The sequence below is a fragment of the Gouania willdenowi genome, chromosome 2 (genome assembly GCF_900634775.1).
Source record: "Gouania willdenowi chromosome 2, fGouWil2.1, whole genome shotgun sequence".
NCBI classification, from domain to species: domain Eukaryota; kingdom Metazoa; phylum Chordata; class Actinopteri; order Blenniiformes; family Gobiesocidae; genus Gouania; species Gouania willdenowi.
This window is the reverse complement of record NC_041045.1, coordinates 8303164-8375252: the sequence shown is the minus strand read 5'-3', so window position 1 is coordinate 8375252 and position 72089 is coordinate 8303164. Positions and strand designations below refer to the sequence as shown.

Here is a 72089-nt window from a genome sequence, read left to right as displayed (position 1 = left end):
TTTGGGCTTCTTGACACATTCTTCATCGCATCAGTTCACAGCTTTAGGTTTTTATAAAAGTTAGGAGGAACATATATGACGATCAAATGGAAAGAAGTTTTTTTTCTTTTCTTTTGGTAAATTCTGTTGACTGAATTTGAAATGTCGGAATATTTCAATAACTTAAATTTCTACAATCAAACTGGTATCTGACTTTCGTATATTTCCACACAGAAAAAAAAAAAAAAAAAACTTTGAATTTGCTAATTTTACGTCATTTCCCAAAAATTAGCAAATGATTGTTAAGCTGATTTTTGTCAAGCGTTCACATTTTTGTGGATGATAATTTAATACGTTTTGGTCACAATTTTTGTCATCATTTATTTTGTCTGTACTTAGTCTAAGTCTAGTGTTAGGCAGGGTGAAAAAGAGGAGTCAGCTTAAACCAAGGGGCTCCAGAGTGACTCAAAAATCACATGAAATGACAGCAAAAATTTAAACATGAACTAAAATTACAGTAAAAAAGAAATGACATTAAAAGTGCACAATATAAAACCAAAAACACAAAAAGACGACAAAAAACACTATAGTGTACTCATAAAGCTCAATAAATGACAGCGATGTGAAATAGGGACTTTTAAATTTTTGAAACCATCCATTCCCCTTCAAAATTTACTTTAAGTACTTACGACGCAATCCTGCTAACGTACAAATAAACAAATATATGAATATATAAAAAAATATTAACTCCTTGGCAGAGGCAATGACTCCAAAAAACACAAAACATTGCAGAGAATATAGACTTTTACTATACCTTTTTTTTGTTTTTATGACATCTGTGTCTGTCCTGTTCCTGTATTCATGCTGAGAACGCTCAATATTCAAAATGCAGACACATATAATGAGATTTTTGTTCCCCGGTGATAAAAGTTGCGCATTTCTGATCTGAAACCTGCAGGATAAGGACTTGTTGTCAAGCTCAAACCAAAGTTCATTGCCCTGTCTGTCCTACCTTGAGCCCCAGGTGTTTCATTCCCAGGCTGAACATTCGTGTATTGAGAGAAAAGTGTTAGAGGAAGGTTAGTGTCAAATACGACACACAGGTATAGAGACAAATGGAATCCTGGCTGGATGTACGACAAGGTACAGGTGGACCAATTACTGGCCAGCAGTGGGGTTTGAGTCCTTTGGGGTTTTTTGGGGGTATTTCAGAGAAAGCTTGCGGTTAATGCACGTCTGTGTGGAACAGAACAGATAAAACCTCATCCTCATCCTCTGGGTATAACCTGAAAATCAATGCTCTGCTTGGCTTCATTCCATATGATGCTTGACTGACACTGCGGTCCAACTTTTATTGAACTGTTGCCAGAAACTTTGCTATACGCCACACCTTCCATTGCTCCCACAGCCGAGAGATTAAACGTGTGTGGGGGAATTGCTGGCCAGGTTTCGCTAGAATGCATTTTATATTTTATCTACTGGGTGGTGTTTTGCTTTCTATCTCTACAATAGCCACCACACCAGAGTAAAGTTAATTCTTAATGAGGGTGTCTTTCTTCCTTACTGCTCATCCACACAATTTGTGGTCCTTATAATGAGTCGGCCTAACCATTCTCCACACTGCCCCGTAGGGAATTTGGACATCTATAACTCCTTCTCTCTAACATTTATGTTCCATTCCTTTAACAAGCCGAGTGGCCAGGGAAACAGCCAGAGAGGGAAGCTGGCATGGCTCCTAGGTGACATTTTGTCTGGCCTGCTTCAGGCATTGTTAGCTGTGAAAAAGAAAGGGTGAGAGAAGTGTGGAAATTAGAAAAGTGGGAGGCAAACATCAGATGGAAAACAATGAGATGTTACGTGATAATTACACATCGGGAAGTTTAAAACTTTGCGTCAAACTGCGATATTAAGGCAGCACTTTTAGGGCTTCGGTTTGGCTACTGGATCTGTGCGGGAAATGTCCGAGCAGTGGTCGCGTTAGCCGGTTGAGGTCGCTTGATGTCGCGTCATTTACATTGATTTTGAATGTAATCTTGTCGCTTCAGTCACTTTTGTTGTGGACGCACCTATTTGGGTGTTAAAAGTTTGTAAATATTTCGTATTTGTGGGTTTTTGTGTTCTGAAAGTTTAGTAACCTTTGTGGTGATTTTGCGCTGTCCCTGGTGCTGAAACGTGGCAGATTTTGACAGCTGTCACTCAGAGTGAGAGACGATGCTCCGTAACGGGAGGTTGTTAGTGCGTCTTTACCGCGGATTCATCATTCTTTTATTAAACATTGAGGTTCATTGGTTGTTTGTGTTCACATGATATTTTTGGCTCATTTAGTTAGCAAAAGGCGCTTTGAAAAAATGTATTCCGTGACATTTTTCTCTCACTCTTACTGCCCGAACAACACGCGTGTTCCAGGACCTGATGATTTACAAATGAAGCACCGGTAGCAGCTCATTGTAGGAAGACTTCTGCAATGATTTTCCTTATTTGGCCAACAATAGTTAGGTGTTGTGAGGAATTCTGTGACCCAATTAAAATGATAGTGCTGGGATTTACCAACCAACGTTTGATTTTTTTTTTTATGTTTTCTTTTTACTGTTTAAGGTGTAAATATATAGTGTTTTTGGGGTACCAACGTAAACAACGTATAGGAACAACTGCATGGAAATGATAACCACACACTGCTTTGAACCTCCTCATCTGCCAATCTTCCTCTGTAGATCTATAGGAGAGACATAAAGCATATAAGACACACATAAGCACATATGTAGTCCAGCAGTGTTATCTCGGCGGAGAGCGGAGGAAACAGCATGATCTAAATAGCTCATTAACTTTTGATGACTGGGTCTTTCGGCTGTAGATCTTGAAAGCAAACGGGAGCCAGACTCCTTATGGCTATTGATTTAGCAACACCCCCCATCTGTACGTCCCAAGGAGGGACAGGACACCAAATAATTCATGCCAAGATCCATGCATTTGTTAATGACTAATTTGGACTGCAAGGGCTCTGCTTTGTTTTAAAAGCACAAACAATATTTGTTACGTGTCGAACAGCCATAACACATTATTGATATAGTCCTAGTGAGATTTAAAGGGGACATATCATGCTAAATCCACTTTTTTAGCCCTTAAATGCATTTTGTTGTATCTTTAGAGTGTTTAAAAGTACAGAAAAGTTCAAATTAGTCTCTTCAGATGTTCCGTAGATATCTTTATATTCTGTTTTGCTCATATTTTTCAATTTGTTTCGATTTTTTGATTCTCTATTACATTTTTTGAACAATGACGTCACAGTATTTGCAGCGGAACTGCCAAATTAGTACATCAACTCCAGGTCCAACACTTCGAGCAATCCACCATTTTTATTTCTCACTTTTATTTTGTCGTCCAAGCTCAAGGATGCCGAAGTTACACATGGATAAGTCAAAATGTTCGGTTGTTGGATGTCGTAACCCACACGCTTCATGACACCGTCTCCCAGGATCAGAACCTTTTCAAAGTGCCTGGTTGAGTTTTATTTTTCACGGAAATGTACCCACATCTGTGGGTAAGGTCATTTTAGTGTGCGCGAAGCACTTCAAGGATGACTGCTTCATCAACCTCCACCAGTATAAAGAAGGATTTGCCGAAAGACTTGGTCTGATTGAGGGTTCAATTCCTTCTATCTTTGGAGACGATGAACAGAGCACTTCGGTAAGCTGTAAATAACGCTAAAAAGTGTGATGATAAGACGTCCCTGTCATTGTATTATTAGCATTAGCAGTTGCACCGTCTTCAGACTTCATATGTTAGCGCTGTGTGTTCGTTTTAGATCCTTGTTGATAAGGCCTACGTGGTTTAATTTAAGTCTAAAGTTTTCATTAGTCATTTCATTTTGCCGTTTTTGTCTCCGACAAGACTGTATTAAAATGCATTTCGTGACGTTAGCTTGGCGCTAGCGTTAGCCTGGCGCTAGCGTTAGCTCGGTGCTTGTGTTAGCTCGGTGCTTGTGTCACCGAGCTAACCCCCCCATCAAGGGGTGAAACCTGACCCATGTACTTATCAAAAGGACAAGCAAGACAAATAAAAGTAGAATGCGAATGAATTAACCTCTTAAGCCCCAGCCACTTTTCTCAGCAAATCACATCACATGTCATAACATATAACGTTTTTCTAAACTTCTACATTTTTGTTCAGATTGAAGTAGGACTCTTAGTGGTTACAGATGATGTGAAATTTTGGAAATATACGATACTGAGTGACAATAAATCATGTTTTTAATACAGAAATATGTAGTTTGCTCCAAAAAATGTGGAGATTTACATGAAATATAAAAACAATTCTCAATAGGGAAGGCTAAAAAAGCAGAAATAATTCAAATAATGTATGGACATCAACTGCAGCAAGTTCGTTGATAATAATAAACAATAGGTCAAAGATACACATGGTTATGTACAAAAAAGTTCAGGCGGAAGCCACAACTGTGTGTGTGTAACTGTAACGTGTCAGTCAAATTGAGTCCATGTCAACTTTGGACTGAATAAAGCTAATGATGTCTATAAATGTCTAAGATAAATGGTCCAGAAAGTTCATTATTTGATACATGAATAGAATCAGGATATTGTGGTGGAGTTCTCATCGTTTTTCTTTCAAACAAATCGATGAAATCGATAAATTGTATACATATACAGTCCCATATGCCAAACTGACTTGCACAAAAAGCGCCAACAGTATCTTTCTGAACGTGAAGTACAAAGTCGTAATTTGCATGAGAGAGAGGGAGTCGGGGTGGGGGATGGTTGGGGGGGGCATAAATGCTTTTTGTGAAATACCAAACGGAAGTGCTGTATGTAAATTTGGATTAAGCGGATAAGGCTCCTTTTTTAAAAGCTTCAATAAGAATTAATTTTTTTGTGTGTGTGTGTACATCCTGCTTGTGCGTGTGTGTGCGTGTGTATTTGTAATATTTATGGCTGAAGGCTTAAAAGAAAGGTTTAAACAGGCTCTTACCTGCAAAATAACTTCAATTAATGTCTTGACCGAGACAAGCTCATTGCTGTGTGTTTTATTAAAGCGCACTAAAACGTGCATGTGACTGATGTGAGTACACGGAGCGCATATGTTGATCTTCACACACCCCGGGGGAAATAGCAGTTTTAAATCACACCTTGAACTGCTTGATGACTGCAGGCCGACGGGCAGTCCGTGTCCGAGGCTGATAGTGCCGCTCCGTGACGCATTCTCTATCTGGCGTTACGTTCACAAGATCACGTCCCACGTGGCGCCAGGGGAGAAAGACGGCGGGACCGAGGAAAGTACTGATAAGACGCTGAGCTAGTCGTGTACGAGGTCAGTGCAGCAGCAAGATAGGGGGGCTACATGGCAAAAGGAAGCCAAGCGTGACAGCTTTCTTGCTCTTTCACTCATCTGTCTTTTCCTTTCCATTCTTCCAAGCCTCTGGTCATCCTCAATATGGGGTTTGTTATCTTCCACGACACCGTTGGCTGCTGGGTTTGTGTCTCTGTGTGTTACTTGTGCTCCTGTTTTGTGTAGGTCACTGTATTCAACCCCCGCCCCCTTCTCAACATCATTTCGGTCCGGATGAGGTCTGGAACACTAAGCACACAGGCGTCTTTTCAGCGTGAACAAAAAGTCAGGATGAGACGAGGTAAAGCTGCTGCATTGATTTTACACCCACTTCTTGGCTGCAGCCGTCCTTGAATATAAATGACAGTGTGCCTCCCCCCCTCCTCTCGGCAAGGGTCCTAGAATTCTTTAAGGCTATCATACTGAGATTCTCCCTTATTTTCCAAGCGTTCCCAAACCTGCTCTTCCCATATCACCACCTCAGTAACTGCAGCATCGACCACAACACCAGCGGCATCGCCAGAACTCATTTTGACGCCCAAGTGGGAGATAAACTATGAGAATTTGATCTTGCGTAGTCCCAAACTTCTCTAATCTGTCTCCAACCAATCCAGTGGGGCAGGGACACTTACTGTACAACTCACTCATCTCCAGTGGCAGCTTTGATTCGCTCGCTCCTCTCTGCTGATTTTGCATAATCAAACGGTAATTAGGTTGGCCGCGGTGTGCTGCCGCGGTCCCGGTGCTAGCTGGTGCTTGCATGTTAAGCAGCTGCAAAGGAGGTTTTAGTTTAGAGGAGAGAAGAGAATGGGGAGGGGGGGGAGGAAAAAGGTCCTGAGCCCCTGACTTTGTGAGCGCATTTGTTAGAAATACAATTACACACGCACAGAAGCATACCGGACTTCACAATGATTTCTCCATTCTCCAGCTGGTGGAGCGGCTAATTTTCCTAGCGGCTAAGTACTTATAGATTTCTCTGTAAGAGAAACTTGTAATGATGGAGCAAAGCCAAATGCATGAGGGCTACATATTGCGTGATTGTTGCTGCTTCCTAACTGCCAAACAGGGAGGCTCTAACCCCAGAGACACCATTACTGAGCAGGTGAACTTTAAGACTGAAATTACGAAACAAATTCATGCTCAGATGAAAGCCGTAGCAGACGAAAAAAGTCCAGAATCATCAAATGCTTAACAGAAAATGAATTTCCTCAATGCATGATATGACTCCCGTATTTTCCGGGCAGTTTTTTATTTTTGCAGTTTTCCAAGAAAAATCCACAGGAAGGCCGACCCATGACTCTATTGGCTGATCCCTTCAAACAAGAACAGGCAGGTAGGAGGGCTGCTGTTCTCCGGTTAACGGAGGTTTCTGGGTATTCTGATCAGTTTCAATGGATGAGTTTCCATCTCTACATGAAATCACATCCTCACTGCTCCACATCTGCATATGAGTATATTTACAGCTTTTTATGGTCACTTTTGAGTGGATCCAGACTGACACACAGCTCCGTTTGCACCAGAATCTCATGAGAGATCACATCGATCGGACTCTAAATCAGAATACGTACATGATCGCGTCTGAGCAACGTGGTTATTTGGCAACTTTATGTCGGTTATTGTTTCTTTCATATCATAAACCGGCTGATTTCCATTTTATCCAGAGTGTTTCAGTGCTCTCCCTCTCTCTCCTTTGTTGTTGTATGTCTGTTCTTTTTATTATTCAATAAACTTTTCTCTTATTTTGTGTGTTTTTGTTGTCGTTTTGGGAGCTGCAGGTAACATTTAGTGTATTTATCATTTTTAACTATAAATAAACACTACAAAACCCCATATTTTCAAAGCTTTCTTTGTAAATGTTCCATTTTCTCTCTCTCTCAAGTAGCCCCCGTAGTGCCATCACGTACCCATAGAGGTACACATACCCCCATTTGAGAAAAACTGCTTTAACACATATATAAAACATAAAACATTGGTATCTTAATTTTAATTTTATAGGAAGAGCTTCAACTTCTTCAAATGATACAAGGGTCACAGAGAAAAGCACAGGCTACTGTACAGTAGAGGTTGCAGAAGGCTTCATTAAAGAAAGCTATTAATGTAATTTTTTAGAAAAACATTACTGTATCCTTAGTGTCAAGGAGGTTCATAAATATGTCTACCTTTATGGCGTGAATTTATTCACTCACAGCCCTATTTTCCGGATGGCGGCCTTCGATATTTAATCAGCTTCACTTCACATCCTCTCAGATCAGTAGGGCTGTTCTGTGTGTGTGTGTGTGTGTGTGTGTGTGTGTGTGTGTGTGTGGGGGGGGCTTTCTGTGAATATCTCATACCATCACAAGTGCCAGGCATCTCACAGAGAGCGGACACGAGGTGACGGAGCGCTACGAGCTACTGTCAGTCTCCACAGGGGGTGTCGTTTACCCACAATGCAGTGTTGCGGAAAGCGAGGTATCACAAGTCGCGTCGTTAACCCTTTACATGCGGCTGTGTTTGAACAGGCAGATCCAGTTTGGGCCCCAGTGGAACTCGCCGCAATAGTCGGACGAGTTTATCGCAGCATTTTACGCCTGCTCGACAGACTTGTTTATTTAAAGGACATAACAACTTCATTTGTCAATAATTTGGTTTTTAATGCTCCCTTCTTGCTAAAACATGACTTTTAGATCTGACTCATTAAGCAATCTATACTTAGGATAGTTTCAATTGTTTCAATATATTTTATATAATACCGTAGAATGGTTTGAGCCATTTATTTATGTCAGTCCTTACATTTTACCCGTTACAGCTATGATGGCCTCTTTTTATATAACATTTTGTGATTGCTTTTTATTTTTTATCACTATTATATTAATATTAGCTCCTACCAGGGGTGGAAGTAACAAATAACAAATACTTAAGTTCCTGTAATTAAGTAGATATTTTGGGTACTTGTACTTTTATTTATATTTTTCTGAGGTGTGTATTTTTTACTTATACTTAAAGGGTTTCTTTGAATTCATGTTTACACTTTCCAACACCCCACACACCACCATTTACCACATTTACACAGCTGATAATACTGACAAACACAGACCATGCTTAGTTTGATTTAATTGGGAATTACAATTTGATTTTGATTAATAAATACCTCTGAATGCAACAAGCTTATAGTGTATTTCCTGTTTCTGTATTGACTTAAGAGCCGGGTTGTGACAAGTGGGGGCTTGTCCTGCATTTTGAATTAATAATAAAACCGTTGTGATGGCAAATGCACATTTAAGCTTTTTTCAATCTTTGAACACAAAGTGTTTGAGCATTGGTATTTTATACATATAAATTAATGTCTGCAAAAAAACACCCATCATTTAAAAAGCAATGATGGTCATACTCTGGGTAGTTTTTTAGAAAATTTTACTGTTCAGCACTCTTTGCATCTCTTACTACAGGCAAAAGGTATTACTCTTGATCTAATACATCAGTTGAGAAGTACAGATGCTGTGGTTGTGTAGAAGTAGGTGAATTTTTGCCTGTGGTATTTACACAACTCTCAAATACATTTGGTTTTCCAACCTACAGCTCAACTGCAGTGAACCCAATATGTCCTATTTAGACTAAAATGGGCAAAAAGCAATCAAAAGTGGCCAAAACATGGGCAAATAAAGAGGAACCAGGTGGTGTGTAATGGCAAAAGGCAGCTTAAATGGGCAAAATGCGGCAAACAATAGCGAAAAAGGGCTCAAATGTGGAACAAAAAGAGGCTAAATTTAAGGAGAAAAAGAAATGAGTGGAATTCATTTGGCCAAAGTTAGCTTATTGGGGTGAAAAATGGCCAAAAATATTGGATAAAAGTGTCAAAAATAAGGGAAAAAAAGGATATTGATCGGCAAATGGTAGCTAAAGTCTGAAAAAAGTTTTGAAGAAGCACAAAAATTGGACAAAGAAAGTTGCAAAATGGCCAAAGGAAAAAAGGGTTAAAATTTTCCCCCATTAAGGTTTTCTGGGGTAATAATAATTAAAATTAAGACATAAAAAAACCACATGTTGAGAATCAATGACTTAATAACAGCATCATGGTGTCGCTCATAATGTAAATGTTGTGGGCTAATTTTGGTGCTATGTCCACCCCTGGGTGTAAATGAGGTTTTTCATGGGCAGAGTAAGGGAAACAAGGGGTGTTGCTGATAAGTGTGTAGAGAATCAAACAAATGAAAGTGGCAAAGCATTCTTTTCAAACTTTGTTTCAAAGCAGACAAAGATTTCCCCTTCCAAACTATCCTGTTTGACACACAGCAGGGTTCTGAACGGGGGCTTTCACACTTCCACAAATGCACTGCAGTGATACAACAACCGCACCAGGGTTGGTTTTAATTGGATCAAATGTGACATGTGTGAACGCCGCCTCAGTGGTCTTCCCGCTCCAACACACCTGCTCCTAAAAGATGGATGACGAGCCATTGGTCTGAACTGGATGCACTTAATGAGGGTTGACTTGTGAAATGTGGAGGTCAGAGCTGGCAGTGGGACACCCGAGCTGTCGATTACGATCAATTTTACTGCATTATTTGCTGCATTTTCATATCTGCCGCATAATTTGGCTCATAAAATCAGCGCTAAATGAGGCCTTGTACTGGCAATGACCAAAAAGGCATAAATTAGATAATTAGGGAACAATAACTCATTCTCATTGTGGATTATTTGAGACATCATCACGAGGACTTTTCCACCAAACTGCTCCAAGCATAAAGACTTCTGCTTTTTCACATTTTAATGGAATATAATTTATTCAAATTTAATGAGATCCATCTACTTTTGTGTGTTTTTAGCAGCTTTTGAGCCGCATCATCAAACCTATCATTATTATTATTACTTCTGCATGAAAAGGGCTCTTTGCAATATGAAATATAAACTCTGCTAACTTGACCAAACTAAGAAGATTAAAAGCTTCTCAAACACACACACACACACACACGAGGGGGTGAGGTGTGTAGAGGGGTCTCGGGTGTGCTCATCACACACACTTGACAGAAGCAATGCTCCTGGCAAGGAGGAGCCACATGATATATGAAGATGGCCACTTTGAGCCCACACACACACACACACATGCACGTGCCCACACACACGCACACACACACACACACACACGTATCCACACAAATGCTGCTCATCAACCCCCTGCCCTCTAACCAGCTCTCCAAACTCTGATGGTGACATATATGGAACACAAGCAGACTGAAGCCTGTTAAATATTCATGTCTGGTCTGTGCGGGTGTAAGAGGCGTGTATATCACAGACGGAGCATCCGTCCATGTGCGTCTGCATCTTTACACTTCCTGAGAGATCTCAGTCTGGGCTCTAGGGCGTGTGTGGGTTGGGTTTTTTCGCTCATATTGCGGCTGTCAGGAGGAAACTTGCGCCACTGACTCCTAGATGACGGAAGGTATATTTGGTATATTTGTGCTTTGAACGTGTTTCCATTGAACGTTGTTTTGGGCCGGAACTCGTGAAATTTCAGAAAGATGGACGCCCCAAACCTCATTGTTTTTCCACGTCTACGGTGGCAATAATACTATTTAAAGGAAAGGTAGGTAATTTTCAAAAACTAGCATGATTTTGAAAGTATCATCTCAGAGTGCTCCGCTTTTACCCACCCCCTCCCTTCTGTGTTCCCCCTAAAGCCACGCCCCTCACTCACATGCACTACATAGTCTCATGTCTCATTCAGCAGTAAGTAAACACTAAACTTAATCATTATATACAGTATGTTAAAAAACGTGACTTAAAAACTCTGTTTTAACTCTTGTCACCAGTGACGTGCTTTGAGTGTGGGTCGAGAACGAGCAGGGAGGCGTGATTGGTTAAAAATTTTAAAAAAACCCGTCTTTTTTCATCGGTCGAATTTTTTAAATGCTTACAGCTGCTCCAGATAATGGATTTTTTTTTTAACAGGACACATAAGATCTTAATTTCTGTCAGGACATGAAGACAATTTCAACCAAAAATGTAAAAAGTATATCTGGAGGAAATTACCTACCCTACCTTTAAGTATAATGCTAAGAAATGTCCCGGTCTCCTCTTCTGTTTAAACGTACCGCGTCATGCTTTCTCAGAGAGAAGTGGTCATACGACCAGGTACGTCACATTCTGTGACGTGTATTTGCGGGAAAAGTGTTTCCATCGCACTTTTGCGACACATTTCAATGTCCAAACGTGTGAAATTCCTCCTCACGTAAGCGTAAGAACTTTTTAGCAATATTTGAGTGTTTTTTGGAAATCCAGTTGTTATTGCAATATTTAGATTTTGCGCATTTCCAAAAGTAACGGAAACACAGCTAGTGGTAGCGATATAAACCAAAAATAACGTAATAATAACTACAATGTCAGTCCTCGACATTACATTGTCAACTAAATATTTCTAAGATATTGAGGAAAATCCGTTCATCCATAACAATGGTTTTCTCCCAAATTTGGATGAAACTCGTGAACATTAGCTCATTACAAACTGAATTTCTGAAATTTCGAAAGAGATTTTTCGATTTTTAAAACTGATCCACATTCGGGATATTGATCCAGATCGTCCACAAAATCTATTCACTTGTTACTTATCCATTTCACAGACAAACAAACAAACTAATAAACAACAGTCTATTGACCCCCTGGCCCAGCCTGTGGCCAACCCCCTTAAAAATAACTATTTCCACCCCTGCCTCAACTGGAAGAGCGGATCGACATCTATTGCTCGAGTGAGCGCCCGTGCACCTCTTGTTTCCTACACATCAGGCTCTCAAAATAGCCTTTTGGTTCATCCAGGTCTGTTGGTAGACAGTGTTTTAATAAAAACTCTCTCTTCAAGGTCCTTCTGGGCACATTCGAGCATCTGCGCCCATTTGCCGTTATGACACTTAAAACTAATCAGAGGATAGGCCACTTCTGGGGTGTTTCCAGAAACCACTTGTGCCCGCACGCAATCAACACCTCATCAGAGGGTTCCTGGTGCTGTTGAGATACGGCGGTAAGAGGCCCCGCAGTGAGGAGCACAATTTCACCTCTTTGTCTGTCTTACCCTTTGTTGTGATCCTCACTGTTGTCGAGCTTGTTTTGATGACGTCGAGTCCATTGGTAATACAGATTTTCATGCCAAAATGTTCATTTTGTCCGAAAATAATCAAACATCAAATGCACGTGAAAAAATATTACTTGTTTAGAAACTGTGTTTCTTAAACTTTTTTGCTTCGAAAACTATTTGAAAACAACTATAGATCATAATGATGGAATGAACGAGTGATGACACACACTTTAAAGAAACTCATTTTGTAAATAAGTGGAGAGAAACAGTGTTTAGTGCAGTGGTTCGTGACCCCATTTTCATATGAAGAAAAATCATTAGTTTGTTTATTTTTACTGCATTTTAGTTGAACTAGATTCACAAAGTGAAAGTACAGGAATACAGTTGTTTAAAATTGTGTTTTTTTTTATAATACAAAAAAAGAATATTTAACCCTATTTTAATTTTTCAGAAATTTCAGGCAACCCCACATGGGGCCCCGACCCCAAGGTTGAAAAACACTGATTGAGTGCCTCCTTTTTATAAATTTTGACCATATGAGGCCTGGGGTGGGACCAACACTGACACTTTATTTGTCACTCTCTCTTTCTGCGTACCTCCATTTGAGAACCGCTGGTTTCGAACATAGACATAGTATAGGCCTCATGGATCAATAAATCCAAGATCATTTGCTAGAAAAATAAATGTAAAAGACTGGAATTGTCATTTCAAAGTTTGTTTTGATTTTCACTGTAAACACTCTTACAGTATTGACATTGTTGGGAAAGTTTTGCGCATTGCATTGTGGGATGTGGAGTCCCATAGATGGATGATGCATTGAAGTGTTATACTTCTTGTCTCCAAAGTGACTCTTCCCAATACATTTTTGGTGTTTTCTCGGACTGAAAGTTGTGGCAAAACAATAAAGGATGTTTATTTTAGTGTTTACACCGAAAGATCTGAATCGGGCCTGATTTGACAGTCCAAAAAGTAGTTTTTTTTATTGTAAATAGCTATACACATTCTAAATTTTGTCAGCTTTCATTGTTTTCTTCCAACTAAATCTTAAAAAAAAAGTCTTTTGTGTTTTTCTTTATTTAAAACAGATATTACATTGGGGGAAAAACAATAAATTGTAAAAAAAAAAAAAAAAAAAAAAAAAAGATAAATCATTAATTAATTTTAAAAAAGCCAATTTTTGGAAGTCTAAAGTGTTATGGGCCATTTCTTGGACAAAAACCCAGGCGGAGATGTTAATATTTATTATTATTATTGGTATTACCGGTGTTAAAGGGTTAAACAGTGTCTTTTTTTGGCATCTAACGTCTGTGCTTCTGTTCCAGGAGGTCCTGCTGACCGCTCTCTCTGCTTACGCCTCTCCATATAGCTCATAGAGGAGCGAGGAGGAGCTCCCTTTGCTTCTGGCTTTCCATGCAGCTGCGTGGAATATTAGGAATATTAGGGAGGTCTCAGAACAGAGCCTTACCGCAACTTTTTGTTGATGACAATGAAGCGATTTATTGATCTATGAGGCGTACACTACACTGTGTCTTTCTGGTGAAAGTCTTTAAAGTAACTTTCTACAGTACATGTGGATGAAGGATGAAGATAAGACTGTACAACATGCGCTCATCCTTCAGTTGTGCAAAGGGAATATTTCACACTTTTCTCCCGTCGTCACCGTGTAGCCGTGCATACGTGCTGCACCCCCCCCCCCCAGCTCACTGATCTGCTTCTGAGACATAACAGAGGGAATATGTAATGACTGCTCACCTCCGTTTCCTCATCAGGAGTCTGGAGACAAGGTGAAAGAGGTAAAGGAGAGGAGAAGAGTGGAGATATAATACACACAGACAGAGACATACTCATGATGTTGTCAGGCAGGTTGGGAGTCTTTGAACACACTCCTAGCTGTGTTTGCGACTGCTCTCCACCCGTACACACACACACACACACACACACGTATGTGGACTAACTCATCCTAGTGTTAGACAGGCACTCCATCACTGTCAAGAGGCAAATTTGGAGGGAGAGGCAAAGCTTCCCGCGGTTGCAACAAATCTCAAAAGCCCCTTTGAGTGTGTCAGTCGACGAGCTTTTCATTTTGACAGCAGAGAGAACCCACAACAATCACACCTAACACAGGTTTTCATTTCAGCAGCTTTAAAGGAAGACAAACAATGTGCTGAGGTTCTCCTGCTTTGTCTCTGCATCCACTGGTCCACAATATGATGGACACCACGTGCACTCACAAGCTCCATCTGTTTGCTTTGGCTCAGGAAAGATTTAGCAACTGAAGAGACACTGCATTATTATCTCATATTCAATGAATAGATTTACAAGTAATTGTCGCAGTTTCAACACTCGTCTTATCCTTTACACCAGGGATGTCAAACTCTTTTTAGTTCAGGGGCCAAATATAAACAACTAATTTGAACATTATTGTGCCCTAGTTTGCACTTCTACGTATACATAAAATACTAAATATGTAAGAAACCAACGATATCCAAGCAATAAGTGACAGATATCAGCAGTTTTTATGTTAAATATGTGGCCAATTTCTATTCAAATAGGGGAAACATTGCATTTTATACCTTTATTTCAGACTAGGAGTCCATAAAAACCATACAAACAAACACAAAAACACAAATTATGTCATAATTTGAGGAAAACTGAAGGATTTTGTCAGAATTTCAACATTAAAAATGACTGCCATCATGCGATATAAGCACAGGGAAAACTGTGAGCATCTGCAAATATTGTTGAGTTTCATTTGCACAATGATTCAAGTTTTCTCTCACATTTTGACTTTCTACTGCGGGCTGAATTGGATGTTCCAAAGGGCCGGATTTGGCCCCCGGACCAGTCGTTTCACACGTGCTCTACACGTACGTACCAAAAACACAATACCTGCTCTATAACACACGCCATCGCCGATGGGAAATACATGTGAAAATGCAATTTAACTATCATTTTTACGATCTCTCTGCAAGACATTAATTAATGTTGTCCCTGAGTGACACATTAATCTGCAAAATCTACTGCCATCCTGCTAGAACTTGATTCAAAGGATACCTGTCGTGAATTTCAATCGCAAACTCTATCAAAAAAAAAAAAAATCACATGTAATACGAGAGGTTTAGACACTTTATTGAGAAGTTCTTGTAGAGCAACCAAAGTTCACAATAAAAGCTTCAGACACATCAAAAGTAGCGCCAACATGCATCTTTGTGTTGTCAAAGTAATGGATGGAAGGAAATGTGGAGGAATAAAACACTGCAAAAACCTTCAAATCAGGGAAGAGCCATTGTAAACATGCAGCCACTTACGGCCGAATATGGCTGTTCCTCATGGAGGGTATTTTTATGACATAAAATCGTGCAAAAAAGCACTTTAAATGTGTGTATATGTGCACATGTTTTGTTTATTGGTAACACATTAAACTAATTTTATGTCGTATACATTTCCTCTATAGATGTGCATTAATGGAGATTTTTATACATCTAATAAAAATAATTTTATTTTTATTTCATTTGTTCATTGTAATAACAAAGGTTTCCACTTTGCAACGGTTCTTGAGGAAGTATGTGGAGGACGTTGTTGTTATATACAGTATTTCTCTAGCAGACATAGGCAACTGTTGGCCCGGGGGCCACATGTGGCCCTCAGTCTAATTCTGTGCCCCCCACCCCAAGACAAATCCATCAAAAATTGTAATTCAAGAAATTGGAGGTAATACGAATCCAAATATAATATACAAAATAACTCCAAAAACACACACAACATCAAAATGCAGAATCTCAACGAAAATACACGAAGCGACAACAACAAAAACACGAAAAAGATTCCAAAAACACAAAAAGAGACTCATAATACACACAAAACAACCACCTGAACTCACAAAAACAAAATGACAAAAAAATAAATAAATACTGAAAAAATAAATAAAGGCACAGATTGACAATAAACAAAATACAAAGAAAAAAGAGCAAAAACGCATATATAATGACTCGTAAAATACACAAAATACCAACTGAAATTCCCTAAATGACAGAAAAATACACAAAATGACTCAAAACTCAGAAACAATACTTAAAAAAACAAAAAATGGCAACAAAAAACCCCTTTGTTCTTTCCTGTGTAAATGTTCAGATTCGGCGTTATTCTTAATACTGACATGAATGTTGATCATGTGACCCTCGCGTCAGACAATCACATTTTTGTGGCCCCTCTGTGATAACAGTGGCCCCTCCCTGCTCTATAGTCTATCCATAAATGTTGTTCATTTATTTATATATTTTTTCATTAATCCATGTATTGATGAATTACTTTATCCATTAATTATTTATATTTATTTATTTGTGATGGCGTGAACAGCACAAAAAAACTCCGTTCATTGCATTTTTGTACGTTAGTTGGTGAACAAAGTAGCAGAGTCAGCAGCTGTCAGCACAAAGACAACAAAATGTCAACCTTGAGACAAATCTGTGACGTTGTATGTTGCTGTTGGACACATCTGGTGTCTCCGTAACGCTCACCACTTCATCCTCATCATCCAAAAGTTGAAGGACAACTCCTCTGTTCCTTAATGATGTATGTGTGTGGTGGTGTGTGTGTGTGTGTGTGTGTGTGTGTGTGTGTGTGTGTGTGGGGGGGGGGGTTCTACCACAGCATCAAAGAGAAGAGCGCTCAAAGGCCAGTAAAAGGAATGACTTCATCATTGCAACAGTCCAGTAGTTTGTCTCCCACCCACCATAACTCCCAGTTGCTTTGCTAGGGGCACCGTGGCACCTTCTTTTTCATTCACACACACTAATCAGTGGAACCCTGTCCTCGGAACACGTCAGCCATGTTTCCTCCTCCTCAAAATATAAAAGAAGAAGAAGAAGAAGAGAAGCCAACCCCTCCCCACTCTGCCTTCGGTGAGCTTTTTGGAGCAGCACCCCTTCTTTTTGATGTTTGACAACTGAACGAGAGCGAGGGAGGGAGGAGAAGGTGTGGGTGGAGGACAGTACCTTTCATCCAATAGGATCCTTCCCTAAGGGGAAAGATGGGATGCGTTCATATGTGTGTGTGTGTGTGTGTGTGCATATTTCAGATCTGTGTCTGTGCGGGCCAAGGTCGTCTGAAAAAAAAAAAAAAAAAAAAAGTACAGTAAATTACAACCCACGACTATCAATGATTTGCCCTGCTGGGTCGAAAGGGGGCGGGGTGGGAGTAAATATCCACCAAATGAATTAAAATTACAGAGCCTTGTGATGAGGTTTAATGTATTGGTTTAACAGTATTTAACCAGGAAGTCCCGCACGCAAACAATATGTTACATTAGTTAAAAAATACATGGTCAAACACAACCATGGGCGTCGAACTGAGGAGGTAAAGGACCCTTATATATGTACGAAAATGCATTGTACACCTTTATAGATTATTTATATTGGACTGTAAAGGGCCCTGTGTGAAAATAAGCTGGTTGTTAAGCACAGTTTTGCACTAAAAACAATAAAATATTCATGTTGCATCAGGACCCCAGCTACCACCCCCCTTTTGAAACAGTGCCAATGGTACGACCTGCACGTGTGCGCTGTGATCGGTTGTCTGAACTGGGGATGTGACGAGGTGCGGGAGATAGACAGCTGCAGGAAACCATGTCTTTCCTCAGGAACGGAAAACCAGGCCAAAAACACAAGGAAAGAAAGGATATTATTTTTGATTAAAATTAACTACGAGCACTTTCGCACATCTAAATTCCTTCTGCACATCAAATCTCAATTGGAAATAAAATTTGAAAAAACTATTTTTAAGACAAAATGTTGCCGCCACCAAGTCTTAAATATAGTCCCCATGAAATCATATTTTACCTTTTATTAACCAGATAAATATAGCAATATGATTAATATACTTTTATTAAAAGGTAAAAACACACACACACACAATCAAAAAAAAAAAAAAAAAAAAAAAAAAAAGAGTACATAACTTACAGTAGGGGCCCAACAAGATGTTTGTACCCAGTCGGGCTGGGCGATATAGACCAAAATTGGTGATATAAGATATAAATCTTGATTTTTTTTTTATTTTAACTAAACAAAGTCTTACCAGAAAGACAATTCTAAGTTAAATTTGCTGATGAAAAATGCCACACAGGCACGTTTACACAGCTGCACGGTATGTGCCACTCATATTAGACAGCACGTGTGAGTGAGTTCTGCAGTGTGGCTTGTTTAGGGGAAAGTCAGCAATCATCTGACTGTACTTGTCATGCTGTTCTGAGAAGAAGCAAAAGTTGTGACTCCTAAAACAAGTATTTTAATACAAAATAAGTGCTAAAATTAAAAAAATATATATTGATATAGGTGATAATGTAATTTTCTATAACACCAAAATAGAAAACTCAATACTGTATATCTTAAATCTCAATATATTGCCCAGGCCTAGTACCAAGGGCCTAAAAAGTAATGCTATACCTGAACACAACACCGTATATATTAAAATATAGGCAGTTTAAAAAAAACACACAAAGTGAAAGAAATGGAATGCTTTTCGACGTGGGAAAGCTGAAAACGCATCACTGAGATGAAATAAAACTATTGAGCTGATTGAAATGCAACCCCCGTGTGACGTGTGCAATGCACACACGTGCGCATGCAAGTTGAGGATAAGGATGCGGCACAAATCCGTGTGCACAATAGGGGGCGACGAGTCATGTCAGCCGCGTTCCTCCATCGGCGGAAGGAAATTGAAGTTGCATGTGTCCTTGTCCCCTCGTGAAGGGTCTTGTCATTGTGCAGAGAACACCCCCCCCCATCCCCCCATCCCTTGTTCACCAATATAAAGCCCCCTCAGGCTCCTCTCTCGCCCACCTAAGGTTTCAAGGTTGCTGCTCTGCTGTCAAACTCTTCCTTATGGTTTGTCTCTTCGTTTTTTGCTAAACTCTTGTGTGCTGTGAATAGTGTTCACCTCCCCCTCACTGACTTCACTGGAACACTACCATTGTGCAAGGATCAGGCTTTTAATGCACTGCTTTCTTTCACTGCCTCCTCCTGCAACTTTTCATGTGAAAGACAAATAGCGTTGATAAGAAAACAAAAAAAAAAAAATCATGTTTTAGTCAACTGGTGGAAACTGGTTTTTGTTTTACATCTTCTTTCGGTACCAGTGATCGAAATGATTTGCAATTTAAGGATAATTTCTCAACTTAAAGCAAAAGTTCAACAACATATATATAAAGCAACATGTTACATGTCACAACCTCCAGAAAAATGAATAAAAACACAAAATTTCAAGAGTTTAATACATTTTATTTAAGTGCACTTATTCTAGTGCAGGGGTCTGCAACCTGCGGCTCTGGAGCCTCATGTGGCTCTTTAACTGTTTTGCAATGGCTCCCTATAGCTTTAAAAAAAAAAAAAAAAAAATGTAAACAATGAATTGGTATTTCTTGCAGAGGGTATTGATGATTAATGCCATTAACTTAAAATAAAAATCTGATAAAACAGTTGTTTAACCTCAAAATAAATCACATCCACTACAGACCATCAACTTTCATTGCCCCTGTGGCTAACCTAGGTTTTAAATTCCTTTTAAGATAACTAAACTAACAAAAAGACTATTCTGAAAGAAAATAGAGATTGTATTTGTGTGGGGAAAGATTTATTTCATTGCCAACATGCCAGCTTATTATGTATGCTTGATATGCTGCAAGAAATTAGCAATTAGCATGTGTTGACCGACATGATCAAGTTATTTTTTGTAGCTCTTCAAATCCATTAACTCTAAAAATTATTCGATATTATTTTAACTGCATAGCATTTTATACACTGTATTGTTTTCCTTGAGAAGGTATTTTTTACGGCTCCGGAAGGACTTCAATCCTGGCGAGATTAGGCAAAATGGCTCCTTTGAGAGTAAAGGTTGCAGACCCCTGTTCTAGTGTAAAGCAGTGTTTCTCATGGGGGGGTACAGGCAATACAGGGGGTACTTGACTAATGAAAGCATTAAAAATATGGGGTTTTATAGTGTTAAAAATGATTGTTGTACTAAATATTACAAGCAACTCACAAAACTAAAACAAAATAAGAGAAAAATACACTGAATAATAAGAAGAACCGACAAACAATGACAAAATACACAAAATGACACTAAAACACTAAATGAGAGAAAAATACACAAGGTCACTACAAAATACACACAAATAACAGAGAAACGCACATAAGAAACAAACCAACAACAGACACTGAGAGGGAATCATTTAAATAATACCAACAACACACAGAAACGACAACAAAAACACACAAAATAAGAGAAACAACAAATAAACACAAAGTGTTGTAGTCGGACAAAGGGAGGATTCAGTAATAAGAGAAAGCAGGTACTTAAGCCAAAAAAAAAAGTCTCCACTGATGTTAATTTTAATTACATTTATACATCATCATTACTTGTGTTTTGTTCAGTAAAAAAAAAAAAAAGGTCATAACTGAAGCACTATTTAGCTTATTTGTCTTAATCAAGCTAAGTAGAGATAAGTTAGCTTGTTTTCTAAAAACATCAAACTATATAATTAACTGCAATAAAAATTTATATTAGTTATGATAAAACAATATCTTAAGTATAGCGATGATTTTTTTAATTTATTTTCTGTTATATTATAGTTAAATATCAAATTCAATGAACTAATTAATTCAAGTTAACAACACAAGTCAAATTGTTGACTTAACAAATACTCATGTACGACTAAAATGGGTTTAAAGCAATCGGTTTCCCTACAAATTTAAGTAATAACTACCAAAAATAACAAATAAAAATGTGAAAAAATACCAGAAATATGTAAGGTTGAATTTAAAAAGATAAATGTAAAATGTTACATGTTAAATGTAATCATATATATTCAGGATCTACCCAGATATGGTGTAGACCATTTTAAGAGAAAGGGCATATCTTTGCATTAGAAAACCTTAAAGAAAACCAAAGTAAAAACGACTACCCCCTATTGTCAGGAGGGATTATTCTCTTCAAAATAAAAGCAATTCAATTCAATTTACTTTCTTGAAACACTGATAACAGGACTGCGATCCACTTTTGGGTCCCGACCCAGAAAATGGGAACCCACCAGCATAGTAAGTCGGTTTGGTCAAAGCATTTAATTGGCTAATTTAACATCATGTCCCACCCCCATTGCTAAGATGCTAATGTGTTAAAAGTATTGATTTATATGCAGTTTTTCTTATAAGACAAAAATTTTGACATTCTGCTTTCATATTTAGATTTGTATAGCTTTATATTGGAAAAATATACATATATAGTTTAGAAAATAACATCGGTTCACTTTTATCCGAGATAAATCATCATGTGACAATGTGATTAATGTCTGGCAAGGCAAAAGCCACTCTTTCAATGTCTTTGTATTGCTTTTCACTTGATAAACCCAGTAGAAATGGACAGCGTCGTTACCCCGATGGAATTTAAACAGTTTTTTAAGAGTTTCACAAGGTCAGAAGTAAAGTTTGGAGTCAGAACACACGCGCGTTTCCATAAATCCAAGCGTGTCGGCCTTGGTGCAGTAAAACCCACACTGTCTCCTTCTGTCTCTTTATCATTTCCTACAGAGTCGTCACACACCTCAACACATTCGTCCTCCATCCTCTCTGCGTTCTTTCCTCCCGTGCACTCCACACCTTTGCCTCCATTCAGCCTGGCCAGACCTTGAAGAAGCTGTAACTAAAGGAAAACAAGAATACCTTACATTTTCACGTTGTGAATTGTCACAGGAGAGCACCTTCTCCAACTTTTTGAAAGATTTTAAGCCTGAAGTTTAAAACATTGTCAGGGTTTTTAAAAGGGCACAACTAACAAGCTACGGCAACTCAACACTGGCGTTTGTGGATCATCACTGGAAAAGATAATCATCTTGTGCTGAACTTATATTTAAAATTCTGAATTTGGGCAAGTACACAAGCAAATATGATATAAAGAGATTTCAGTCAATGTTTGTTTTCCATGTTTTAGTGCCAAAAACCCTTAATAAATAAATTCAGCAATGTAATTTATCCACATCATGCTAATACTATTGATTATATTCACATTTCCATTTGGATGAAATCAGTTTTGAAAAGAAAACCATGAAACATTAATGTCTAGGCAAACTGCACCATTGTTTGTCGTATAAATAACTGTTAAATGGACATTTTCAACCAACCTTTCAGAATCCAGATGATTCCAGCCGACTGACGAGCAGATGTTGGGCATTCATTGAAAACCTGGCCTTAACGCACACATTTCACTGTGAATTTTTTCCCTTTTTTTGCCTCAGCACCTTTGGTTTCCAAAATACGTCTAGATTTTCGTTTTCTTTAACTAGTTTCCACCTTTGTGTCCTCCATGTTTTCCATTGTTGTTGTTGTTCTTCTTCTTCTTCTTCTGACCCATATATGTTCACGACAACCATCTAGACGAGGACGGTAGTTCGTCACGCGTCAGGGTTGAGGATGAGGACCCAAGCAAAGAGAGAGAGAATCTCAGACAGCAGGCAGACGTTCAACGTTCAAAAAGGGCGTCCATCTTTAATGATCCATGAACGTACAAAAAAAACAAAAAGGCACAAGCTGGCACGAGGAAGTCATTGTCAAACAACCAGCAATCATTCAGTCTCCAAACACACTCAGTTAGATAGTAAGGGAGGCCTGATTGGGAACGGGACACACCTGGGTGCAAAACAGGAGGGCCCTAATCACTGACAATCCAAACACAAAGACAAGAATTAACCCATGAAACTAGAACTAGAATGGAAACTAAACAGAACCAACAAAGACTGACCACAACTAAAACTAAACTGAACCTGACTAGTTTGTTAAAGGCCATATTTGATGGGCAGATTAGGGGCATGACATGGGTAGGATATTAAATTGCACATCTAGGTGGCACAAATCCTTTCGATGCATACGCGAAACACGTCTACATCCGCTCGTCCTATTTGACGGCACTTCATGCACTATTTAAAAGGTTGAAACCCTGCTATTTACATTCTACACTTTTAATGTATATTTGCTGTGAATATACATATATACATTTGGTTTTGTCAGCTGTGTATTGTAGATGCTTTTTAAAACATTTATATATTTTATTTTCTGTTTGGTCATTGACATTTAACCTGTGCGAGCATTTGAGGTTTACACAATAAATGTGAAGGAAGTCCAAATCACCAACTTTATGGTTTTCACGTCCCGATGCACAAATCAGGACAACATGTTGCCAAATGCTTTTATTGGGCTTTATTTTTGCAGTTGCTGTAAACGTCAGTTAGGTTTTAAATGAGCTGTCGTCACATCAACGCTACAATGGAGATCATTTGATTCCCTCTCATATACTCCCTCTTTTCCCATGAGTCCCCTTTCCGTCATTTCTTCATCATATATCTTTTCCCCTCGCTCTTGCCCGTGCTTAAATGTGCGCTTTTTTTTATTTTTACAAGGACATATACAGCCGAGATGACAAACAGTCGGTAGTGTTGCTGCTAAAATGTTGGTTCGAGTGCTAAAGCTCTATACAGCCTGTCAGATATTGATTGAAGTCATCATTTGGTCGCGAAAAACCGGAGTTTGTTCTCAATATTCTCTAATGAACTCGCAACCTCTTCCGCTCCGCTGTCAGGAACGGTGGAAAGATGTGAAGAGATTGGGTAGAAAGCAGAATGGAGGAGCTTGAAGGAGAGTTTATCTATGTAGTACATGGTATTTTCTTCACTTCAAGACTCTTGGGCTGTCAGCGTGATGGATAATATTATAGGACGGGTTCTCCCGGGAGTGATCTGTTGTCTCCAGCATCAGCTGTGGAGGAGAGACTGACTGACTGACTGACTGACTGAGGGCAGCAGACAAAAGGAACACAGCCAGTCCTCATTACAGCCAAATAGGTCTGGATGATAAACGAGAAATGAGAAAATGGTTCTTGTGTTCTCTGAAATTAGTGGCGGTAGTGTTTTTGAGCACATTTTAGCGATATACCCTGGTGACGATTTTCGTGATTTATCGAAAACACGTAATTATCAAATTTCAAAAATGTATTTGATGTCGTTTGATATCAAAATGTCGACAATGAAGAGACTCATTCGCTTCTGAATCTGTTTTGGCCGTCAGATGACAAAAACGTTTTGACTGTTGACAATTAATGTTGCGCAAAACTGTCCATAACATCATCAATATGCACAGCAGAGTATTGTTTAAGGTCTTAAAATTATCCAAGTCCATTCCAAATTTTGGGTTAATTTTAGTTTTTTTGATTTGGCCAGAAAACTAGGGGCTAATGTTAGTTTGAGGACTATATATTTTTATTTTCTAAGTTAAGGGAACGGACCGGTAGGATTTTAAGACCTAAAATAATACCCTGCCGTGTATATTGACAATGTTATGGACAATCTTGCTCAAAATGATTCCCAAAGTCAAAATATTTTTGACTATTATTGTGTCCTTTTTTGTCATCTGATGGCAAAATAGATGGAGACGTGACTCAAATTGTTTATTTGAAGATGTGTCTCATCATTGTTGACATAATTGATACTAAATATGACTTAAACAAATGTACATTTATTTGACAATTTTGTGTTTTTGATAAAACGCAACAATCTTTCTTAAGGTATATCAATAAAATGCTCTCAGAAAATTCCGGCGACCACAAGAATCTGTTTCTTACTTCTTATATATCATACTTTGAAAAAAATACAGATGTGTTTGGTTCCACCATGGGGAGGAAAGGATATCTCCCCAAATAAGGCCTTTTTGAGATATGGCCGTTAACCTATAAAAGCCTGCTGGGGGTTGACCCTAGAAAAGAATTTCTTCCCGGCGCTGTCGCTGCGTACTTAAAAACAAAAGCCAGAAACCCACACATGCACCTTCTGTCAACATCCACACACGTCTCTGCCCTGTGGGAACTCATTATCCTCCCAGACGAGTTTTGCCACAAGTCGCCAAGTTGGTCTCCTGCCACCGTCTCACTTTGTGGCCCTTGGTTCTGATCTGGGGATTTAAGAGACACTTCGAGGAGTTGCAGGAGAGAGAAAGTGAAAGCTTGGGTTCAGTCATCGGGGGCATTAAACAGTGAGTCTGTGAAGCTTTTGATCATTTATTTAGCGTAGCATTTCTGAAATACTCACATTTGGTCAAAAGAAGATGACCAAGTGTCAAAAATGTCCTAAAATTAAAGGTCACATGTCATGCTATTTTTCACCCATCTTCAATTGTTCTAAGAACCCCAAAAACATAATATTTGAGGTTCATTTTCCCAAACGCGCCTGTTTTCCAGAGTTTTAGCCTCTGAAAAGTCACTTTCTGAGCAACTCTACACAAACGAGTCAGAGCGTGGGGGCGGGGCGTACGCCGGTGCATACATAGACTGTAGAAAATACATACATAGCACTGCGCGAAGGACTCTGAAATGCTCACCTTTGTGGGCATGTCTGATGACATGTCAATCACGGCAGAGAGCTTCCTGGAGGCGCGGCTTCTCCAGCTCAGTGCCGCGTCAAATTCGTCATCAAAGTGGGAACGCGTCATCGAATTGGAGCGAGGTGTTTGGGCTCACCCTGCAGTAAGAAAGGAGCAAATCACCCATTAACTAACGATTGAGGAAATCAATGAATGGTTTCTAATTGGTCAATTTCATCAAACCTGCATCTGTTTACATCAGCTTTAAATTTGGTGACGAAAAATGTCGTCATAGTTTTCATCAACTATATATATATTTTTAAGTGACAATAACTAGATTATTACTCGTTAAAAAAAAAAAAGAGATGTGAACAAAAACTGAATAAAAAAAAATCATAATTTAAAAATCAAACTATAATTTTGTCGCGTGACAAAATCGAATGTAAATGTGTGGTTTTATGCACATAATCAAAACATTAATAGTAAGATTTAATAAACCCTTTAACACCTGTAATATTAACATCTCCGCCTGGGGTTTTGTTTTTTTTTTTTTTTGTGCCTATTTTGTCTATAAAATGGTCAGTAAATGTCCAATTAAGAAGTGCTTTTACCCTGTTTTCCATAACACTTTAGACTTCCAGTGTAATATCATTTTAAAATGAAGAAAAACACAAAAACTAAATAGATTTTGAGATTTAGCTCACTTGAATAACACATTTTTCAACAAATATATGAAATTTGGAATGTATAAAACTAATTACAATAAATAAATATAAAAAAATGTTTGGCCCTCATGGCTATGTTTGTAAGTTGTCAGTAAAGCGCAACATCTTAGTTTTCCAAAACAGCTGGAACATAAAGCATCTCTCAGGAAATGCAGGAAGCATTCAAACTGTGACCCTGAGTGGAGGTCACGAGGTCATCGGCTCACCTTTGCGCGGATGATTTACGCGGCAGCTCGCGGAAATAGGTCGATGGCATAAACTAAATCCAATGGGAATATTGCTTTTCATTGATTTTTGTATCCACCTCGGGATAATACGCGTATTTCATGGAACGGGACGGGTCCTCGTTCGTGTGCGTGTGTACGAGTGCACATGCATAAACACACGATGGATAAAACCTTGTGATGACTGGTCGTTACAGTAGGTGGGACTAATGCCTTCATCATGGAGGTAAATGGAAACTTAACTCTTCTGGGACATACAAGAGACATAACGCAGGAGAAGACGATACGTTAAACTAAGTGCGTTGTTATTGGTGAGGCCGGATAAGGAAGAGGTGGAGAGCTTATGGATCTTCAACCATAACCAAACCATTTTGAAGAATCTAACTACGTAAATAAGTGAATGGAACAGTATTTAGTGCCTCCTGAATAGAATTATTTCTATAGTTTTTATCATTTACAGTCAACTCCTAAGACTGACTCTTGGATTTTCATTTCATCTTCTAATCAAGTCCATTTCTATCATCATTCAGTGCGTCTTCTGTGTCATTTTGTGTGTTTTGTTCTTTGTTCTTTTTATTATTCATTATATTTTTCTCTTATTGTCTGTGTTTTTGGTATTATTTAAATTATTCTATCTCAGTGTGTGTGTGTTTTTCAGTGTTGTGTGGTTGTTTCTCTGTTGTTTTTTGTGTATTTTGGAGTGAAATTGCGCATTTTTCTCTCATTTAGTGTAAATTGTGTCATTGTTTCTATGTTCTTTTAATTATTCAGTATATTATCTTCCTATTTTGTGTGTTTTTGTTGTCAGTTTGTGGGTTGCTGGTTATGTTTAATATGATTATCATTTTTAACTAAAATAAACATTATAAAATCATATTTTTAAGTTTCTCAAGTTTCTAGGGAATAAAGTCCAAGGAACTGGATGACACGGAACAAAGCACGTCATATTGAAATGCTAATTCAATATCAACTCTCAATGGTAGCTGAAATACAAAGAGTAATCCAAACATGACGACATCATGATACGCTAACGCTGATTAACAAAAATCTCCAAAATGGTGATGCCCACGTATAAAGGAATATTACATGTGTTTGAAAAATGTCTTAAAAGACATTTTTACACAAATGAGTAACAAAGGTGATTGAATCAAACACCATTTACTCTAAAAAGAAAGGACGAAGGACGAAATTGTCACTTGAATTTTATTTATTGTCATTTTTGCACATTGCATTGCATTGTGGGATGTCCCCGGATTACCCCGTGATATCAGAATGAAGTAGAAACACAGCATCCATCTCCACGACTCCGCATCCCACAATGCAATGCGCAGATGAAAACAAACTTTCAAGCTGACATTTTGACCTTTTTCCTTTGTTTCTCGAGTAAATGATGTCCGATCCCATGATCTATTAAGTAAACATTGTGATTTTATCTACTAAAATAATTACCAGAGGGTGCAGCTTTAATGGATACCCTGTATTTCTTTATTTACAAGTTGCATCTAGAATCAGGAAGTAGCGCTCCAAGGAGTGGCTACTACAAAGCAGAATGACTGGAAGGGGAACTGTTGTGTTTTCATTGACGCTTTTATGACTAAGATGCTTTTTAATGATGGCGTGAAACGCATGAACAAAAACCCAAATTTGTATGCAGCCTTCAAGCGAGGATTAGCAGGGGAAAAAAGCTCAATTCTGCAACTCGCGGTCATGCTCTGCCATAAGCTGTTGAAGCTGTTGGTTTTGTAGTCGTTTTTCCCACTTCTTTGGAATCGAGCAGGAAATCCTAAAGGCAGAAATAATGCTTCATCATCCCTTTTTTTTCCAAAACCTCACTGAGCTTCCAGGCGCTCTGTCATTAGAGGCTCATGCTGTGCCGCCAAACACTAATCAGTAGTCGAGTTTTCATGATTTCCAAATATGTCAAGCACAACGTAGTAGGGATGTGTTTAAGATTGTGGATCTGTAAAACACTGACGACTTTGCATGTTGTGTAGCAAGAGAATGAGCGTCCTCTGGTATGAAAATAACACTACGATGGAATATCAGGCTGAGATCTAATTATTTTCTCCTTAAGGTGGCTGTCTTTAAATGGTCGTTCGTGCATTTTTGATTTCTCTCTGTGTCTCATCGCTCTGGAAACAAACCTGTCCGCCTGTTTACAGATGGCAGAGCTCAGATTAATCCTCCTTCCTCACCCACACACCTTGCCTTCTTGCTTTCCTTATTTTGCTGCATTTTTCCACTCCTTTAATAACGGCTTCACGACGTGCGACATAAATACTCATGCATGCACACGTGCATTTTTATATTTCATTTATTTGCCATCCATCTGTCAATATACCGTAAACGTGGACGTCACACAAATCCAGCAAACCTTTAAAAGTGCAGGTGTGATGGATTGATTCGATTTTCTAATTAGACTTAATTAATGCTAAGGAGCCTATCAACCAGGAATCGTGTGTCGGCAGTGTTTAATTACAGAATGAATAAATAAAGTCGGCGTTAACATGAAGTCAGCATATTGTTTTGTATTTGTGTTTGGCCAACATAGATCCAGCAAATGTGTTCATTTACATACATGATAAGAGCATTTCACCGCGTGGCCATTAGCATGTAAATGGCCTCATTCCCCATCCAGCCAATTGAGGAAACAATCAAACCTCTCAGAAGACATAAGAAATAAGCTCTTTACATGCTGGGAATGCTGGGTTTTTGATGATCCAAATGCAGGTTCCAGCTGAAGAACCTGGCAATGATTCAAGAATAGAAGCTGCAAAAATAAACCCCTTTTTCCTCCATCCCAGTGTATGTTTTGGTCATAAAATACACTAACTGAAGAAAATGAAACAGTAACTAAACCCTAAAACCACTCCTGTGTTGTTTATTGATGTATTTTGTTGTAAAAATGCAAGAGGGACTGCCCTCTATGGGTTGAAACCCAGCTATTACAATTCAATTTTGCTATTGGTTGAGACTGGTGGTTTGTGACCTTTTGGTGGCTTCTTACATCACAAGCGACCACATTTGGCCCCACCCCTTTTATAAAAACTAGCACCTGTCGACACAAACTGTGGCGAGCAGGTTGAGAGAATTGCGACTCGAGAGGTATAGTGAGTATTCAGTAGCTAGTTAGCATAGCATAGATTGTTCTTTGGAGATGTTATAGCATAGACTGGACGTGTCTTAATTGCTCCAGGAGCCCCGCCCATAATCAAGGCATTTTTTTGAATTCCAGCGTATCTCAGCCAAAACCTCAAGTTTTAGTTATTTTTCATAATAAAAAAAATGCCATTTTTTTCATCTGGTGTGAATAGAATTAGCCATTTTCAAAGTATGAGAGCATATGGAAGATGCTGTGTTTCTGACAAGAGGACCAAAATATGACTTTACCCTGTTGTTTCTCTAACTTAGGTTAAAATGACTTTGGAACCTTATTCTGACGTCTTTTTGACATGGCAAAACGAGGATTGTCATCTTCAGAAATCTCTGCATGCGTTTTTCTACAATCATGAAACATCTCTCCCTCTTTTTTCTCGACATTTAAAAGGCAAAATGTTATGATACTTCTTGCATATTGCCAATACTTTGACGGAACACGCTGAGGAGCAGGATTTTCAAGGGTCACCCGCCAACCGTGCAGCTTGTCGGTCCTCCACAGAAGTAACCCAACGATTCTGCCAGTTTTTCGCTGCACCTCATTTACCAACGCTCCCTCCTCTCGCCTACTTTTCCCGCCTCGAGGAATCCTCACTCCTTCTAACCGCTCAACAGTTTTTACGAGTTGTGGATTTTATGAGCGTCGTGCTTTTATTTTTCCTCTTTCTTTTTTATTCTTAGAGATATTTCTGCAGACAGCTTTCCCAGCTCATTTCCATCTGATGCCCTACGGGGAATTGCCGAGCGTAAAGTTGTGTCTTCCCGTGGCCGCTGCTCAACTTCTGTGCACATAAAGCAAAATATAAATGTGCTTTAGTGATTTGTCAACTTCTGTCCTCAGGGAGTGTTATTGTGGGAATGGCTTACCCTTGAAATACATTGTGTGTTGATGCTGCTGTGTGTGTGTGTGTGTGTGTGTATTTGAGCTACAAGTGTATTTGTCTGTGTGTCTGTGATATAATCGATGAAGTTGTTGCTATTCACGCTGTCATTCACCACCAAGGCTCACCACTTCATCCCAGCTCTCGTCCAATCGTGACACCCTCGTCATCCTTTGTTGTTCCGCTTTTCCTCCTCGCTTGGCTTGTTGATGAATGACAGTTCCTGCTGACCTCTCGTTATCTCCCATGCCTCCCTGTGTTTTGCCCCTCCTTCCCATTCACACCCACAACCATTACCAGACAGGCCGCCACGTGCTGCCCCTGCTGCCCTTTCTGCTCTGGCGTGCGGCAACAATAGAGATCGGAGGAGCCAAAATGGCAGCCGCTCCAACCCCTTGTCTTGTCCGTCCCTGGGGGCCAGTCTCGTATCGGCTCAGCCAATCTTAATGCCGGTCTTCCGCAACAAATTGGCCGGTTTACTTAAGAGTCTGCTGTGGCCCATGAATATTTGATGCGGTCAGGCCTGTGGAGTGGAAGGATACAATGACAGGGTCTTATCTTATTTAGCCAGGCAGAGGAGGTCGGTTCCTGGCCCGACCCAGAACACTCCACAGCTCTCCAGAGATCTGGAGGAACCCAATCCAAAAGGAGACACTATGAATTTTTTTTTTTCCTAATTTGTCTGCACCTTTGAAGTGAAAAAAAATCTCAGGTTTTTGAAATGGTACCAATCACAGCCGTTGGACTCAAACCAAACTGGGAGCAAAGCACTTGTTATCTCCCAGTGATTGACATTTGGGAAATCATGCAGCGGGCTTTGTGACGCGTTCAATGGATCCACATATGATACAAGCCACTCCAGCTTCTTCATTGGACTCAAATAAAAATGTAAATTTCATTTCAAATAACAAATCGGAATTATGTTCACAATACGGAAGATTTGCTGCACCAAAATCTGTGCTGCTCTCTTGATACAAGATGCTGAGATTGGACAGCGATGCCAGAAAGCGTAGTTGAAAAAGAAATATGAGAAGGAGAGTGAAGCATGTTATTTCTCAGGGATAGAATCCACACGGTGCTGCCGGCTGGATGGTGAGGATGGGAAACAAAGTAAGGATACTTTTCCCAATCTTCCCTTCCCCCTCCTGCCTCTGTGTGCCTTTGCGCTGTCCCTCTGGGCTCAGGGTAGCTGCGTGATTTTAAAAACCCTCTCATATTGCCTCGGCTGTGATGGCGGCTAGTAATACTGTAGCCTCCAAATCAATGGAGCCTGTCCTAGATTCCGCTGCGGTCTCAACTCTGTCTCTATAAAGGGATCTGGAGGGCTCTCGATATTTTTATTACCTGCGGAAAGAAATAGGAAGGCTGGAACCAGAGTCTCATTTCACACGCATACATAGAAACACACACATTTGCCATTCTTGCGTACATGCTCGAAAGCAGGCATGCGACTATAAAAATAACCATACAAAAACAAACCGGCTTTCATTGAGCACGAAACGTCCACCTGAGATACAAGGGACCTCCCGTGGTTTGGGAAAATATGGACACCAGCAGGGACTGTCTCTCTTCATTAGAGGACGACCACACACACACGCACGCACACGCGCGCGGAGGGCCGTGATGCAAGTGCCACTGTGGTTTATGCTGACTTCTCTGCTGACTGTGCACATACGAAAGGCTGCAGCTTGGTTGCTTTCAGTTTCTGGTGTGGAACATGCAGCGTGTTGTGTGGTAACACATCAACTCTACAGCAGCAGGAGTTATCCCACTATTTAGCAAAGGAAAAAAGATTTCTATATGCTTTGAAATGCACATACAATGCACTTAAATAGCCTTTTTCAAATATTGCCACATAAGAATAACATATATTATTCATAAAAGATCACGTCAAGTTGAATTTAATACAAGAAACACAGATTTCAAACTAAACATAAAACAAACTGAAGTTACTCTTGAATGTACAGTATGTATTGATTGATGGTTGATTGTTAAGTAAATTCTTAGTATCCAGAGGTTACGTTAAATGAGGAAGGAAAAAAATCCAATAAAGTTTTGGTTGGAGCTGCTACTGTCCAATAGAGGATTTGCTGTGGTGACATGTCATGTGATTTTTGTATACCAACGCCATTTTGGATGTGTTATGACTGTCTAAGTCTCTTAAAAACATAGTTGTCCATTGTTGTACTTGGGTGTACAAATTGACTGAGGCTACGTCATAGCAAATAATCTATAAACAAATAAAATCACGAATAAAATTACAAAATACAAACAGAGATGTTACGTTTAATCAATGTTTTAACTCGTTCAATCACTATACAAAAGTACCAGGGTGACTATATGCCTGGATTTACCTGGACATGTCTTCGTTTCACCTCTTCTCAGGGGACATCTTTCAAATGCATGGATTTGTCCGGGTTTCCCAGGGATCCTGAGCACATCTTGTGGAACACACTAATGTAAAAGACCGTAACTTCCACCAGTTTCTAAAAGCTCTTGGAGAGATTTTAAGAAGGAATATATGACATTTTTCAGGGACACATTGTTGTAATGCATAATAAAGGCGATTGACTTCAGTCACGACTGATTCCAGATTTTTTTGAGCCTTAAGGCAGGCATACACTGTGTGATTTTCGACTCGTGCGACTATTTTGTGAGATCGTGCGAGTCTCTGCTAGATCGTGCGTCGTGCATCGTGTAGTATACATGGGGTCACGAGAAGCGATTAACACCTCATGACTAGCTACCGTTCAGCAATCGTAGGGTCGTAAGGATTTCAAACATGATTGAAATCCAGTCGCTCCTCATGAAGGTATCTCACAGTTGAAGCAGTGCCAGAGACCGGCTTACCGTAAACGCTCACATTGCGCATGCGCGAACACCGTAGGACCACTGTAAAATTGACGGACTGTCGTGCCCATGTCTGTCCAGTCAGTTCCTGGTCCATCACATTGCTGTCTTTTCTTTTTTAAAGCTCTTTTTGCTGAGATTTGCGAGTGTCTCTCCACTTCCAGGCTTTTCCTCTTTGTCGGTTCTAATGGCGACGCTTCAGTGTTCTTCTTCTTCTTCTTCTTCTTCTTCTAATTTGTACGTTGCATTTCCGGAAACAAGACCCCGACGTGTCATGTATGAACGTACAGTGTGAGCACTCAGATCGTGTCGGTCCGTACAGTGTGAGAACATGAATCGTGAGCTACTCGCATTCGGTCTCTGCGTCTGAGTCGCACAGTTTGAGCTGGAGCTGAGTACAACAATTGAAAAAAAATCGCACAGTGTATCCCAGCCTTGACGGACAATAACAACTTATCTATCTACTATATTGTATTTTGCTGTTACAAGGTTCAGGAAAATGTCATGTACTTTGAGTATGCCGGATGGATGTATACACAACTGGACAACATGTGTTTGATTAGGTGTATTCAACACTTTTGATTGGAGACTTTTGCACCAAAAAAAGCTTCACAAACAAAATGGCTAGCCCTCGTCGTCATATGAGGTATATTGTGAATTCCCCCAGAGTAGAATAATCCATTTCAAGACATTTGGAGACCTTTAAAAATCCCCTGTGAGTGTGTGGGCTTGAAAGTATCCCCAAACATTATCATGGAAACCTCAGAGAGCTCTGTTAACTCTGGTGTGATAACAGGAGTCTTCAACCGCAAAAAAAAAGGCAGCAAAATCTAAATGTCAGAGATTTTTTAATAAGATAGTCCCCACCTGTTGCTGCCTCGCCAGGAGCCAAACATATTCATCTAATGTGGAACCTGTGGGTGGTCTTTAATGGGTTTATTTTTTATTTTTTTATCTCTGAATGTAAATGCAAACTTACAATATGATTATTAATTAATTATATAACTTTCCTTACAGCTACGGTATTGCAATGGTTTTGATCACTTCTTTCCAGTCAGAGGGTAAAATGTGGCAGTGCATGCAAAAACTGTGCCAGCCACTCCTCATACCCTTGTCTTTGGCAGGTCAAAGGCGAACATTGCGCATTCCACCCATGAAACGCCGCGGCCCACCCTCCCCAACAGCCAGCCATGCAGCCAACTTTGTCAGAAGCTAATTAAATCTTCCGCTATTAATTTGTTCCTAATGTGCTTTTAATTGGATTACAGGGCTGGTCATGGGGAGGGTTCAGGAAGGGGCGAGGAGGACAACACAGAGCGGAGCGTAGGGTGAGGGGAACGCGGACCAGAGGCTGTTTGACACAAGCGTGAGGGAGTAACCTTATTATTCCATCTGAGCATGGGGGGGCAGAGGAGGGAGGCCAAGATGGAAGACCTTGATGGGACAGAAACAGCTGAAGCTTCCATAATGATGTGATGAGTGTTTGCTTTTCCGAGTCAGCAGGATTCAGGCCTTGAGAGAAGCTTCGCACATCTGTAAGCTGTAGGGGAGCAGAGGAGGGCAGCGAGGGCCGCCTGGTGCAAGGGAGAGACATTTTGATGTGGTGATGAGAAAGTCTTCAGTAGAAGGTTTTGGCATTTGTGAGTAAAATAAAGAGAAAAGGCATACAGTAGCTGGGTTTCCAAAATATAAGCGATGTTTCTAAATGTCGACAAAGTATAATTGCGCTTTGAACGTGTTTCCCGTGAAATCTCAGATTTTGTTGCAGGAAGATGTACGCTCCAAACCTCCTCATAAAACTCTGTATTTCTTGGTAGTTTCACGTCTAATGTGGCAGTAATAATTTTACTTCCTGCAGCGAAGTCTCGCGGGATGTTACGAGGCTCCAAAACAACATTCAATCGAAACACGTTAGAAAATCTGTACACTAGCTGTGTTTCCATAGCGCTTTTGCAACCCATTTCATTATTGAAACGTCTGAAATACCTCCTCATGAAAGCGTGAAAAGTTTTTTGCAATAATTGAGTGTTTTTTCAAAAATGCAGGTGTTTCCATCACCAGGTTTTATTGCGATATTTAGATTTTGCCCATTTGCAAGGGTAATGGAATTACTACAGAGTGAAGAAAAGATCAGAAAACAAGAAGTAGCATCAAGAATAAGGAGGGTGGGACATTATAGCAGCCCTATACAACCCTATACAAGTTATTTATCATCGAAATCTAACGTCAGAAAAGGTTTGAATGAACCAGAAGCTTAAGCTTTGGAAAACTCACACAGCTTCCTCACAACTTGTTTAACGTTTTGGAAAATAAGACTTGTTTGGTATTCAAGTCACTCGTCCAACAAGATTAAAAGGAGGGATTTCCAAAGATTGAGGTCAATGTTTGAATTTTTGTTGAATAGATAAATAAATTACAGTTGGATCGATGGAGTTTTAATCTGTGCCTGGTCTTGACTGGCAGTCTGATCTTGCTCTCACTCCCGCCCACCATTGCACCGATGCTTGGCTGCCTGATTACGGATAAAACCCAACCCTTCTCATTTCCTGTGTCTGCCTACCCTAAAATCGACCTGTCGCACATTCATACAACAAAATATAAGCACCTCACAATTTTCTGACTGCAATTAACTCCAAGAGATAATAATTTAAAAAAAAAAGGAAACTGGCTGCTTATCTCAAATACTAACTCTTTTTAAATACCAACTATTTAAATTGAGTTGACAGCTATTACATCCGCTGTGTAACTGGGTCTTTTATTAGTTCCAGTAGTCATGAAGTCGTCATAGAAAGTAATAAATGGGCTTGTTACATCAGGTTTTTAGCTGTAAAGATTTTTTATTAGTGGCTGCTGAGCAATGACTCGAACGTTCAAAGCCTGGCAGAGGTTGAACTAAATTTCCAAAGGCAAGGCAGTGAGCGGTTTGAGCATGTACAGTACGTGGGTCAGTTTCTGGTTTTTCACGGTTTTGTCGGCTGTTCATTTGGCTAAATTTTGTTGAATTGGTTTATGGCACATTCAGGTAATATCTGGCTTGAATACTGCAAATAACTGGTTTAAGTTTCTATGTTTAATTCATGTTGAATGAGTCAGTCATGTTTTTAACTGGAGCTATTTAGGTTTTCCAGTTGGTCTTGGTTAGTTTGGTTAGTTTAGGTATTCTCTTTTCATTCTCCCAGGTTATCCTGCTGATGTCATCATTAGTCCTGTGTGCGTGTGCTTGTGTGTGTGTGTATAACAAGCTGTTTTAATATCCATTTGCCATCCTATTTTGGTTTGACAGATCTGCATTTCACTTCATTTCACAGAATGAACGTTAAAGATATCTAAACATCTCTTTGCCTGGTCAAAACGTCAGTTAAACACATCTTCAACAACTCTCAATTAAAGAAATCCATATCGTTCCTTTTAGACGTCTGAAATTACATGATGACAAAGGCAAAAGTGACAAGAGATTTATCTTGAACTTCTATTCTGACATGCTGTACCATAAAAATGCACAGAAAAAGCAAAGTTTAGTAAAAGTTGTCAAAATGACATTAAAAAGGACCGTGAAATGTTACGTGTAAGTTAAATGTGTGTGCTGTGAGTGATTAGGCTCCTCCCATTCTTCCCCAGGTGTACTTGATTACCTAGTTTACCTAATTAGCGCCACCTTGTCGTTGACTGTGTCTACTTTTCACCAAAAACCACCACAACACTAAACATTTTCATATCTTTGTCCATCTTTTTGTTATTAAACCGACCATACGACATTTGTTAAATAGTTTAATGGTACATATGTAAATATGTGACTGGTGTTTTTGATTGTTAATTTGAAAAAAAAATTGTATCAAAACACAATATACAACGTTGACAATCAAAAACCAAACAGAAAATAAAGTTAAAAAAAAAAAAAAACAGATATTTCTAATACTTTTTAAATAGCAGGGTTTCAACCTTTTAAATAGTACTAGAACTGCCGTAAAATAAGCCGATCAGATGAAGACGCGTTTCGCGCATGCGTTGAAAGGTTCGGAAACACACAGGTCCCTAAAAGGATTGGGCACTGACAGTGGTTAAAACAGTCAGGTTTTTTAATTATAATATATTGTAAATGATTTATTTTTCCATTTCCAATAGCCTACAGTACCTATAAGTTTGAAAGTGTCAGCATGTTGTGCGTTTCATAGACCAAATGAATAAACATCGCTATTTCCTGGTACGACTACACAGTCTCACTCCACTGTAAGTACATAGCATGTTTTTATGTTTGCGCATGCGCAGTCAGGTCCCCAAGATGACAACGATGCTATGCGAAATGTTATACGAAAGTTCAGTGCATTAGTGAATTGATAGAGCGTGGCTGCTACAGCTGCTACGTTCTCTAGCGAGTGGGCAAGATAACACTACAGTCAGGATGACAGCCCCAGAGATGATAGAAAAACTTTCTCTTGAGGAAAAATGACAGCTTTTAAAAGATGGGAGACCAACACCTGATTTACCAGAGCTTCAGCAAAGGTAAGGTCCGAAAATGTTTTATACCTTTCACAGTGAATGGTACAAAAGGAAGGATTGACTTTGTGGATGCTCCTCACTGAGGCTTTTCTGAGTTGTTGTTGTTGTCTTTTTCTCCATGTTTCTGTGTTTCCAACACAAACAACGGATGCGCTGTCTTGTCATGAGATATATCTTGTTGGGAAAGTATGGAGGCTATATTAAATAATTGTTTATGTTTCTTTAATGGTGTTTTACCATGTTGATTTTGTTTGATTAACAATTGCCAGCAGAAACAAATGAAACTGTCATTGGTGGTCTTGATTTGCAACGTGCCTACCCAAACCTAGTGGTCACGGCACGTCACTGGGTTAAAAAAAAAAAGTCCATGGAGAAGAGCTAAACCGCAAGTTAGAATTGAACTAATACTGGCAGAAAATCCTTCCACAAGTTATATACATAAATGCTTACAATTTGCTGCAAGTATTTATTTGATTCTAATTTACAGTTATAATCCACGCTTCTTCGTGGATTTTTTTACTTTTGTGGTAGTTTTTATGTTGTGTTGTGTTGTGTAGTGTTGTGAGCTTCCAGGGCCACCGTACACTTCACTATTCACCAGTTGAATAGCTCAGATTTTAACCAAAATGATCAAATGTGGTGACTTAGGTTTGCTGCCCTCACTGACCATCTCAGACATACACATTGTCACTAGCTCGGTTTCCATTTCACATTTTTGCAAAATAAAAGCAATATTTCTAAACGTCAACGTCAAGTATAATTGCGCTTTGAACATGTTTCCATTGAAGTCTGTTTTGGGGCTTCTGTGTCATGTATTTGTGGAAAAGGTATTTCCATAGCACTTTTGCGACACATTTCAATATCAAAACATCTGAAATTCCTCCTCATGAAAGCGTAAAAAAACCTTTTCAGTGATATTTGAGTGTTTTTTTCGAAATTCAGGTGTTTCCATTTCCAGTTTTTATTGCTCTATTTAGATTTTGCACATTTCCAAGTATAATGGAAAACCCAGCTACAGTCACTGTTTTACTGCTTTCCTACATATTGGTGTATTGAAAAATACAGACCGTGATTACCCATGAGGGCTCTGCATTATTGGTTTGGTTTTAGTAGCAAATAAACCAAACCGATATAGAGTTTATACCCCGCATAGCATTGTGACACAGCATTAGCTCACTTTTGTGACACAGTTATGACCTTTGTGGCCCTGTAAGCCTGTTGACACAGACAAGGTGACACGCGTCGGTTTAAGACCTGGCTTCTGGAGCACATCCCAACGAGATGATGTCAAAATCAATAAAGCAATGTCATCAGGTCCGCTTCAGGAGTATTGATGGCCCCTCAACCTGCTTCTAAAGTCATGTGCATGCACACGCTCTTAAATACACCCACAATGCTCCCCCACTTCTTCATCATATCATCAAGCGTAACTGGGAGCGGGGGGGGATCAATAGATTGCAGAGGTCAGGGTGAGCGAGCGATGGCAAGGCTCGTGACACTCGTACTAATGGTACCATGAGTTGATGCTACTTCACTCATCACTGTCAAACTGGCCGTCCCAATGTTGTCCTTATCATCATGGTCGCCTAAGCCACTCCATGTCTCCACTGGTGACCAACATGTCTGATGATAACAAAGGTCAATCCCTCTTGATACCGCTATGTCTTTAGTTAAGTGTGTGGAAACACTGTTCCAGACATGGTAACAGGTGGCCAAAAATGGTCAGAAACATGGTAAAAAAGAGTGAAAACTAACTAAAATGGGTGAAAAGCAGTCAAAAGTGGCCAAAAATGGGCAAATAAAGAGGAACCAGGTGGAATGTAATTGCAAAGTGTAGCTTAAATTAGCAAAATCTGGCAAACAATAGTGAAAAAGGGCAAAAATGTGGAACAAAAAAAGCCAAAATGTAGGGTAAAAAGTAAACAATTGGTATTTATTGGGCAAAAGTTAGCTTATTTGGATGAAAATTGCACAAAATGTTTTTAAAAAGGACATAAATTGGATGATAGTTTCAAAAAGAACTTGCAAAAATTGACAAAAAAATAGGAAAAAGGGATATTTATTGGTAAAAGGTAGCTAAAGTCTGTAATAAAGTGTCAAAACCTTTTGAAAAATGGAAAAAATAGAAGATATGGTAACAGGCGGCCAAAAATAGTCACAAACGTGGCAAGAAAAAAGTGAAAACTAACTAAAATGGGTGAAAAGCAGTCAAGAGTGGCCAAAAATGGACAAATAAAGAGGAACCAGGTGGTATGTAATGGCAAAGTGTAGCTTGAATGAGCAAAATCTGGCAAACAATAGTGAAAAAGGGCAAAAATGTGGAACAAAAAGAGGCAAAATGTAGAGTAAAAAGTAAACAAGTGGTATTTGTTGGGAAAAAGTTAGCTTATTTGGATGAAAAGTGGCCAAAATGTTTTAAAAAGGACATAAATTGGATGATAGTTTCAAAAAGAACTTGCAAAAATTGACAAAAATATGAAAAAGGGATATGTATTGGGAAAAGGTAGCTAAAGTCTGTAAAAAAGTGTCAAAACCTTTTGAAAAAGGGAAAAAAAATAGAAGATATGGTAACAGGCAGTCAAAATAGTCAAAAACATGGTAAGAAAAGAGTGAAAAGTAACTAAAATGGGTGAAAAGCAGTCAAGAGTGGCCAAAAAAGGGCAAATAAAGAGGAACCAGGTGGTATCTATGGCAAAGCATAGTGAAAAAGGGCAAAAATGTGGAACAAAAAGAGGCAAAATGTCGGGTAAAAAGTAAACAAGTGGTATTTATTGGACAAAAGTTGGCTTTGGATGAAAAGTGGCCCATTTTTTTAAAAAAAGAAAAGGACAAAAATTTGGTAAAAGTGCCAAAAAGAACTTGCAAAAATGGACAAAAAATAGGAAAAGGGGATATTTTTTGGCAAAAGGCAGCTAAAGTCTGTAAAAATTGTCAACATTTTTTGAAAATAGGTAAATAGGGGTTAAAAGGTTTTCCGCTTTTAATGTTTTCAGACACAAAGAGCCACATATTGAGTATCACTGACTTAATAATGGCTGATAATGTAGTGGTCTGGACAGAAAATGCCAGGGTTGAATCTTTGTCCCAGTCCACCCCTGGCTTGAGCACAGGTTTGTTCTCGGTCCGTCCTATCACCCTAAGCCCTCATTACAGCCCGTTTATCATGCCAGGAAGAGAGTGGCAAAAACAAATTAGTCCACAGGAGAGGAAAATAGCCGGAGATATTGATTTCGCCTCTTCATGCCAGAGTGGAGCACAGAAAATATTGGGCTATAAAAGGGAAACAAGGATATAAAGCCATTACAGTGCACACTTAATTGATCCCACTTCCCATAACAAATTAATTGAGCATAAAATGGCAGATGGCTTTGATGAATGTCATAAAAAACGCTTGTCAGCAAGCCCAGTGTGTGTGACCCCTTTGCTCGCTCGCCGCGTCGTCGCATGAAGGAGCCGCAGAGAAGGAACGAGTGCATCTTTGAGTTTTTACATCCCAGTGTTAATCACGTTGACTTATTGACATCATTGCTAATTGTCGACTGCATCTTTGGCGCACTTTCTACGTTGTCTGGGTTATTCCTCTCTACGTTCCTTAACTGGCTGTTGTTGTACGGCTGCATGTTTGTTTGCCCACATGGGAATATGTGCATGTGTGTGTGCGTGTGTGTTTGTTTCAGCATATGTTGATACTGACAGGCTGCTGCCCCCAGTAGCAGAACAAAATGCTAATTTAATCAATTGGCTATAAATCCTACTGGCCGCTGACTCATGCGTCTTCCACCCTGGGGACTCCGACAAAAATCCTGCCAGTGCAGTTTGTTCACACACACACACACACACACCTCATCTTTTCCATCTGTTGTCGTGTCATTATGTCATTGTGTCATCAGAAATATTAATTATTGAGCAACCAGCCAATGCAAACACATATGCAGATGTTGCCATACTGATGTGTTAAGACCTTTTTAATTTTTTTTTTTTGCTGCCAGTTAAAGTTGTTCAGCAGCAGCTTGGAAGCCGTAATTGATCCATGTCGGCATACACACTCACACACACACACTCAAACACACACACACACACACACACGGGAGCATCCATCTAAGTTAACTTTCCTTGCACTACCCGTCTTAAGCAGGGAATTATTTATGGAGAGCAGATTCATCCTCAATCCTGCACGCGCACACACACACACACACACACACACACACACTGGGCATGTACACACCTGCAGTTTCATGACATCCAAATCTGCTAAAGCTGCTGAAACAGCGTCTTTGGGGAGGGGGAGGGGCCGTGAGACAGGTTGGTGGTGTTCGGGGGTGACAGAGTGACAGCGTAACAGAAAAACAAGGATGCAAAAAGTGGGAGAGTGACAGAAAAGAGGGGAGTGGGGTTTTTTTGGGGGGGGGTGATGCCAGGACGAGCAACAGAGCGATGCAGGGGAGTCAAAAAACGGGGATGACAGCAGAGAGGATGGGAGCGATGCAAATGTCTGGATGGTACCCGCAGACTCTGTTCAGAATTCTGCAAGGCCTCTGTGGCCCCCGTGTTCCCCATCAATCTAAGGCCGTTCTGGCAGCCGCCAACGGCTGCATCTTAATCTGCTGGGGATGGACGTGAGGACGGCCGGGTCGCCTGGGCCGTGCAGTAAATAACTCTTCTCCTGACTGTCCCTTTCTATCCCCTTATGCGTACATGTACTTTGGACAGTTCTTTTACGCAAAGTTGACTTAAAATCAGCACAATACTGCTACGTCAGCATATCTACAAAGTGTATTTTTAAGTTTAAAGCTGCTACCCAGGTACGCATTTTTATGTATTTACTCCAAAAAGAGATGTAAAAGGTTGAAATTGCCGCTAGATCTCCACTGTAAACACTGTCGGAAAAGTTTTGTGCATTGCATTGTGGGATGTGGAGTCCCATAGATCAGTGGTCCTCTTTCTCCTTGTACAACTACAACGTTTTGTTTAGAATTCTGTGAAAAACAACAATAGAGTATAATGATGGAATGAATGAGTGATCACACATTTTTTTTAAATCGAATTTTGTAAACAAATTAAATTAAACAGTATTTATTGCCTCCTAAATAGGTTTATTACTAAATTACTTCTTTTTTTTTTATCATTTCCGGTAACCTTGACTGACCCTTGTATTTTTAGTTCATGCTCTAATTAAGATCATTTTTGTCATCATTATTATGATTATCATTTTAAAATAAACATTAAAAAACTCCACATTTTAAAATATTTCATTTGTTAAGTTTATACTCTTTCACTCTCTTAAGTACCCCCTGTAGTGCCATCACGCACCCCCATTTGAGTAACACTGCCGTAGACAAATGCATAGCAGTGTTTTTACTTCATTCTTAACATGATTATTTTGTGTTTGACCCCAAAAACTCTGCCAAAGTGACTTCCCAACAAGTTTGTGGTGTTTTCACAGACTAAAAGATGAGGCAAATGAACGGCAGATGTTCATTTTTGGGTTTACACAGAAAAAGATGGTCTCAAGGAGTGAAATGATTTCAAGGGGATTCCAGGGAACAAACTAGAACAAAAATGGCGTCAAGCGATTCACCGTCTTCCTTGTCTGGGGAAAGACACAAGAACATCTTGTAAGACAGAAGTGAAAACACTTCGACGCACCTGTTCATGGGCCTCACAATCCCACAATGCAAATGTGCAAAACCTTTCCGAAAATGTCAACAACAGAGCATTTACAGCGGAGACCAAAACAAACTAAAGAGCTGCAATTTCAATATTATTGTGCTTTTCTTTTTGAAGCAGGGGTGGACTGGTTATCTGGCATACCAAGCATCATCCCGGTGGACCGTCAACCCGAAGTGGGCCGGTCCAATCCGCTACTTGTTTTTTTTTTTGACGAGCGAGTGGAGGCATGTATGGTAACGTGGCCAAAAATGGTCTAAAAGTGGCTAAAACATGGCAAGAAAAGAGTGAAAAGTGACGTAAATGGGCCAAAAGCACTCAAAAATGGTCAAAAAGTGGGCAAATAAAAAAGAACCATGTGGTATGTAATGGCAAATTGAAACTAAAATGGGCAAAATGTGGCAAACATTAGTGAAAAAGGGCTAAAATGTGGAACAATAAGAGGCAAAATGTAAGGAAAAAAGTAAACAAGTAGTATTTATTGGGCAGAAGTTAGCTTATTGGGTTGAAAATAGGCCAAAAAAAATTAAAGAAAGGACAAAAAATGGATACAAGTCTTGAAAAGAACTTGCAAAAATAGGGGAGGGGGGAGGAATATTAGCAAACGGTAGCTAAAGTCATTTTGTATAAACACCTCTCACGTCCATCCATCCTCTTGTGTGTTTTTACGTCTTGCGGTCACGCGTACACACAAACTCAGCCGGCGTCATGCTTACAAGCAACACAAGTGACAGCTGCAAAGATCTGACACAAAAGATCTGCTATCGTAGAAACACGGAGAAGCCAAGGTGAGAGAGACTCAGAGGCTATCTCGCTCGCCCAGGGCTCTGTGAAATCCAGGAGGCGGTCGGTACGAGTCGCTGAGCTCGCCACACGCCCGCCCACAATCCTCAGCTCAGATCAGTTACATCTACAAACCCAGCACACACACACGCACACACACACACACACACACATCTTTTGACTCCTCGCCGCTGGAGAAACCTTGAGGGGGTCAAAGGTCACCATACCCTCCCCACCCATCCTACAGGCGTGCTCCTGTGGCTCCAGGGCAGAGCGCGCTGCCTTCCCCACTGGGACACCAGTAGCCATGGCAACCTTTGAACTGTGCAGCAGGAGAAGGTGTGAGATGAGAGCACAGGTTTGCAGCTGTGTGCGTGTGTGTGTGTGTGTGTGTGTGTGTGTGAGTGTGTGTGTGTGTGTGTGTGTGTCGCTCAACTAACATGATCCATCACACATACGGACACACAGAAACAACATATACCATGAAGAGAATCAGAAAAACCAAGTCAAGACGGTGAAGACACAAGGACACACACACACACACGCACACACATACACACACGCACACACACACGTCTTCTACGTTTGATGGATGACCCGACGCCCCCAATGACTGAGATGCAATGTCTGCCTCTGTTGGGACTAATAGTGTCCAGGATGACATGTTATGACGGGAAAAAGCATTGCAGCATCTCACACCACACACACACACACACACACACACACACACACACACACACACACACACGCACACACACATAGGGGTGGACTGCGACCAAAATTCATTACTGGTATTTTCTATCCAGACCAGCTCACTACATTATCAGCGGTAATTAATCAGTGATTCTCAACATGTGGTTTTTTATGTCTTCATTTTAATTATTTTTCCTAAACCTTAAAAGGGGAAAACTTTTTAACCCCTTTTTACCTTTATTTCCTTTGGCCATTTTACAACTTCCTTGTCCCCATTTTTGCCCCTTTTCAAAACTTTTTTCAGACTTTAGCTACCGTTTACCAATAAATATCCTTTTTTTTTACTAATTGTGTCCATTTTTGCAAGTTCTTTTTTACACTTTTATCCCATTTTTGTCCTTTCTTAAAAAAATTTTTTGGCCACTTTTCAACCCAATAAGCTATTTTTTGCCCAATAAATACCACTTGTTTCATTTTTACCCTCTATTTTCCTTCTTTTTGTTCCACATTTTGCCCTTTTTCACTATTGTTTGCCATAATTTGCCTATTTAAGCTACCTTTTGCCATTACATACCACCTGTCCATTTTTTGGCCTCTCTTGACTGCCTGTGGCCCAATTTTAGTCACTTTTCACTCTTTTTTTGCCACGTTTTTGCCGCTTTTGAACCATTTTTGGCCACCTACTACCATGTCTGCCTCCACGCACACACACACAATTGTGCGTCCTGTCGTCCTACTGTCTCACTAAAGAGAAAAAACAACATGAGGGAGGGTTTACTGTTGATTTAAGGTGGAAAAAATATCCTTTTTGTGCTCCGCAGTGAGTGCAGTAAGTCCTAAATTCAAACCAAAATGAAATGAGATGTAAACAGCAGAGTTTTATTATTATTTTAAACCATATTTAAGGCAATTTAACAACAAGTTTGATTGAGCTTGAGTTATATTGAGCTATAATGTGTCCATTTATTTGGCAAACCTTGTACTTAATGTTTTACCTGCAAAGCGAACACCACAGCGAGCAGCTCTCTCCTAATTAAAAAGCTTCCCGTCTTACTGTTTTCAGCTTCAACAGCTTTGACAAACAGAGCAGATGGATTGGGAGGATCTTCCTCACCAATGAGAAAGAAAAACTTGTTTTTTTGTTTGTTTGTTTGTTTGTTTGTCAAAAAAAAAAAATGAATCACTGAAGTAACTAAAGCAGCATAAATGGTGAAAATGGTCCCTTCCCTAAATAGATGATTAAAAAGTACCATTCAATACAACTGGTCCACTGGAGCATGGGAACATGGGCGGGATAAGGTGGAAGTGATGATGCACCAGCACTCACTTAGTGTTCAAACACTTCCTAAGTCAGGGGTCTGCAACCTGCGGCTCTGGAGCCTCATGTGGCTCTTTGACTCTTTTGCAATGGCTCCCTATAGCTTTTAAAAAAAAAACTATTGAAATAAAGAGTTGTTTTTTTCCAACAGAGGCTATTATTGATTAATGACAAATAAAATCAAGATCTAACAATTTGTTAACTTAAAAATAAATCACACTGGCGCCCTGTCCAGGGTGTACCCCCGCCCAGCACCCTATGAGAGCCGGAGATTGGCACCGGCAGACCCCCGCGACCCTGATAAACGGGTATAAGCGGGTATGAAAATGGATGGATGGATGGAAAATAAATCACATTGTGCAATGACTCAGCACCTTCCTACTTCACTTCCTGCAACATCTACAGACCATCAACTTTCCTGCACCTGTGGCTAACCTTAAGTTTTAAATCCCTGGTAAAATAAGTAAACCAACAAAAACACTATTCTGGAAGAAAATAGAGATTTTAATTGTGTAGGGACAGATTCATTTAACCACCAACGTGCAGGTTAAATATGCATGTGTGGCAAGAAATGAGAAATTAGCATGTGTTGATCACATGATCATGTGTTATCAAACTTCAAGTTACTTTTTGTGGCCCTTTAAATACATTAACAAAAAATAATCTTCTTCATATAACATTGTGTTCATGCAAACTGAGATGTGTAAGAATTTGAAGATGCAAGATACTGTTTAGTTGTTATTTCTTGATGTTAATCTATTTCATTTTATTTTAATCTGTTTTTAAGTTGCCATTTACATGATCAATATAAATCAAATCATGAAATCAAACATTATTCTATGTCATTTCAACTGCATAGAATTTCATTCACTGTATTGTCTTCATTGAGAAGGTTCCAGGAGGACTTTAATCCAGGTGAGATGAGGCAAAATGGCTCCTTTGAGAGTAAAGGTTGCCGATCCCTGTCCTAAGTAGTGCTTGAAGGTAATCAGGAGACGAAGCCAACCTGAGTGAACACATAGGAAAGGTTGGGGACGACTCACTCTCTTTACCTGCCACTAATAAAACAAGGAACCAAAACCAGACAGGAATGACCTACAAATTAAAACTGGAACTGAAACAAAACCCCAACCAATAAAAAGTCGCTCTAGAACTTGAACTCAAAGGTCTAAAGGGATTCTCAACCTAAATGACAAGGACAGCTCAACTAAAAGCCTATTATATGTAACCTTTACAACTATTAGAGGTGATATAGAAGCTGCATGAAAAGCAATTTACATCACAGTTTTTTTCAAATATGTCGACCTTCACAAGTGTGGATTTAGTGATTACTCAATGAAGTGCCCCCTTCAAGTAACTCCATCTAGTTTTATGAGACTAAAGCCGGCATTTAATGGTTCCCATAGCAGCATAGACTTCCCTGTTTTGTTTCCAAATGGTACACTTAGTCACATTTCTCCTTTCCAAAATGTGTCCACTGTAATGTTCCTTGTCTTCTAAGGAATGACGTCATAATGTCCAAACAAAAACGACCACACGTAGCCAAGTGCTGAAATGTCAGATTGAAATGCGATCCCTCTGTAGATTTTATATGGGAGTAGAAATACGAAGAATAGCTTTGACGTGAAGTCAACATGATACGTGAAAGCTGATTGGCTGAAATCTCCAAAATGGCGATGCCTACACCCACAGAGGGATATTGCGTATATTTAAAGGCTATAAAAAGTGATATAAATGACATATCTGATACCAATTAATAACAAAATGTATGACACATCATAAGTGGATTCATGTGATGGGTTGTGTATCGCCTTAAACTCAACATGGTGCACAAGCAAAATGGACAAATAAAGAGCAACCAGGTGGTATGTAATGGCAAAAGGTAGCTTAAATGGGCAAAATGTGGCAAACAATAGTGAAAAAGGTCAAAATGTGGGACAAAAAGAGGCAAAATGTAGGGAAAAAGGAAACAAGTAGTATTTATGGGTAAAAGTAAGGTTATTTGGGATAAAAAGTGGCCAAAAAAATTAAAGAAAGGACAAACATTGGATAAAAGTGTCAAAAAAAACTGGCAAAAATGGACATAAATAGATTTTTTTTAAAAAAAGATATTAGATGGTAAACAGTAGCTAAAGTATGAAAAAAGTTTTGAAAAAAGGCAAAAATGGGACAAAGGAAGTTGCAAAATAAGCAAAGGAAATATGTGAAAGGGCTTAAAAATTTCCCCTTTTTAAGGTTTTCTGGGGGATAATAATTAAAACTAAGACATAAAAAAACATGTTGAGAAACACTGACTTAATGGCTTCTACATAGTGTTGCTGATAATGTAGTGGGCTGGTCTGGATAGAAAATACCAGGGCTGAAGTTTGGTCCCAGTCCAGTCCTGTATGGGCGTATTGATGATGTGGCTCTTTAACAACAACTGTACATCTGACTGTGTCACAGCTAGTCATTGTCTGACAATAGCTCAATCTTAAGGGAGGAAGAAGAAGGAGAGGAGAAACCTCCTGGCATGGGGGGGAGGAGCTGACACCTTGACAGATTGATCGGGATTGTCCAATAGGCGATGTTGCCCACAGCCCAGATTAGTGAGAGGTCTGGGTCAACACAATGGCTCCACAGCTTGGTATTTCACTGGAGATCTCTGAACGTCTCCCTATATGTTATTGTGTCTTTTTGAAGGAACAGAAAGAAGCTGTGGGGGTGTGGTATCCATGGCAACCACATTCAGGTGGTTCATATATGGAATCCAGGTAATTCAAGGCTACGACAACGAGCAGGCGTGCAGGTTCAGTGGTGTCGTTGAAATGCGCCTTGCGTTTCCCCAGCCCTGGACACATGATGACCCCCAACAGGTGGTTTGATTGAGCACTGCGCTTAGAATTCAACAACACTGTTGACAGAATATATCAGGCGTGTTATTAATTCACTCAGTGGAGGAGACATGCTCGGCGCAAAGTTGTGCTTGTTACACACTCCGCCTCAGGGCAGTGATTTGGACAGGGTCATGGGTTTCCATGGAAGAGCATGATTAAAAACACACAGACAGTCTCTGGGATGAGGACAGACAAGGGAGGAAGTGAGGAAATGGAGGGTGATGCTGCATTGGCTGCTAATGCGATTCAGAGACTTTTGTTGAGCGCGAGGCTTTGGCAGCTGGGTTTAAGGGGAGAGCAGAAGTCAGGTTCCTTCTACATGCTCTGAAGAATAACCTCCCCTCCTCCTCACGCAAACACCATTTTGGATGTCTGTGGGATCATTTTCCTCCGCTGGTTGAGGCTCTTTCTCATTTAAAGCAGGGTTGGTTTTTTTTTTTTTTTTTTTTTTTTTGCTTTGAGCCTTAAAACGTGAACCACCAACCTTTTAACGTGACATTTTTGTGAGCATTTGCTCGACAAAAAGATCCAACAGTTTCAGTCTCCACTGTAAACTCTCTCTTTATTGATATTTTCAGAAAAAAAATTGTGCGCATTGCATTGTGGGATGTGGAGTCCCGTAAACGGATGCATAGAAGAGTTTTTTTCAAGGAGGACAGTGAAGTGATTCACTTGACTCCATTTACGTACTCATTTGTTCCCGGTATTCCCCGTGATATCACCTCACTCTGCAACAAATTCAATTTCAACCAGATTCAGATGCTTCCATGTAAGACCCAGAATTAAAGAACCGCCATTGTTTTGCTGCAACTTTCTTTTAAAAACCACTTGCTTGAAAAATTGCGTGAAATAAGTGTATGTCTCAATTCAGAAAAATATGTCATATAAAATATGACGTTTTGATTGAAAAATGTCTAAATGATACAGGTCAACAGCAGCTCAGAGGTTCATGTGTGAATGTCTTGTATTATTTTGGTAGTTTGCCGACTAAAGCCTGAGAATTTAAAGCAGCAACGATGTAGAAATGTACGTACGCCACCTCAGGACTTGACGTGAAAGACCGCACATATCCACGCTCACTCCATTTTCTGAACATCAGGATTTTGCCGTGGATTTTGACGTACGCACATTTTCGGGTGTACACGAGGCCCCAAAAAAGTTACTTTGGCAGAACTTTTGAGGGAAAACAAAAGAAATCGCAGTAGGAATGAAGTAAAAACACTTCGGTGCATCCGTTTATGGGACTCCACATCCCACGATGCAATGCACCAAACTTTTCCGACAACGTCAAAGGGAGAGTGTTTACAGCGGAGATAAAAAATAAACTTTTGTTCACCTTTTGCATGTTTTTTTCAAGCAAATTATGTCTGATTTATGGACCTTGGCCTACACTAAAAAATTGTAATATCCTCTTTGTTTTGTGTTTTATTTTTTAGCCTTTAGTGTTAAAGAAACACTAGAATAATTGATACAAGATTTAGGCCCAACTAAACTAAACTTTGCTAAATAATGAACCAGGTGTTAAATTCCAAGCACTAAATATTGTGACTGAGCAGGGTCAAAGTCTTTACCGTTCCATATTCTGTTGACATGCATGTTATATGAAACAGAGGCTGTAGCTCCACAGATCCTTCTGAACTGATTGAGGGTGTGATTGCGCGATATTTATCTGTGCAAAAACAACATATTAAAATTGCTCAATAGGAACATTGCAGACTTTATGAGAAACACTATCAGTAATCTGAAGCTGTAGATAAAGTAGCACATTAGGTGATACAAAATAATAATAATAATAATAATAATAATAATAAACTCTTGCCCAGCGGCTTTGTTACAACTTTTTCCAGACTTCCCGTTGAAAGGGTTTTTCCTGACGCTGCTTCACTTTAAAGAGGAAAAAAAAATGAGAATTTAGGACTTTTCCTGCAAGCTACGATTCTGACATTTTTACGACAGAGGGCAGAAGATTGGTTTGGTCAGCGGTGCATATGTTTGCGTCGATGGAGCAGTCAATCACCCAGTTGGTGAAGATGGCTATGTTTGACATCAGTGTGTGAGTGTGTATTAAGAGGCCTCTGAAATGACCTCGCACATTGAGATGATAGCTATAAATTGGTCTGAAGTCTCATTTTCCCCGCAGGACTTTTGACCAGCTGCAGCAGCAGTATTGGAGCCCCTTTGGGTGATGCAGCAGCCACAGTAACACAGTTAATGAGCACGTTTTATGGCTCCAGTCAAACACATATAGGGGGAAGCAAAGGTATAGTCGATCACTGAGGGTCAGAAGATATAAGGTTAGGAGCAGATTCACCATGATCAATAATACTCATCTGATTCAGGGATAACTGATGAGAACTGGGATGCATGAGGTGAGGGGAGTGCATGGAGGTAACCTGGAGGAGAGGACTCAATGCTGGACTTCATGAATGGATGAAGAAAAGAAGAACGTTGCTGCCATCGTGTGTCCAAAAAAAACACTTGCAAGCACTATTTAAATTCCTTTTACATTTATAATATTAACAAACACATTTAACCTTGTTTATACATTTCTCTTTTATGGGAAAACCTTGATTTTCTTTTTTTTAACATAATGATATCTTATATCGTCCCATCCTTAATAGATGACTATATATTATTATAGAGAGTGGCCTATGTCCCTTAGATAAAATAAAATTAGATCATTTATACTGTCATTTTATGAAATTGCAGTGGTATTTCTGTGCAGAAAAAAAATATATCATGAGCAGAAATGCAATAAATCAAAAATCAAGAATGTTAAAAGAAGGTTTATTAGTTGCTTCGTGGCACAATGCATGATTTTTTGGGCTGAGCTTGGTCATTTTTAACCATTGGAAGTAGAACAAACAGCCGTAAATATATATACATCTGTATATAAACATATATAGTCACTATGGGTTGTACAGGGTGTGTATTTATTTGTATATAATATAGATTTATTTTGTACAATAGATGTATACATGGGCCTATTGTTGTTTGTTGTTTAGATGCATTTACAGTATATACTAAACTATATTGTGTATGATTAACTTATTGTAATAATAATATAATAGAGTATAAGGTAAAAAAGTGCCACTTATTTTTACTCATTTGTATTCCGTATTTGTTTTACTTTTTAGATTTTCAAAAAAAAAAAAAAACAATCAAATAATTCAGTTTATTCCAATCCCAGACATAGTTTTTCTTTTTATAATTGTGGCAATAATAAGTTGGTATGTAAACAATAAAATACTCTAAAGTCTAAACTTTATAAATAAAAAACATCCCATTTCATATTTTAAGCGTATACATTCACTTTGCATGTTTATTTTTTATTATAAGACTGATCTAAACACAATACACAACATTGACGATCAATAACTAAATAGAAAAACACAAATTCAAACCAAAACAGATGAAAAGTCACTCAAAAGAAATCTTAATAGTAAGTTTAAATTGGGCAAACTTAACATTATTGTTCAAATATTTCAAACTAATTAAAAAACAGGTAAAATATCTACATTTTTGACTGATTTTTGTTGTTGTTTGTTTTTAGCAAAATTTAAAATAAATTGTGCAGAAAAAAATAATCAAATTGTATCCTTTATTATCAATTCGTGGGCACAAATTATTATTATTATTATTATTATTATTATTATTATTATTATTATTATTTAATCAATATTATTAAAATGTTGATATTTAAAAATCACAACGCCTTGTGTCTGTTTATTTTCATGTTGTGTAATTTCACGACAGTGAGCTCCAGTTGTCTCTCTCTTCTTCGGCTTTCTCCGAGTCGTGCTCGTTAATACTCGTGTCTTTCCGGCCTCACTCGCGTCCTTCCGGGAGAGCAGATCCTCGCTGTCGTCGTCCCCCTCGTCCTCTCCGTGTTGTTGTTCTCGGTGACGCGGCGGAGGTGTAGCCTGACGCGGTCTCTTACGTGTCGGTCTGAATAAAAGTGGAGCTCCGTAGAGCCGGGAGTGACGAAGCGAGTCTGTGTCGGTAAGAGGATACGCGTCCAATGTTTGCTAAACAGATAGGCAGCAGCCCGCATAGGCTTTTTTACGCCAAATACTTGCACAGAGCCAACAAAGAGATCATGGCGGCGGCGTTGCAGAGGCTCACAAAATGAGTCTGCAACACGACTGAGACTTATATAGATGGCACAAGGTTTAGATCTTATTTTAATGCTTCGCGGAAAGTTGTTACAGAGGAACACGTGTGTTTGTAGACTAATGCTGGGTTGAGATTTAATTTGGGAGGTGAAACTTGATGGAAGAGTAGTGTCCTAGATGCGAAGAAAACTGGCTCTTAGTAGACCCTGTGTTTTCCCTCCATCCAGGTTCTCTGCTAACGGGTGTTCTGCCTCAATTGGTGACCTGTCTAAGTGGTGCTGCTAGTAATGGTCGCTTTTGCAATCCCCCCCAAAAAACCAACCAAGTGTATATTTCAACGTACGTTTTAGTTGTATTTCTACTTTTTGAATAAAATATTGAAGATCAAGCAATTTCTGTTTTATATTTACACATTCCTATCGTCCGTTACTTGATTTTTTTTTTTAAACTCACAAATATTAAAATAAATTAAGGTGGATTTATTGTTTCATGGCTTTCAAATTAAGACTAAACGCCAACAAAAAAATAAATAAATAATCGGAATTATCTTTTATTCTCTCTAGCAAAGCAGGAGACGGTCACCATTTTACACGATCACCACTTAGACTGCACCACCACCGAACGGAACAATCACTGCACCAACGCTTTGTAGCGTACTGACGACCAAACTCACGTCTTTGCCACTATTGTTATGTTTAACAACTAAATAAAGCCAACCACACATTTATCACCACATCCCGGCAGTAGTGTGCTAACATTCTCTGCATTCCCGTTAGCCTGTTAGCATGCTAACACATGACAATCTTCTGCCGCCACATGCTAACTAAGCTAGCATAGCAACATTAAAGTTGTATTTTATTTTGTTTGCGTATAGTTCGCGTTAATTATAGCTTCCAGGACATAATTTTGAGTATTTTGAATTTTTAAATCTGCAAAGCTAATATTAGAAAACAGTAGCTATTAGCATGTGAAGCTAAGCCACACCCTCTTCTCAGGCATCAACAAGTGAGTGATGAATGTCACACATATTCCTGTACCACAGATTTTTGTTACATACTGATATTTAATAAAATAAAAACCAAGCTGCCTTTTATTTTATTTGTGGTGTCATTGTTTTATATATTTTAGGGTTTCTCGCTTTTATTGGAAAGCACTGGCTGTGTTTATGTGCTATATAAATAAAGCTGACATTGATATTTTAAAAATGAACTTCTTTTGTTTTTTGTGCTCAGATCCTAAATGACCATGGAAACTTGTGCAGAGCAGGGTAGTGAAACGGCTGTCTCAGAGTCTGAGGCCCAGCAAATCACCTTAGCACAGGTATTGAATTATATATAATAAAAAAAAAATAAATATACATATATATATTTATATACGTTTATGGTGGAATCAGCCATACTGGAAACCGGTGAATTCTGAATGTGCACTGTGTTTGTTTGCAGGCCTCCATAGCGGCAGGGCATGTGACATCCAGTAGTCCCACAGTCACCCTCGTTCAGTTACCCAACGGTCAAACAGTCCAAGTGCACGGGGTGATCCAGGCGGCTCAGCCCTCCGTTATACAGTCCCCACAAATCCAGACGGTGCAGGTAAGACCAAGGATATAAAAAGAAATCGATATATTGCAGTATTTCACCATGTGATAATCGTATCCATCAAAAAAAAAGTCAACCAGTTTTTTAATCATGTTTTTAACCAAAAAAAAAAAAAAACATTTAATTGTTCAAACATATACATAGCACGTAAACGCCGGGTCACCAGGTGTCAGCGAACGCACCATCAGACCCTGTTAAACTACCTCACTTCTCAATGCATTTTAGCTGGTAGTTGGTTGTATTTTATTTTAATAAAACCAGAGTCCCCACGGTCAGGAAATTTTTTCAACTTTAATCACAGCGGGGCCACAAAAATATATTTGTTTGAGCGGAAGGTCACATGATCAACATTCATGTCAGCACTTAGAATAATGAGTGATCTGAGCATTAATACAGGAAAGAATAAAGAGAAAAACACACAAAATCACTATAAAAACTGTCATTCTGTGTATGTATGTTTTTATATTTTGTGCATTTCTGTTGTCCTTTTGTGTATTTTTCTTGTTAAATATATGTTTTTTGTAGTCATATTTTGTATTTGTGCTGTTGTGTTGCTTGTTTGTTAGTACAGTGGGTTTGCAGAGTAATTTTTTGTGTTTTTCTTGTCTTTTTTGTGTACTTTTGTTGTCCTTTTCTGTAATTTTATATATATTCTTGAGTAATTTTGTGTATTACTGTTGTCGTTTGTTCATTTTTGTAGTAGCTTTGTGTGTTTGTTGAGTATTTTCAGTGTTTTTTCTTGTCTTTTACTGTATTTCCCTGTAATGTTGTAATTCTTTGCGTTTTTTAAATGTATTATCGTTTTGGTTTTGTGTGTTTTTCTGTCATTTTGTATGTTTACTTTGGGGGCCGCATAAAATTACACCGAGGGCCGCCAGTTGCCTATATCTGGGATAAAGGGTTTTAAAATTGATAATTTGAATTATTATTATTTTTAACGTTGAGATTATGCCAGGGTGCTATCTAGTATTTGCCTTACAGTGTTCTAGGTCATTTTTAAAGGTTATTAATCAACATCTTTCCCTTTTTTGGTGGGTTTTTGTGGCTAATTAATGATAATGTTGATTAAAAAAAAAAAAAAAACAGCAGGTATAATTGATGCATGATGTCATACACAGATTTCAACAGTAGGGGAGAGCGAGGACTCTCAGGAGTCTGTGGACAGTGTGACGGACTCTCAGAAGAGGAGAGAGATTCTTTCCAGACGACCTTCGTACAGGTCAGGGCTTCAGAGTCTACGCTAGAATCCAGAGAAACGAGGCGTACGTTAGCTAACACTCCTCTGATCGTTGCTCCCTGTAGGAAAATCCTGAACGACCTGTCGTCAGACGCTCCAGCCGTGGCTCGGATTGAGGAAGAGAAATCAGAAGACGACACCGGCCCCGCCATCACCACAGTCACGATGCCCACCCCCATTTATCAGACCAGCAGTGGCCAGTACAGTAAGTTCTGGCATCATTTGGGAACATTCCAAAATCTAAACTATTATTTATTGGAATTATCCAATAAAAGGGAGTAATTTTAAATAACTGATGCTGAGATTTAATGTTGAAAATGTCCTGTTGGTTCTAAGGGAAAGTTTCCAACTTTAAAAATACCTGAATTTCCATCCAGAATTGAAATTATTTTTTAATTTTTTAATTGTGTTATTTTGAATCGATGTGATATAAATAATTCCCATTAAAAGTTTATATATTTTGATATTTATATTATTAAGTTCTTGTGGAAATTTACCAGAAATTGTCCACCCCATCCAACCTTATGAACAGCACAATACATTTAAAAAAAAAATTGATAGGAATATTTGCAATTTTAAGCATTTTTTTTTTTCCCACTTTGGTTTTATTCGCAATTTATAACAAACAAACAAATTACAAGTGTAGGAAAGTAAAAAATAATAATAAAATAAAAAAAAATCCAGAAACAAAACAAAAAAAATTAACAGACAAAAACTAAAATAATAATATAACACAGGTTAAACATTTTCAGGGGCATTTCCTGTTTTTTTTTTTGTTTTTTTACTACTTAGTCATTCTCAAGTGATGCAGCTAATTGCAAGATAGTTGCAAAAGTTGGTCGTCTTGGTTTGTTTATTTATTTTTATCTTTTTTAATGATATTATTTTGAATGAATGTGATAATAGTAAATTTATATTATAGTTACAATTACGTTCTCATGATAAATTTATCAGAAACATTCCACCCCTGTGCATCCTTAAAAACAACACAATAAAAATATAGTTTTTTTTTTGTATGAATATTCACAGTTTTACGCAACATGTTTTAGATTTTCACATTGATCCTGGTGGTGCTGGCAAAGTTTAGTGATCCTGCAGATCCTTAAAAAGTTTTAAAATGCATTCAATTCATGAATCTAAACATAAGGCCTCAAATGTCAATAAAATGTCTTAAATCAATGTTTCAAAAGTCTTTAATTTGAACACATAATAAGTATGATTACAATTAGTCACATTTCAAAATAAATGGTAACATTTGTTATAAAAAATTAAAAAAAAAAAAAAGCCCGTCCAACAAATATTTTTCTTAATGATTTTGATTTTTGTTGTTTTATAGATTTCTGGCTGTTTTTGTAGTCATAATGTGTTTTTTTAGGAGTGATTTTGATTATTTTAGTCAGATTTTTTGTGTATTTTACTTTCATTTTGTGTGTTTACTTTGAAGATAAGTGGAAAAGTGGGTGATCTTGGTTTATTTCTAAGGATTTTTCTGATATATCTCATGTTTTCACCTCGTCTAGTTGCCATTACCCAAGGAGGAGCCATTCAGCTGGCCAACAACGGCACAGACGGCGTGCAGGGCCTACAGACGCTCACCATGGCCAGTGCTGCTGCAGCCCAGCCCGGAGCCACCATCCTGCAATACGCTCAGACCAGCGACGGGCAGCAGATCCTGGTCCCCAGCAACCAGGTGGTCGTACAAGGTGGGGAACCGCACACGCTTTACTAAAACGTGTGATCACAGTTCTGAGTGTTTCTCTTTAATTATTCTTCAGCTGCCTCCGGCGACGTCCAGGCCTATCAAATCCGCACAGCTCAGACCAACACCATCACTCCCGGGGTTGTCATGGCAACCTCGCCTGCGTTAGGTGCATCGGGTGGAACTGAGGAGGTGACGCGCAAAAGGGAAGTCCGGCTGATGAAAAACAGGTATGATAAACCATGTTAGGGTGTGACTTTTCTGCTGACTTTGTTATCTTTTCATGTTTTTGTTTACCATGGATTCTTACCTGCAACCTTTGCCGTCTTAATCTTAAAGTATTTCCAGAAAAAAGTCATTGTCCTAACTTGTTTTTAACGTCCAACAGCAGACAAGCACAGCTGGTGGCCCTCAGTTTATTTTTGTGCACCCCAGCAAATGCAACAACAATGCATTAACCCTCTGGAGCCTTTATATTTCATATAAGAAAATCCATAAACCTTGCTTGTTTGGTATTATTTTTTTAATATGGCATACTGTATTAACACAGTAGATCTAAAACCCCTATAAAAACTCAAATTCGAGTGGGAAAAACTTGGGTTTTTTTAACTATAAAAGTCACAAACATTTTTAACGAATCATTTTAATTGCTTGTATAGCAAATCTAAACTATGTAATTCAAAAACTTATGTATAGATGAATAAAAAACAGTTATATATCGCTATTTACAGTGAAATGCAAGCAATGTCTCAGGTCATTTTGTACAACTATTTACAACAAAAGTATGAATCACAAATGGAGGGAAAGGCAAATCATTTGTGCCTCATTGTGTTGATATAAAACAATAAACAAATATATTAGACACTACACTACACTCTAATCTCACTCACTACACACTAAGTAAACAGTCAAATCACAGTAATAATCACTATTATCTCAAATCTCTCAACTCACCCTCTCTTTCTTCATCTCTGTTTACCTGTCGCTATATGTGGATGTTATGATTAGACAAGGACCTTCTTCTTCTCAACCAATAGGAAACAGCTATAATGTGACGTTACAGCATGGTTCTATCTTGCTGCACAGCACTTTCGCTTTCGTTTTAGACGTGCTCTGCAGCGTCTTCCTGCACGGAGCACTGACAGCTCAAGAAAATGTCACAGAAAAACACTTGCACATTTTCTCTCATAACTCCACTTTTATTTGACCTATCAACATGATTTAAAGAGTGGACACGGGTTGAAACAGCCAAGGATGCTGTGCTTTTCTGCTATTGGCTCTTTAAAACGATCATGTAATCAGGGCGAGCTGGCGCGTCCGTCGGCCCCAGAGGGTTAAAATGAGAGAAGAATAGACAACAGTAAAAGATAAATACATATAAAATACCAGAACAAAAAAAGAACACAACAGAAATACACAGACGGTCTACTAAAAACAACAGAAACTCATAAAATGAGAGAAAAATACACAAAATGACAACGAAAATACACAAGACGACCAGAAAAATGCACACAAATAACAGAAAAATATACTAAATGATACAAGAAACAACAAAAACATGTAAGATGAGAGAAAAATACACAAATTAACATCAAACACACACAAAATGATAATAAGAAATACACAAAATGACCACGAAAATACACAAGATGATAGGGCTGGGCGATATGGCCTTTTATAAATACCGCGATATTTTTAGGCCATGTCACGATACACGATATATATCTCGATATTTTGCATTACCCTTGAATTAACACTTTGATGCACAAAATCACACCAGTATGATGATTCTATATGTCTACATTAAAACATTCTTGATCATACTGCATTAATATATGCCAATTTTAAACTTTCATGCAAAAAAGGGGATATCACAACTAAGTCAAAGTTGACATGACTGTATTTATTAAACAGTGAGTGGCTCAAACATAAAATTGTCAACAGAAAGTGCACGTTCTGTGCAAAATTGTCACAGAGACATTTCAAAACAAGACATTAGTGCAGGATGCAACTCACATGGCATTTCAAAACACAAAATTGAAGTGCACTTTTTGTACATAATGCCACTACAATATTTTAAAACAAATAGTGCCCTTTTGTGCATGTTGTCATTAAGATGACATTTCAAAACAACACTAAATTTAAGTGCACCTTTTGTGCATAATGCCACTAAGATATTTAAAAAAAAAAAAAAAAAAAGTCCGCGAGTTTAGCGGTATGGTCATTTTCAACACCGCACAGACTACAAGCTGCGATATATCGAGTATATTCGATATATCGCCCAGCTCTACAAGATGACCACAAAAATAAACACAGATAGCAGGAGAAATATATAAAATGACACAAGAAATACACGGACGACAAAAACAACAAATGGAAACACATAAAATGAGAGAAAAATACACAAATTGATTATAAAAATACATAAAATGACAACTAAGATGCACAAAATGATTTCAAACACACTGAAATAGTCAAAATGATAAGTGCTGAAGATGACCTATTGTTGTAATTAGCACGATATAAACAAAGTTGATTGAACAAAATCCATGTATTAATAGTTATATTTGTCATTCTAAATGTGTCCCTTGGATTAGATACAGTCACATTTCTGTGCCCCTCCCCCTCCTCTGTGCTACAGGGAAGCTGCTCGGGAATGCCGCAGGAAGAAGAAGGAGTACGTGAAGTGTCTGGAGAACCGTGTGGCCGTCCTGGAGAACCAGAATAAAACCCTCATTGAGGAACTGAAAGCCCTGAAAGACTTGTACTGCCACAAATCTGAGTAGATCTCCCCCGTTCAGCCTGCAGGTGCTGGACGGGCCCCCACTTGTCCCCTGTACAGAGACTCGACTTCGAGCCACGCATCTGGATGCCACTCCCACTTTTCTACTCTTTGCTTTTCGTTGGAGAAACTTCAGAAGATGACACCCAGCGTCCCCGTCTCACCCTTCCTACCACACGTTTGGAAGAGGAGGAGGAGCTAACGGCTAACGCTAGCTGGTCTTTGTGCTGACTTAAAGGGACAGACTGAAGTTTGGTTGCATTCCAATCAAATTCCTGGTCAAACTAAGCCACCAGCAATGAGGAAACAACGTATCCACAATGAACTTTATTATTGTTTTTGTTTCTCCTCTCACACATCTGGAGGATCTTCTATTTGTAACCCATAATCTCGCTTTAACATCTGTTACGTAATAGCGCTTTGAGCTGTTGGTGGGCTTGGCCTTTTTATCTTGTGCTGTGTTTTTGGTTTCTTAACCGTTAGATTCTATGCTTTCGATTCATAATAGCCATTTTATAACTTTCTTTGCCTTTAAAACAGATCAAATTAGCTTGTAAATGGGTTTATTTTGACTATTTACACTTCCAACAACTGACCTAATGTGGAATTCTGACACATTTAAGTCATAAAGGCATGTTGCATCTTGGGATTTCAATCGTTAATATCATAACGCAGGGTTTTAGTCGTATCTCAGACGGATGCACACATTTGTATAACCCCCTAAGTGAGAGGATCTTAAAAAAAAATAAATAAATAATTCAATATTTTACTGTATAGCGTTGACATAGACAAACTTTTTATCAGTGTGGGTGACATGTCAGATGTGCTATTTTTTCAAATTAAAGTTGAAGTAAGGATGTAACCCACTCTTAAAAACGGGTGGGGGATTAAAATATAAAAAAAATTAGCTGAAAACTTGTAAACAAACATGATTTTATTATTTCTTTTGTTTTGTTTTTAAATTGTACTTGCTAGGAAAAGCGTCGTTTTTGCATTCTTCAATTTTGTACAGTTATTTTGGCTGTTTTGAGAAAAAAAAAGGAAAACAAAAAAAAAATCACTTTTTATTTGTTGGGATACTTATGCATTACTTGTATGAAATAAGCAAACTGCCCTCTGCACTTTCCTTGCATTTTACAATCCTGCAAACATTTCACACGAGGACGCAACGACAACACACTACACGCCAATTCTAATTATCAACCGGCATATTCTCAGTGTTGCGTAGCCGGTAAAATAAACCACACTTTTTCAAATATCGTCCACCTCACGGAGAAGAAGGAAACTATTTTCAAAAGAAAAGATGCCATATTGTATCCTTTTGATATTATGTAACGTGCTCAAATTGTACCCTTCTTAAGTTGCTTTCAGTCTTCTATTTTTATTTTATTTTTTTACTCACAACTCCTAAATCACCAACCTGTATGATACAGTGCATTATGTTAGAGCTATTGAAATACATTTTTGGCAGCTGTTAATAAATGTTTTTTTTCTGATAATCTGTGGTTATTTGACGTCAGTTTAACCCTCGAAGCATTTTATGACCCCGAGAGATATTTGCTTCCAGAAAATGATTGAGGCCAAACATTTAAATGATTTGTTTAATAGTTTTCATGAGGAAAATACCATCATGATACTTTTATCAAATGAGAAGTCATGGAGCAAAAGAAAAGAATTCAACAATTTTTTTGAACGATGGACAATTGGGGGTAATTGTAATCATGTAATTGGTATTTAATTACAATTATGATATAATTATACATTTAATCATGTCACTGTTGCTGTTTTAATCGTATAAAAATGTAATTGACCCCAACCCTAATGGACAATGAATAGGGTCAGATTGACCCAAAGGATAATAGGAAGAGTTCAAAAATAGGAAGAAAGCCTAATGATTACAAATCTTTACGAGGTGTAAGTTTACATGCTTTATAAATGTGAATGTCTCTTTGTTTTTCATAAAAAACCTCCTCCACGCTAAACTTCAGCTTCAGCATGTCCACAAAGTTGGTGTCTCGGTCGTAGCGGATTTTACAGGCCATTAACACCGTCGTAGAGTCTGAACACAGATGCTCCAGGGTTTGCAGCAACGACGCGAATGTGTCCTCGAGGTAAACGATGTCCGCGCCCAAGACTAGATCGAATCCTCCGGCCGGGTAACGATGAAGCCCCTCCCCCCAGCTGAGCTCTGACACCACCACTGAGTCCTGACAGTGTGGGGGGACGTTGGCGTTAACGTTAGCTGAGAGGAGATCCAGGGCAGGGAGTCTGTCTGTGATGGTCACCCGAGCACCTGATGGGAACAACAACATTGCAAGATTACATTTTATTTGATTTTGCAGCTCATGCTAATGCTGCGGGCCATATAACGATATACATCGTAGTGCGATACAAAAACGTCTATGAACGTTTGATGGAGAATTCACTACAGGTACGGTTTGAAACGTGAGCAGTGGCCATTATTGTTGGTTGCTGCGCCCCCTGGTGGCATTTCCACGTATACATTTATGCATCAGAACATGTGTGACAACAGTATATGTAGCAAAAGTCACGAATATTCCTTCATTGAGAAGATTCTTAAAGGAGAGTTACCATTTATTTTATTTTTGTTAAGTTACGGAAAATAAACCATATCATAATAAATAAGTAGCTTTAGTCACAACTTTTGAAACAATAATTGCAAAAATATGCTGCATAATCAGGCGTTTTAGGCCGTAACAATCGCAGAAATATTGGTAAAGGTCATGTTACCAATTTATTTATAGCAACCACTTTTATATATAATGAAATATAGCAATAATCCATTCTTTTCATGTCATTTTAATGAAGAAATACTATATCGCGATATAAAATGTTCTCCATATCGCACAGCACTAATGCTAATTGTATGATATTGAATAATTATTGTATAATAATAATAATATTAACAATAGTAATGCTGCACTCACTCACCCATCAATGCTGCCACAATGCCCACCAAACCAGTCCCAGCTCCCAGTTCAATGGCAACTTTCCCCTTTACCTCCACTGTCCCCATCTCCAGATACACGCACAAGACAACCGCCTGCAAAGCGCACACACACATAAGCTCACACATTAAACTGGATATCCAAGCATGTTTGTTACATTTTGGAGTAACTATTATCATATTACCGCATCCCACACGACTGCAGCCACTCCGTGTTGTTTCCAATCCTGGCTCAGACAAAGGTCACGATTAGCAAAGCGAAAGTTCACTGATGAACTGTGAAGTTTGGATAAAGCAGGTGAAGAATATTCACCATAAGGTACCAGAGCCATGCTATCGTGCTACTACTGCTAAACTGTAAACAAAACAGTGCGCAAAGAGTGCGCATGCGCACTGGGTATTTTCTTCTTCGTTGAAATACTGCACCTTACCGGCGCAATGCCACCCCCTGATGTTAAAAAAGATTAAATGCGCTGTACATTATTTGAGCATAAACTAAAATTTAAGATTATAGTGTATTATATTTATCTGTTAATAATTTAAAACATATATATATTTTTTTTATTTTACAATCGTATTCAGGGTTTCAAGACCATCTTTGATGTCAGTTTGATTGCTAAGGTTTTGTTAATTTGATTAGATTTTAGACAATAGTATATTATTTATTTTTTTTATTTTTTAAATCATCAGTAAGCATAAAAAAATACTGGCCAACATAATAAAAAGCAATTAATTTTTACCTGTGATCCGCATACATCGATACACAGTTTTGCACAAATAAAATAAATAAATAATTAACTGCAATTATTTATTTTCTTGATTTATTTCTTTATGATTTTATTAAACAATTAGTCAGGACAATGAGCAAAACAGGAAATCAAATTACAGAGACTGATACAAATGTAAGAAATAATTACATTTAAAAAAACAACAACAACAACAACATACATATAAATGAAACACTGCAATAAATTAGGATTGTACAAGTGTCACAGTAAGTACTCGATTGGGAAATACAGAAAACAACTCATTATAAAACAATAAAGTGCGTTCACATTTATTTGTTTGTCATACAACATGTATGACATACATACATGTTTGACAATACAGTTTAGTAAGCACTTAGAGTTTGGCAATTAAGATAATGAGGTTAATTAACAAAGATTTGGAAAAAAAAAATTCGTTTTAAATTTCGTATCTTTAATTTAATTAAATGTTATTCGACTTAAAAATTTTATTTTTTATTTAATTTTCAACAAAATAATTGTATTCATTTATTTTGTTTAATTATTACATTTTTATTAATTTTTTTTAAATTTTGTGTATTTATTTATTTTATTTTTTTAAGAAGCAGGAAATTGTTGTAATTACGTCACATTACATAAACGACGCACAAAGCTGCGTTGCCAGATTGGATGGATTCGTGCCTGATTCAATGCACAATTTGAAAGCTTTTAAAACTTTTATTGTCGTAGGTTTAAAAAAAAAAAAGAAAATACCACAATCTAAACTAAAAGTTCGCTACCTCTGAATCAGTTTCGCTGTGTCAAACTTGACATTAATGAACATTTCATGGACTAAATGAAAAAATAACCCTAAAGTCAACTTTTGTATGTTAAACACTATTGTGTTGTCTTTAAAACCATCTGTCCTCGTTATGGTTTATTGCTTTTCGTTTATGAAATTTTATAGGCATTTATAGATTTGTAACTTTAAGAGGAGGCTAAATAATAACTATACACTAGGGTTTGGAGCGGAAAATCAGCTATATCTGGCAACGCAGCCTAAGTCGCATCTCCTGCTAATACGAGATGAGAGCTAACACTGGCCACCCTCTTAACTCCAACTATGTATTTTGTTCATTTGTCATTTTAATAATTTTATCAAGTCGGTAAACCAGTAATAGCTTTATGCTAGGAGGGAAAACCAGTAGGTGAACTGGGCTGTAACGGGAATGGTTCGCTGCTGAAGAAGTCCCGGGATGGAGGCGCTGAAGCTAGCTAGCTTAAATGGCTAGCTATGGAGGTAGACGAACCACTCACTTTATTTTGGCGGCGTATTTTTGAGTTAAATATGTTGATATAGAAAACGAACAGCTAAAAAACTAAAATAGTGAAATATTAGCTCAATAATTGGTTAAGTGCGATGGTTTAATACTGCGTACAAGCCCTGAGTGACATGTTAGCTTCTGATTGTCGTAACATAACATAGATACCAATCTGTTCAGTGCAGCTATGCTGTTGTATTCTACATCAGTGTTTCCCAAACTTTATTGCTCCATGTAATCCTTAGCCTTGATTTATTATCTCAAGTAACCCTTAGTTCAACATTAAACATTGAATTTAGGCTTTTTTTTCCTCATTTATTTCTGATGTTTTGCCAATTTTGGAATTTTAACTTCACCTTTTGGTGTATTTTAAAGATATGTGCTACAAATTATTATTGTTGGATGAGAAAAAAAAGTCTGTGTGCTTGTAAAAAAAAAAAAAAAAAAAAAAAAACTGATAAATGTTTCTGTGTACCTCCTGAGAGGTGTTCAAGTACCCCAGTTTGGGAACCACTGCCCGACATGATACAGTGCTGAATGTCGTGTTCCACTAGGTTTAAATCCAGACCCAGTGTTGCCACCCAGTTACAAAGTGGTCTTCTTCAGCTTTATGGGAACCAGTAGGACTGCTGGAGGTCAACGATGGGAGGCTCAGTGTCCTGCTGCATCTCTACTGGAGGGAGTCCAAAGATCCTCAGGAGAGAGGTGGAGCTTGAAGAGTGTCCCATCACCACTGCCGACGACTTGAGTGAAGACACTGGGACCTACCTACAGCACATCAGCGACAGGGAGCTCCCTGATGGTGGGTGGGGCTTAATGACGTGGGCAACGAGAACGACCCCGAAAGTGAACGCACATAATGACTACAAAAAAGTAGGCCAAATGACAGAATGATACTTTACAAACTAAGAATACAGAAAAAGACACAAAATATGACAAATAAAAGTTCAAAATAAGGGAAAATTATGCAAATTTTACTAAACGATAACAAAAACTAAAAAAACATGCACAAAAAAGACTACAGAATCACAAAATGGCAAGGGAAACAGACATAGAATAACTTATAACACAGAAAACAAGCAGAATGACAGCAAAACACACAAAATCACTTCAAAAACATATAAAATCACCTCATAAGTACACATAACAACAACAAAATTCACATAATCACTTCATAAGTACACAAAACAACAAAAATCACTTCATAAGCACACAAGACAACAACGAAATTCACAAATTAATTTCATAAGTACACAAGACAACCACAAAAACTCACAAAATCACTTCATAATTATACAAAACAACACAAATCTCTTGATAAGTACATAAGACGACAACAAAAACTCACAAAATTATCTAATAAGTACACAAGATAACAAAAACTCACAAAGTCACTTAAAAATTATACAAGACAACAAAAAATCACGTTTTTGAGAGAAATACACGAAATAACACAAAAAAAGGCACAAAACGACAACAGAAACACAGAAATGAACAACTAAAAGACACAAAATAGACCAAACCCTTTGTTGTTTGTTTCCTGTGTTAATGCTCAGATTTGCTCATTATTCTAAACCTGTGGTTCCCAACCTTTTTTGGATCGTGACCCTTCAAGAATTTCTGGCGACCCTTTTGTACTGCATTTTATCATTAATATTATTATGAAAAAAAACAAAATCATCAATTACTAGGAATTTCAGGTGACCCCATTTAAACTCTGACCCCAAGGTTGAAAAACCCTATTTTTAATGCTGATATGAATATTGATAATGACTTTTATCTTCATTGTTCTTTATGCAGAACTGGCTCAGGAAGCGAACCCATCTGATCATCCCAGAGCCAGCACGCTCTTTCTCAACAAGTCACAGACTGATGGTTTGTGTTGATTTATTATACAACTTTTTCCTTCTCCTGTGACGCCCCTTATCTCACTGCTGTCCTTTGTTTTTACTGTTCCGCTCCGTTGTAGTGCGTGAGAAAAGGAAAAGCAACTACATGAATCATGTAAGTGACATAAAAACCAAACAATGGAGATGGAGTTGATCATCATAAATGATCACATTTTGTCTGAGTTTGTTCACGTCTGTGCTTGTTTTCATTCCAGTGTTCCCCAGGACTCCTGACAAAGAAATACAGTTCCTGCTCCACCATATTTCTGGACAACAGCACCGTCAGCCAACCCAACCTCAAGAGTACCATCAAATGGTAATTCACCTCAAATCATCTCTACGCAACGTTTTCCTCCGCCTGCAAATATTTTTCAGTCACTCTCACACACTGGAAGACAAATGGACAACTTCTATCACAGCGGAGGGTCACATGACAACATTCATTTCAGCATTTAGAATAAAGAGCAATCTGAGCATTAATACATGAAAGTACACCATGTTTCTGTGTGTTTTTGTTGTCATATTATTCTGTCATTATTTATATTGTTCCCTCCTTTTGTTTTTGTATTTATTTTTTTCTCGTCATTTTATGTGTTTTTTTTCGAATCATTTTGCATATTTCTCCTGTCATATGTATAAATATATATATATATATATATATATGGTTGTTGTGATTTTGTATATTCTTATTGTGTAATCATTCAGTGTATTTTCGTTGTCATTTAAAAATATTTTTCTTTCATTTTGTGTGCGCTTGTTGTTTTTTTTCTTTTAGTTTGTGTGTTTGTTAGTTGTTGTTTTGTTTTAGTTTTCTATCATTTTGTGCATTTGTCTTTTCATAATGTGTTTTTAGGGTAATATTAGTGTATTTCTGTTTTTCTCTTATTTTGTGTGTTTTATCTTTTTTTTTTCTTTCTTTTAGTGTATTTCAGTTGCTATTTTTTTTTTAATATTTTTATATCATTTTGTAAGTTTTTGTTTTCATTTTGTGTTTTTTTTTGGAATCATTTTCTGATTTTTTTTTTGTACTTTGTGTGTTTTTGGAGTAGTTATGCAGGTTTTATTGTTATATACTGTATATAATTTGTTTTATCATTGTGTGTATTTCTGTTGTCATTTTTTTCATATTGTATGTGTTTGTTGTAGTTTTTTTTTTGTGTGTTTTGTTTTTGAGTTGCTTATTTTGTTTTTAATGTCCTGAGTTTTTTTTTAGTCATTTTGCAGTTTTATTGCTGTCATTTTGTGTAATTCTTGTCTAATTTTTGCTGTTGTTTTGTGTGTTTTTGGAGTCATTGTTTGCATTTATTTCTGGGGAACATTTAAGCCTTGCTTTCCTAACAGGCTACAGTGCTTTAAATGGACTGTTCTCACGGATTGCAGTTATTGTGATTTAGATATCATACATAACACATCATTCTGTGGTTAATTGTCTATTGCAGCGTTGCCTTGGCCATATACTATCACATCAAAAACAGGTAAGAAATGCTTTAAACACTGAACTCAGATTGATAGATCAAAATCTACTCACCACATGCTCTCTCCTGTCGCTGCAGAGATTCAAACCGCACGTTGGAAATATTTGACGAGAAGAAGCACCCTCTGTCTGTAAGTTTTTTGCGTGCAAATTCACAAGGAATAGTTGCTTCTATGTCTGACCGCGCATGGCGCTAAAGACGATGGTTTTGTTCTGCCAGCGGGAGAAGGTTCCGGACGATTACGCCGTCGTAGATCCAGAGCACAAACTCATCTACCACTTCATCAGGACGCTCTTCAGCTCAGCTCAGCTCACGACTGAGTGTGCCATCGTCACGCTGGTAAGACCTCGTATTGATCACTGTCCAGACCGCTGTGTGCCACGCCCACCCGTGTGCCACGCCCACCTGTGTGTGTGTCCCAGGTGTATCTGGAGAGGCTGCTGACCTACGCAGAGATGGATATCTGTCCCTGTAACTGGAAGCGGATCGTTCTGGGAGCCATCCTGCTGGCCTCCAAGGTGTGGGACGATCAGGCCGTGTGGAACGTCGACTACTGCCAGATTCTCAAAGACATCACCGTGGAGGACATGTGAGCATTCTTTTCTCGCCTTTTTTATACAAGTAGTGCTGTGCGATATGGAGAACATTTTACATCACAATATTGCTAGATTTATATCTTGATGTATTATTTCTTCCTTAAAATGACATGAAATTAATGCTGTTCATTATATATTTTCTTATATATAAATTGGTAACATGACGTTTTTCTGTTTCTCAGCACCTTTAGGATTTAGTGAGCAATTTCTGTGATTATTACGGCCTAAAACACCTGAATTTTGCAGCAGCTATTTCCAAAATTTTGGGTTATTTTTTTAGATTTTGTCTGTTTTTTTGTTTTATTCTCTAATTTGTTGTTGTTTCCACTTTAGTTTTATGTATATTTGTTGTCATTTTGGGGTGTTTTGGGTTTTTTCAGAGTGATTTTCCCTGTTTTCCTTGATGGTTTTTGTGTTTTCAGAGTCGGGTGTTGAGTTTTGTTATTGTTTTATGTGTTTTTGGAGTCATGATCTGTGTTTATTTGATGTTTTCAACATTTATGTGTGTTTTTGTAATCAATATGTGTATTTTTGTTGTTATTGCTTTGTGTGTTATGAGTCATTTTTAATGGTTTCGTATATTTTTGTCCTTTTGTGTGTGTATTCTTCTCATTTAATGTGCTTTGGTTGACCTTTGGTGCATTTTCTTGTCTTGTTCTGTAATAAGTTATTGCTTTCGGGGTCATCTATGTGTATTTGTTGTCATTTTGGGGTGTTTTCTGTTTATTTGTGTCTTTTACAGAGTGATCATCCCTGTTTTCCTTGATGGTTTCTGTGTTTTTGCACTCAGGTGCTGAGTTTTGTTGTTGTTTTTTTGTATTTTCTATCATTTTTCATGTTTTTGGCATCATGATTTGTGTTTGATGTTTTCTTGATTTTTGGTGTAAATATGTGATGATAATAATTATTGTGATGATAATAATAATAATAATAATATTAATAATAATAATAATAATTCCATTTGTGAGACATGTTTGTCGCTATTTTTCTTGGAAGAGTCATATTGACTGTAGTGACGCAGTTTGTAACCAGACTAATTGATGATTCAGATACCTCCACATACCACAGTATTCATTTTCAGCGTCTTTGTCGCGCTAAACTAAGCACTTCTATCGCACAGCATTACTTTTAAATAAGGACCGCTGTGATTGTGCGTCGTAGGAATGAGATGGAGCGTCACTTCCTGGAGCTGCTACAGTTCAACATCAACGTTCCAGCCAGCGTCTACGCCAAGTATTACTTTGACCTGCGTTATCTGGCTGACGACAACAACCTCAGCTTTCCTCTGGAGCCGCTCAGCAACAAACGAGCCAAAAAACTGGAGGTGAGCACGCCTGACTGATTAGTTTCCCTCCAAACTAACGAGTATAAATGAATGAATAAATACTGTGTAACCATTGGTCATTATAGGCCATCTCCAGGCTGTGTGAGGACAGGTACAAGGACCTGCATAAATCTGCTCTGAGGAAGTCCGTCAGCGTGGACAACTTGGTCGGAATCAAGAACTCCCAGGCCGTGCTGTCCTGAATCTGCACTTGAAAGCTGCATTTGTCCAAAAATTGAATAAAAAAGTAACATTTGCAATCCATACAGTTTATGTTCATCATAGAAACTTGAGATATTTGCCTTCAAAGCATGAGGACATGGTGAAATGTTGCAATCACTGAACAACAGTAGAGGATAAAAATAAACAATCCACATTTGCTTGTACGTGTTGAGATGGTGAGCGTGTTTGAGCTACCCTGTGGTGTAGTTCCATCATGGACACAGACTAGACTTTATTTTGCTTACTGTGTAGGCTCCTATAGCAGAGAAATGTAAAATATTTGATTTTAGTTCAATAAATTTACCCTTTGGGGTTCAGAGCGGAAGCTGAACCGGAGGGAAAATGAAATGTATCATCGTGTGATTTTTGTTGTTTAAATTATGAGCTAGATATATGAATAAATAGATCACTCTCTAATGTTTAACTTAGTGGTTCCCAACCTTTTTTAAGTTGTGACCCTATTTTAACATCTCATATTTAGGGTGACCACACTTGTTCTACCCAGCACGTTAGTTTGAGTAAGACATGAAATAAATAATACTACAAAACAAAGTCATATCTGTATTTAGACAATCAAAATAAATATTATATAGATAATTATGGTGTGTAAAGTTGTTTCGTTCATCTGTGTCTAATTGGTGACGTGCTACGTCTTTGGGGCGCAAAAATCTTTACCGTCCACTGTCGTTAAAAGTTGCACATGCTCAGTAGCTCCTCT

At 38.4% G+C, this 72089-nt stretch overlaps 3 protein-coding genes across 3 annotated transcripts; 2 read left to right on the top strand and 1 right to left on the bottom strand.

Moving 5' to 3' along the window:
• Nucleotides 1-53269: 53269 nt before the first annotated feature.
• LOC114475431 (cyclic AMP-responsive element-binding protein 1-like) lies at nt 53270-62349 on the top strand. The gene is made up of 8 exons (XM_028466208.1): nt 53270-53424; nt 54770-54857; nt 54980-55126; nt 56251-56351; nt 56435-56574; nt 57890-58072; nt 58145-58298; nt 60710-62349. The coding sequence occupies exons 2-8, from the start codon at nt 54777-54779 to the stop codon at nt 60852-60854; spliced, it is 951 nt and encodes a 316-aa protein (XP_028322009.1). The 5' UTR covers nt 53270-53424; nt 54770-54776; the 3' UTR covers nt 60855-62349.
• A 246-nt stretch (nt 62350-62595) lies between these two features.
• Nucleotides 62596-64195, bottom strand: mettl21a (methyltransferase 21A, HSPA lysine). Its single transcript, XM_028466221.1, has 3 exons — nt 64004-64195; nt 63803-63914; nt 62596-63143 (listed from the first exon to the last, which is right to left on the bottom strand). Exons 1-3 carry the CDS (start codon nt 64148-64150, stop codon nt 62746-62748), a joined length of 657 nt encoding a protein of 218 aa, XP_028322022.1. The 5' UTR covers nt 64151-64195; the 3' UTR covers nt 62596-62745.
• A 1407-nt stretch (nt 64196-65602) lies between these two features.
• On the top strand, nt 65603-71413 carry LOC114475423 (cyclin-Y-like protein 1). The gene is made up of 11 exons (XM_028466194.1): nt 65603-65843; nt 66420-66667; nt 67666-67740; nt 67835-67869; nt 67970-68070; nt 69194-69229; nt 69308-69359; nt 69449-69568; nt 69652-69818; nt 70987-71149; nt 71236-71413. Exons 2-11 carry the CDS (start codon nt 66508-66510, stop codon nt 71350-71352), a joined length of 1026 nt encoding a protein of 341 aa, XP_028321995.1. The 5' UTR covers nt 65603-65843; nt 66420-66507; the 3' UTR covers nt 71353-71413.
• Nucleotides 71414-72089: the final 676 nt, after the last annotated feature.

Bases quoted from the DNA above. Each gene is read 5' to 3' on its own strand.
- LOC114475431 (XM_028466208.1), top strand. From the start codon at position 54,777: ATGACCATGGAAACTTGTGCAGAGCAGGGTAGTGAAACGGCTGTCTCA. The intron at 56,575-57,889 runs GTAAGTTCTGGC...CACCTCGTCTAG, and splicing joins GACCAGCAGTGGCCAGTACA to TTGCCATTACCCAAGGAGGA. The intron at 58,073-58,144 runs GTGGGGAACCGC...ATTATTCTTCAG, and splicing joins CAACCAGGTGGTCGTACAAG to CTGCCTCCGGCGACGTCCAG.
- mettl21a (XM_028466221.1), bottom strand. From the start codon at position 64,150: ATGGCTCTGGTACCTTATGGTGAATATTCTTCACCTGCTTTATCCAAA. The intron at 63,915-64,003 runs GTAATATGATAA...TGCGCTTTGCAG, and splicing joins CTGCAGTCGTGTGGGATGCG to GCGGTTGTCTTGTGCGTGTA. The intron at 63,144-63,802 runs GTGAGTGAGTGC...TGTTCCCATCAG, and splicing joins CATTGTGGCAGCATTGATGG to GTGCTCGGGTGACCATCACA.
- LOC114475423 (XM_028466194.1), top strand. From the start codon at position 66,508: ATGGGAGGCTCAGTGTCCTGCTGCATCTCTACTGGAGGGAGTCCAAAG. The intron at 68,071-69,193 runs GTAATTCACCTC...TGTCTATTGCAG, and splicing joins CTCAAGAGTACCATCAAATG to CGTTGCCTTGGCCATATACT. The intron at 69,819-70,986 runs GTGAGCATTCTT...TGTGCGTCGTAG, and splicing joins GACATCACCGTGGAGGACAT to GAATGAGATGGAGCGTCACT.